This window comes from Ursus maritimus, unplaced genomic scaffold, assembly GCF_017311325.1.
Source record: "Ursus maritimus isolate PB19 unplaced genomic scaffold, ASM1731132v1 scaffold_11, whole genome shotgun sequence".
NCBI classification, from domain to species: domain Eukaryota; kingdom Metazoa; phylum Chordata; class Mammalia; order Carnivora; family Ursidae; genus Ursus; species Ursus maritimus.
In genome coordinates this window covers 35,351,289-35,422,330 of record NW_024423453.1, presented here as the reverse complement: position 1 = coordinate 35,422,330, position 71,042 = coordinate 35,351,289, and the positions used below count along the sequence as shown (strand labels likewise).

At 45.7% G+C, this 71,042-nt stretch overlaps 3 protein-coding genes across 8 annotated transcripts in view; 1 reads left to right on the top strand and 2 right to left on the bottom strand.

Annotated features, from left to right (window-relative positions):
• SLC10A7 (solute carrier family 10 member 7) overlaps nucleotides 1-14,863 on the top strand; it is a 242,335-nt gene extending 227,472 nt beyond the window's left edge. For 2 of the 5 annotated variants that reach the window (XM_008685453.2, XM_008685450.2), the window contains 2 exons: nucleotides 10,032-10,177; nucleotides 12,292-14,863. In XM_008685453.2, the coding sequence (XP_008683675.1) occupies nucleotides 10,032-10,177; nucleotides 12,292-12,339 (194 nt within the window). In that variant the 3' untranslated portion in view covers nucleotides 12,340-14,863. Of the gene's footprint in view, nucleotides 1-10,031; nucleotides 10,178-11,913; nucleotides 12,001-12,291 lie in introns of those variants that run through there. The other 3 variants (XM_008685454.2, XM_008685452.2, XM_008685451.2) reach the window with 2 other exon arrangements.
• Nucleotides 14,864-33,715: 18,852 nt separating this feature from the next.
• On the bottom strand, nucleotides 33,716-45,428 carry REELD1 (reeler domain containing 1). Its single transcript, XM_040626034.1, has 6 exons — nucleotides 45,118-45,428; nucleotides 41,706-41,928; nucleotides 39,320-39,483; nucleotides 35,753-36,065; nucleotides 35,166-35,229; nucleotides 33,716-34,349 (listed from the first exon to the last, which is right to left on the bottom strand). Exons 1-6 carry the CDS (start codon nucleotides 45,323-45,325, stop codon nucleotides 33,741-33,743), a joined length of 1,581 nt encoding a protein of 526 aa, XP_040481968.1. The 5' UTR covers nucleotides 45,326-45,428; the 3' UTR covers nucleotides 33,716-33,740.
• A 19,550-nt stretch (nucleotides 45,429-64,978) lies between these two features.
• Nucleotides 64,979-71,042, bottom strand: part of LSM6 (LSM6 homolog, U6 small nuclear RNA and mRNA degradation associated) — a 14,281-nt gene continuing 8,217 nt past the window's right edge. For both annotated transcript variants that reach the window (XM_008685448.2, XM_008685449.2), the window contains exons 2-4: nucleotides 70,763-70,878; nucleotides 67,369-67,482; nucleotides 64,979-65,272 (exon numbers count right to left, since the gene is read on the bottom strand). In XM_008685448.2, coding sequence (XP_008683670.1) covers nucleotides 65,238-65,272; nucleotides 67,369-67,482; nucleotides 70,763-70,856 — 243 coding nt within the window. In that variant the 5' untranslated portion in view covers nucleotides 70,857-70,878 and the 3' untranslated portion in view covers nucleotides 64,979-65,237. The remainder of the gene's footprint in view (nucleotides 65,273-67,368; nucleotides 67,483-70,762; nucleotides 70,879-71,042) is intronic.

The following is a 71,042-nucleotide window of genomic DNA, read 5'->3' as shown; positions in this document are numbered from 1 at the left end:
GTGAGCCGACTCAGGCCATTCATTCAACGTCTTTTCCAATCAGAACGTACCTGTTTCAAAACAGAAATAACACCAGCTGCTCATTTTGGTCTTTTCCTGCCCCTTTATTTACATAAAACTTTCAGCAAAGTGACGGGCTTACAGCCCAGGTAACTAAAGACTAAAACACCATCTTTTCTTTTCCTAATGGGCCAAAAATGGTCATAAAACCACCTTTTATCTGAAGCAAGTGGAAGGCCGGAAGCATAAGCACTTGTGTTGAAAGGAATACCTCTCTTTTCCTTTCAGACTTTTCTTGTGTAAATATTATTTTTCTTAGGTTTCCCCCTCTGTCTTCAGTGTTAATGTTATCAAGCATCTCTTTTCTCTGGGGTCCGCCGGCACTGTGACAAATGAGCATTCAAGCATTGCAGGCCCAGAGTCTAGCTGAAGACCACGGATGGTGGAACCAGTCCCCCCGGTCACTAGCTGTGCCTGGCCTTGGGGAGATGGGTCCTGACTGCTACCTCAGGTTCCTTGTCTGAGAAATGGAGAGAAGAGAGGAAGCTGTACTCGCACTGTAGACGTGAGGAGGGAATGACTTGATGTTTGCACACTCACCGAATGGTGCCTGACCCAGAGGGAGCCCTGTGTAACTACCTTCCACAATCCGTATTCTGCCTCACCAACGTACAAATGCAGATCGGAAACATCCGTGAACTCCAGATGCGGCTTCGGAAGTACAAGATGGGATTGCTGAAAGACTAAAACACCAGCACTGCTCTCTCTTTCCGAAAGCTTTTGACTTCTGCAGAGATGGTTCTTTTCTCTTCATAATGGTCTTAGACCTGTAGCTTGTAACATTATACTTGTTCATTGCCCTGCTCTTCCAGGCCTAATTGTCCCTTTTGTATAAAAAAATATTTTGGGGGTTCTGGTCTTGAAAGATGAAGAATAAATCTCTCAAAAGTTGTACATCAGAAAAGAAATCCGACATGTAAAACCTTCCTAACTGTGAAGGGGAGGGTGGTGAGCGAGCAGCATGAGCTCCTAAGAGGAAAACAGAGAGGCTGTTTGAGGCCAGTTTGTGAAGCACGTTTGCGGACATCTTCTCTGTGGATTTTAAAGTGTCCCTTTCCCTCTCCTATGCTATCTTCAGAGATAACCAACCATATGACATTTTTCAGGCTTCAGAGATTAGAAATGAAAATTCCATTTGTACATATCTGTTAAACTGGGGCAAGATGATCGTGTTTTTCTGCCAGAGATCTAGCCAGGGGGGTTTGTCAGAGATCCCGGAGCTGCTGTTATTGCCTTTGTATTCAGAAATTTGGAAACGCTCAACATCTATGTGGGTTCCACGAACCCCACACTGGGACACCGGGGAAACTGCTAGAGAGCTCATGTTTGCATATGTTACTTAGTTGTACCTCATTTTGGATGTCTTTTGGTACAAAAAGGACAAAAATGTTTTCTTCTGTGTCTCATACAGCTGCAGTAGAGTCATAGCAAAGATAATATGGCAGGAGATTCCGGTTAAAGATGGAATGACACGAAAAGAACAGGGAAGCAAGTAAAATGTAAATCATTGGCAAGGGTAAAGCAGCATAATCCGCATATTAAAATACCTTGGAGAATTTGAGCAGAAGACCAGTCATTTAGAAGGGAGTGAATGAGAACAGAGCACACGATCGTGACATCCTGTCCCCCTTCCTGGGGGAATCTGCAGGAAGTGGACTTGCCAGCCTTTGGAACATACCAGAGGGGGTTTCGGGGGAGTCCTGAAATAGCCAGGATTATAAGCAGAATGTAATTCTGGGGGCTGTGCAGACTAAATACCGCCTGCTCCAAAAGGCCATATCTTAGGGGAGCTCTTAACTGATCCAGCAGGCCTCTGATGGGCAGCGAGCCAAGCCATACCCGTTGACCTAGAAGTAGCAGGCCTTTCTTTTACCCCCCACTAAAAAGTGACAAAAGTCAAAATAACCCAAACAGTCACTGAATCCATTTGCCTAACCACTGTGTTCCTGGATAGCAGTGCTGCGTTCTCTCACTGCCATGTGCCATGATGCTGTTATTGAGTGGAATTGGCTCTTTGCCTAGATTTGGCATGGTAGTCTCTGTCTTCTCTCCCTGGTAAATGAGTGAGAGCATACACTCCCTGAAGGCAGGGGGAGGGGGCGCTTACCCATTAATTCACTGTACCCAGAAGAGTGTCTGACACATAGACAAAGACTTACTACTTCTCAGACTTTGAGCATTATTTCACTTGGCATTTATTTAAAAAAAAAAAAAAACCTACACAATAAGTACATTTTACAGATGTGAAAACAAGGTTTAATAACTTGCCCGACCAAGGTCACACAGGTGGTTGAGTGGTAGACATGGGATTCTAACCCAGGGCTCTGACTCCCGTGTCAGGCTTCGTCACTGCTACACTGACCTGCCTCACATAGGCTACTGGATATAGTCGATTATAAATCGCTGCAGGAAAGTGACAGCTATATTACTGAAAATTCGCCTGCTTTAGGATAACCCTAACTGAAAGCCTTTTCTACCCAAATTCCAAAACTGCTGTTGGACTTGATCATGGCCTCATTTTGTGCTCTAGAAATGGCATGTAATTGCTCCTTTGTTCAGTAATTGACATAAATTAGTGCCAGTGAGTTTGACTTTCTGCGACTATTTGTCTCTAAAGAGAAGGACTCTGTGTGTATGTGTGTGTGTGTGGGTGGGTGGGTGGGTGTGTGTGTGTAGGAGACACAGAGATTGGCACTCAGTGATGCTGGACGAGTGTCTCTGTTGCTCAAACAGCAACTGCCTTCCAGGATTATTTTGTGATTGGGGAGACCATCTATCCCAATGACTTTTAAAGGCGAGCGCAGTCTTTTCTGAGAGATTCCCTGAGGAAGAGATAGAATCCAAATAACAATGTGTGGGACATTTAGATAGTAAACTTATGGGTGTTTCTAACTAAGGACAGACTAAACAAAAGCAGGAAATCACCATGACAACTGAGGAGAGAAGCAACTGGATTCCAGATCTGCCAGCAGCTCTCTCCAAAACTCAGGGAAAAGTCTGAGAAAGCCTTTAAATGGAAAACAAGTCATGTGAATTCGGGCGAATGAATGCCTGAAAGACGGGAAATGACCCAGGTGATTGGAATATACTCGATCTTGGCTAAGTGAGCACGTAAGTGTAATATTAGACTTCAAAGAACACAGACGGTGTTTTTCAACATATTTCCTCTCCTGCTCCACACTTCAGTACTCCTTTCAAATTTCGTGTTCTCGGTCAGGCCAGTTTCTCTCCTTCCTGCCACAGCAAATTTTATGCTAGGAAATACAGTCCTTTCCCCAAGGGTGTGTGGAGGTGTTCTCTCTGCAGACTTCAGCAAAGCAACTAGTATTCCTTCTATATCCTGTCCTTTCAAGTAGGAAACATTCCTTTAGTACCTATTCTTAAATAATCAGTCATTTGTTAAGTAACAGTCCTGTGCTTAAATACTGCAGGAGATTAAAGGACAAATGTCATACTTTGCCTATGTTCAGGGGAAAGCAAAACGTACCCCGAAGAAAAGAATGGCAGAATCAGCAAATGCTACATTATCTGATGCCAGGAGGAAGAGCGACTTCTTTCCTCAAAAAAGGAAGAAATCTGTAGAGAGGCCACCTCAGGGTGGAGGAAATAGAAAGCTGAGCCTGAATGAAGCCACAGGATTTAGGCACGTAGGGAGAAAGGGCAAGATCCAACAGAGACTCAGTTTTTACAAAGACAAGAAAGTGCTAGACCGGAGCCAGTGACAGCAATTGGCAAGGGAAAGTTTGGTTTAATGGAGTTGGCACGGCTCAGGGATTAAAAGTAAATAGACCAAGGTCCAATTGTGCCTCTACTGAAATGCATGATGTATGATGTCAGGCAAGTCACTTCACTGCCCTAAACTCCGGTTTCCTCAGGCTTAAATGGGAAAACCGGCCCTACTTCTTCACAGGGCTGCCGGGAGGATTAAATGAGATAATGCAGGCAAAGCACTTAGCATGCAGCAGGCACTTACAAAATGGTGGCCGTAGTAACTGTTCTTTACTGAAGTTGAATAGGGAGAGAATGTGATGAATGGGCACTGGAAAGTCATTGTAATTCTTGAGCAGGCTATTGGCTTTAATTAATGTGGGTTTGGGCAAGATTAATCTGGCCAGGGTTTGGAGGATTGATGAAGGGAAGAGCCTGAAGACGGGCTGATGTCAGGAGACTGTAAGAGTAATCTTGGCTCGATTTTCTGAGGCACTGAATTAGGCAGGTGGCAGTGAAAACTGAGCGGGAAGGAGAGTGGCAGATGGAGGAAAGAATCGACAGAATTCAGGGGCTTGATCGAGGGGCAAGAAGACAAATGGAATTAGTCAAAGATAATCCCCAAACTCTGAGTCGTAGGAACTGGGTGAGCCAGTGGCAGAACGGGTTACATGAGCTATGCTGACAGATAGCATCCCTCTGATGGAGGAAAGCTGACGTATCAGGCCAAGAGCTACCAGAAGGTGAGCCCCCGGAGGGCAGGGACCTTGGCCGCACTACTGACCTGATAGCCTCCGCAACGAGGACAGCGCTTAACACTGGGCAGAGGCCCGAAAGGTATTTTTTAATGAACGGATGGCGGGATGGTGAGAACATGGTGCATCCACAAGTAAGTAGATTGCACAGTGATGTCAAGTAGCTAGTTTTTTCTATAATGAACAATAGAGCAGCCTCAGCCTTCAGCATGGGTTAAAGTCCATATTTAATCTAGAAAGAAAAATGTTTCTCAAGGAAGCATGAAAAACTGTCCATCCAACAGAAAGTATAAACTCTTGCAACTCGAACATTGATACAAAGGGAATTTTCTAATTCAGAGGACATAAAATAAACATATTTAAAATTGGGAGGGGGAAAAAAAAACCTCGTGCTTGTACGTATTGTTTTATCCTTTCCATCCTGGGTATAGGATAAAAGAAACCCCTTACTTGCTTGTTAGAAGAAGAAAGCCCTCACTTGAAGTTCCTACTTGGCAGATGTCAGTTGAAAGCTCTGCTTATGGAATATGCTACAGTGTCAAACTCTGTTGGATAATTTTAGACGAATGTGTCATGTGTGACATGGAAATATGGCATGCTGTACATTACTGATTTCCCAAGTGTTTGCAGCAGGTAGTAATGTGCTGGGAAAGTGCTCTTCATCTAGCCACACAGTGTGCCTGTAGAGCAATGGGGAAATGCTTTTGGTGGAAATTACTTTAGTCAGGAAAAGAATCCATTTACAATATGCGCCTTCTAACATCTTTCAGACAATGCATTGTATTAAAGAGGCATTTTTTGATTAATGTTTTATAAACATTTTTCAGCATGACAGCTTAAAGCCCCGGTAAAATTGTAAATGCGTGCATCGCGTTCACTTCCATAAAGTCAAGTGCCATCTCATAAAGTCTAGTTGGATCCTGTCAACCATGGTGACACAGAATCAGTACCTGGGAGCATTAAAATTAATTCGCTTCATTTGTATTACTGCAGTGATAGCAAGATGAAAAGAGTCCTATATTTAAATTTTACTTTAAAAAGAAAACTCTTTCTAGTAAGTTTGTTTGGTTTTTAAAAATTATTGCCATTTTTTCCTCCTGCTTAAAGAATGTCGTGAAAACGGAGTGATAGTCTGTCCAGTACATCTGTGATGGGATCTGGAAAAATACAGATCCGTTGATTCGACACACTCCTTTGGAGCACCTAGTCTATGCTCAAAGATGAAGAAGAAAGCGCTGGTGGCAGTAAGTGCAGTGAACGCTAGTCTGGAGCGAGTCGCAGGCTGGGTAAGCAGAGTAGAAAGGACCTGATGGCCAGCGTGGGACTTTGAGGATGGCATCCCAGAGGAGGCGACCTAAGAGCTGAGGGCTAGAGGACTGGGTGAAGCGAGACGTGGGTGGTGGGCATTCTAGGCCCGAGGCGCTCATGTGCAAAGGCCTAGTTGGGGGGAAGCAGCACGGGCGCTCCTCCAGGCTGGAGCACAGAGGCAGCAGAGGGGGGAGCGTGACATCGAGACGTAGCGGGATGGGGGCCAGGTCAGGAGAGTCCTCGTGCACCACACTTAGGAGTCTCCCCTGGGTCACAGACTCCTGAGGGGTTTGACAGGATCCAATTTTGTGCTCGCTCTGGTCACAAATCGGAAAGGAGCTTAGAGAGGACACACATGAAGTCGGAGAGACTGGTGTGGAGACAGCGTGGGAACGCCACTGAGAGCTGACTGGCCTGAAGGAAGCTTCTGGGGAGGCGGGGTGAGCGGTCACAGGGGCGCCCAGGAAGTCACCTCATGCAGGGTTAGGTCTCATTCTGCTCCTGGCATGCCTCGGCCTTCACAGAGCAGTTCATCAGCTCCGTGAGTGCTGACTGAGCAATGAATGATGGAGGGAGTTGCTCAATGAGTGAGTGGAGAGGATGAGAGGGCGCACGTGACATAGGCTTCTGGAATAAGGGCTACCGCTGGTGTTCTGATTGGACTTGAAGATCACATTTTGCCCAATTCATGACCAAGTGGCAGAAATCACCGAATGGTGAGTGCAGGGGCTCCTGCAGGTTCCTAACCTCGCTCTATTGAATTTTGCGCCCTCATCCTGATAGTGACAGCAACGTGGCAAATATGCCCTAGAACCGATGTGTTAAACTCACTGCCTCTGAGGGATGGCCACCAGAGCGTGGAACGCTCCAACGTGGAGAAGTTAACTCTCGCTCAGCTTCTCCCAACTTCTTTCTACAATGACCTTCGAGGAAATGAAAATGCAGGCTGGAAGCTCTCTCCTGTGGCGGGGGGGGGAGGTGGGCAGGGGGATGAAAGGAAAGCAGGGAAAAAGAAAGATGGAAAGACGCAGGTAAATAGGAGATGGAGAAGAAACCCTAATAATTGGGAAGGAAAGTAGAAATCAAATGATTGAAAAGTAAGGTGGATTTTAAGACTGAGGGAAGATAGAGGTTCCCGAAACAAATGACATATGACTTGAATGGCTGCCCCCCCCCCCCCACCACCAAGTGATCGAGCTGTGAATCCATCCCAGGAGAGGAACAAGCAAGGACACGTGACAGGGACTTGGGTCCTGATCCCTGGAAGCTAGGCTTTTTTTCTCTGTTATATTATGTTCAGTCATATTTTTCACATCAGTCGCTCGAGTGCTAGTGATAGGAAATTTGATTAACGATTAACAGGGAGGTATTGCAGACACGTAAAGCAGGGAGGAGAAATCCCTCTTTAACTCGACGAACGTCTGCAGCAGCTGCTAGTCCTCACGGATCCCTTCTCTTTGTCCAGCGAGGTGAGTAACTGTAATACCAGGCGAAGGAAGAAAAGCACCTGGACCGCCAGGGTCAGTCAGGAAAACAGAAAGCACTCTTTCAACGGAGGAAAGATTAAACAGTGTCCGAAAGCTGAAAGGGGGGAAGGGGGACGGTGAGGGCAAAAAGGAGTAAAAACTTCACGAAGTAGCAAGAGCTAGGGGAACAAAGGGAAGTTGGGGTTCTCAGAGCCTAGGAGCTTGGCGGAGGAAATGGGGGCTCTGACCTCTTAGGAGGGGCACAGTGAGCTATCAGCTGGAGCCAACTGCTGCTGCACCCCAAAGGTGCTGTTGCTCGAAGCAGCCCCAAGTACCTCCTCCTCCAGCCTCCCTCTAGTGCCCCTACCGGCAGAAGCATCGGGGAGTCTGGAGTCCGGCAGACGAGGAGGAGTGATGTTCGCAGAGTCCCGGCCCCATCCCTGAGCAGCTACAGACAGAAGATGAGACCCAAGAGCCGGAGAGCCAGCACAGGGCCAGAAGAGAACTTCGCACAGATTGGGATGAGGGTCCAAAGCAGGTAGAAGGTCACTTGTGCACTGGAAGCTTCTTGAGAGTAAAGACTTGGCTCCGTCTTTCCGTCTGTGTGCCCTAGACACTTGGGGGGGGCGGGGGGGTCCTAGCCCTCACTTAGCTCCTCAGGCGTAGGCAATCACAGGAACATCCTGGTAAGGGGAGCAGGGGAGTTCGGTGTGGCCTGCTGCTTCTGGAAGTGCTTCTGGGCAGCATCCAAGAGGAAGGAGTTCCAAAAGAACTTCTGGAGGAGAAAGTTTTTTGCGTACCCAAAGGCTGCATTTCTGCTTAATGAAGCTGCAATCCCTGGGGCATGGTGGACTGAAGCCCTCAGAGACCTTGAACCTTCCCTGGCACAGACGGCTGGAAATGCAAGTTGCTTGGGTTGCAATTCAGACCCCACCCCTTGGGACAGTTTCCTGACAAGAAGGTGTCTCCATTTCCTCCTCAGTAAGCGGTGCGAACACTAGTTTTCATCGGCCTCCCAGGGTTGTCACGAGGCTTCATTCTTTCTTGGGAGAGCACTTGGGCAGCATGTGACATCTAGAAAGCACTCGCACACTAATGACAATCGGCATCATTATTGCGAGCTTTGTGTACCTAATTCCTCACACTAGGTGACTCCCTGCTGTAGCTTACCTTGAGATACCTTGTCTCTCTTGCAGCCCATTTTTTGTTTACTGACTGTAATAGCAGAGCCCACTTCAGCTTGCTGAGGAATGACCCGGAACCCGAGTCTTCGCCAAGAAAGGGTAGCTTGCGTGATTTAGCCCAGCAGCCAAGGTCCACGAACTTTGGGTCAGAAACCCCTGCTGTCATCACTTCCAGGGACCAGTATCTCCATATTCCTATCACTTGCCCCCTTGAGCCCTGCTTTTACTCCAGCCCGATCCCCCCGCCCCTGAGCATCATCCCTTTGCGCCAAATAACCTTTCCTGGAAACAGGAGGAGGACGCTCAGCTCTTCTTTTCTCATCATGATAACTTCCCAGGATCATAATATCAGATGCTGCTTTTCGACTATCAATTGATTACGTCTATTATTTTAAAAAGAAAGCTCTTTTGTTTTTTATATTGGTGAGAAGACAGAAAGTGCAAAAATCTAAACGTGTACTTTCCAAGCTTTGAGAGAGAGATTGTTGGGGACGAGTTAAGTGTTTTCAGTTTACGGCAATGATTTGTGAGGCTATGAAAAAGAAAGCGGCTATGAAATACATTTTTGCATAAAGGTCTGAAATTTATTAGAAGGTAAAAATAATTGAAAAAGCAGAGCTTTCCTCAGTGAGTTATAATAAAAATTTATGTGCCATCAGTGTGCATGTTTAGGACCTTGGGTCCTTCTCAGAGGCTGTTCTCAAAGAAACAAGAAGGAAGCTAAGCGATTAAAGCTATTCCGTTGAAAAAGCTCACATACAGACACAGTAATCCTGACAACTGGGCCATATTAAAACAATGGGTAATAATAGTCAAATTGCTGGCGTCTGATTTCTCTTACAAAAGCTTAATAGGTACACACTATAGGGAGCTGTTCGCAAAACCTGCAGACCTTGCCCTTGGTTTAGTAGAAGGGTAGACTCAGGAAGTAGTATTCACTTACCTGAGTTCCATTAAGACCTTCACTGTGGGGTTTGAACATTCAGCCCTCATCTTAGAATTCACCTGCCATATAATATCGCTGACCAAAGAGAAGGCACAAAGCCTTTATTAACATTCATCTAGTGAAAGTACCCTCCCACTTATAATGGTATATATCATATATTATCTTACCATATCCTTTTGGTCCTCAAAAGTGAACTTTGGGACATAAAATGATGCCAGGCAGGCCTCCAGCAGACGTTTTCACTACTAAGCAAGAGAAGATCCATTTTGAATCTCTGCTTAACTCATATTCTGTAGCCTTCGGAGAAGCAACTCTTCTCTCCTGTCCTTGGTAGACAGCCTGCTCATTTGCAGTGGGATTTACTGGTGCCTTTGAACACTGAACCACCTTTTCAGTTTCATCCCCTCGGGGTGGAGCATAGAGTTTTATGTAGTGAAAGGAAGATGGAGGGATTTGATGAGTCTTTTGAGACATTCCCTATGAACACGTTCAGGAGGGAAGGTGGTAATGACCTAGTCCAGAGCTCCAGTTTTAATGGCGTGTGTCTTTAGTTTGATGACAGACTGAATCTGACTCTAGATGTTCTGTCTTCTTTGTTCATCAGGAATTCCAATGCTGAAGATCGTGTTTGCAGGCCACGAGCACCTGTCTCTAATATCCGTGCCCTTACTCATCTACCACCCAGTTCAGATCCTTCTGGGAAGCGTGTTGGTGCCAACAATAAAGTCTTGGATGGTGTCAAGGCAGAAGGTGAGACTCTGGAAGGATCTCATTTGAATCCAGATCAGATTGAAATGCTATTTCTGAATCTTAGCTGTTCATATACTTTAACTTTTGCTAGCATATCCTCATTCTCAAGTACGTAGTTTCTTAGCCAATCACGATAATGATGATGCATTGATCCATTTCAATTTGAAAAGGAGGACTGAAGGTTACATGTTTTATATTGTTATAAAAGTACAACTAGACTTAAAATGCAGTTTTAAAAAGCTTTTGTAAAACAATCCACTCATATGAGAGGGCATACTGCAATGAGGTAAAGGTGAATATACTCAGAATATCCATGCCCCTCCTCTGAGGTATACACCTTCCTTCCCCCACCCTGTCTTTCCTACGTGTCCTGATTTCACATGCCTTTCTAAATATGATAGCACCTGGCTTTATCTAAAATGCCTACTTTATTTTTAATTTTCCAGACACCTAGTAACTTCTTTGCACAGCAAAACTATGCATTTGATCATTTAAAAAATTTAATTAGCAAAAGAACCCACACAATGTCAATTTCACCACACTTAGCTCAGAGTCTTTTAATGTATTCAATATCTTTAGATTTGTTTTCCTAAATTATCAGCCAAAATAAAATCAGGATGATTCACACAAAGTTTAGATGCTGCGTATACCATCAAAGCACCCATCGGGCTGGCTCCTTCCCAGTGGCTCAGACCTTACAGGACTTCCCTGAGCCTGGACACAAGGTGGCAGCTGTTATCAGGAGAAGAGTAGGAAAAAGAGACAGCCGGTGGTAGGGACATGCCCTGTGTTTTGTCATTAGGGTCCTGAAAATGGAATAGCCACACTACCCCCTGTTGAGCTCTGTGTGTGCTAATAAGCACATCCCAATCTTCACCTGGTTCGGAGTGTGGACCTTGAGCCAGCCTGCGGGCTCTGCCACCTCTTCTCTGGGAGCCCTTGGCCACCTTATTTCCCTTCTAGGTACCTCAGCATCTGCCACCCTGAGACTGACGATAATATCCGCTCCTCAGAGTTGTGGAGGATTCTCTGGCAGGTGTTTGATAAACGCTAGCTGCTATAATTACCGTTATTGTCACTGTTGTTCATCACGATCTACGACACGGGAGCAAGCTCTGCTGTTGCCATGGGACAGTTTAGGAAGGAGGCTTGGGGAGTCGAGCAACTTGCTCGAGGTTGTGTGGGTGGGTTAGTCAGTTCTAGAGTGAGGACTGGAACCCTGGTTTGTTTGGTCCCCAAAATCTTTCCCCAATACCACAAGGACACTTGAGACAGAAACAGAACATTATTTTTAGGAGTGCCCTAGGTCCCCAGGATCCCACCTGAACAAGTTAGCCCACCCGGCACCTTCATTCATTTTTCCACTTACCAGGACGGTGGTGATTACCATTGCTTACTGGGTACCACTCCGGGCTCCAGCCCGCCCACTCAAGGGTTGGTGGAGGAGCGGTTTAGTGCCTTTTTATTTCTGTTACTATTTATCCCTTTTGAAAACTTCCATTTATATCTGTCAATGTATGTGTGCACTGTTGGTCAGCATTGATACACGTCAATTTTGACAAAGAATGAAGAAAATGATTTAAAAATCCTAATATTCGGTCAAAAATATGCAGTTGTAGTGAACAACAAATTAAATAGAATGAAATTGTCTTCTAAATGTTTAAAAGCAGAGTGACAGAAGCATTTCCAAAAGGGAGGCTAAATTGGACAATGCTGTTCATTCTCCTTTTGCACAGAAACCACTCTGGACCCGGGAGGTGTTGGCTACCTTAGAATAATCCAGAAAGTGTGGAATATTTGCCCATCCCATTTGACCACAAAAATAAATACAAACTGTCAATCATAAGTGTATCCATGGGTATCTCTTCTGCTTTGTAAGTAAGACTGATTGAGACCCGTGGCCGCCCTCCCGTGTACAGCGGGACGGTGTGAGTAGCCAGATCGGGCTGGAGAAATGACAAAGTCCACTGGCCAGTGAGGTGGGCAAGCGGACCCGTTTGTGTCCAGAGGTTTGGATCATTGGTTACGTAATGCTATGGGGGCGGGTGGGCTTCGTCTTCCTTCTAGTGGCATAAATTATCTGGTGTTAATTGATGCTTTCGTTTTGTTCATAGATACTGTCCAGCTCTGAACACCATGTTGTCCTTTCTTATAGGGAGTGAAGTTGACAAGGCCAACAGTATAACGAAGGAGGCAGTCTTTACGCAGCGATGTATATATGTACAGGATTGTGCATACAGACAGTTCTGAAGACTTGTACTTGTGAATGTGGCTTCGATGCATATTTTATTTTTTTACACAAAAATATGATATAACAGTTTAAGTGCCTTAAAATGTATTTGGCAGGAGCATTATTTCCAAAACCTACTTTGTTGGTTACTGCCAGGGGTGGTACCGTATTTTGGAGTGGTTTTTTTTGGTTTTGTTTTGTTTTTCCAAACACAGGAAACCATGATCGTGACAAAAAGCAAACACGCTTTCCTCGTACCACCTTTGGTGCAGTACAACCCTTCACTAGTTACTGTGCTGTTTGAAATGAGGTCACACCATCAGGAAAATGCCCTTCTGATGACAGTGAAAATTTCCAAAGTCTTATTCATGAATACTTTGATTTACTGTGTGATTCTTTGTTTCTACAACTGTGACATGCCTCTTCCTTATCAACTCAGCAGGGGTCATAGATGGCATAGATGCTGAAACGCATAAGTTATCTGCATTTCTTGACATCATTTTTTAGACATTCCTTCAGATAGTTGTTTCCACGCAGAAATTCCTCAGTCCCATTATAAGAGATTGTGGTGTTATGTGTCTTAAATTTATTATAAGCTGCTTCAAAGAAAGAGCCTGATGTGTGAGCTAGAAGGAAGTGAAGTTTTGAGGTAAACTACAGGACTTGGTATTCAGGATTTTTTGAAATTATATTTCATATATTTTCCCTCTTTCTGCCATAATTTCTTTCTTACCTGTTTTCCAGCACACTTGCAAACTCCTGACAGCCAAATGTGAGACGTGAAAGTGTTACAGTCAGTTTGAAAACAGCAACAATTAATGATGGATTATACTCACATTCCACAACTGAGACCAGAATTTCTTCTTGTTCCGCAGATGTCTGAGCACAAATTGCCCCTTTTAGCCAGAAGCAGCCTGTTTCATCCTTGAATTAAGCACACTTAAGGCATTTGAGACGAGTTATTAATGAAAATTTCCTTGGCAGATTTGACAAATGTTTGCAACAGTTTTTTGAAATTAAATCGTATTGTTCTTATGAATAAGTAAAAATATAAAGGTCATGGACACAAACAAATGTTACATATACACACTCTGTGTAGCCAGATGGAAAGAAAAATGGGCACGGAAAATACAAAACCATTCATTAACCAAAAGATCAAATAAAATGAGGCCCCAACTGGGCATCAGCTTTCAAAGGAGTATTCAATCTTTGCTTCGACTGTGGCTGGACGAACTTTCACTGCACACAGATAGAGAAGAAAGAGATATAGAGAACTAGGGGACAGTTGTTCTGTTTCCTGCCCAGCATTCTGTCACGTCCTCTCTGCATGTCCTTTCTTGATTTGACAGACAGTATTGGCATCCTGGGTCACACTGAGGCTGACTCTGTGGTCAGCAACAGAAAAGATCATTCCTTAGAAACTTACCAGGTTTATCAGTAGCGTAAATTCGTAATTATCGTCACAACCAGGTCTCATCTTGTGTTACTTCTGACCATTTCAATATTGCTGGACCTCATCAATTTCACAGGAGTTATCCTCAGTGTAAATTTTAAGGCTAATACCAGACTCTGCAAAAATGTGTGGTGAACAGGCTGTTTGTCAAGAATTTCACTCATACCTAAAACTCCAGTAATTTTGCTCGATATTTCTGATGCTCACAATTGGAGCACAGAAAGGTTTTTGTGTTTTGTTCCTACAATTTTCTTGGGATTTCAAAGGCAATGGGGTTGTCCGTCTGTCTGTCTGAGCTATAAAAATCTTTCTCCCCAGCATCAGAATACTGATTTTTTTTCTCCCCAACTTATCTACCTCTATTGTCTAACACCTACAGTAGGTGTGATTATGGGATAAAGTTCAACTGAAAATGCTATAACATGCTTTAAAAAAATGTTTTGTTTTCAAATAATCTCTACATAGTGCATTTTGGTGGCTTTAGTGATACGTTTATGCCTATTTCTTTTTTTACACAAATATTATTTTTCCATAAAGAATAAAAATTAAAAATTAAAATCACAATTTATTTGTAATTCATGCTTATTGGGATGTAATTATTAAAAAACCTCAAAATATTTTATTATTGTGTTATGCACTGTCAGGCTATCCGTTTATGCATTTTTTTTGTCTAAATGTATTTATGAAGGAAATACATTAGATTATATTTATGTTTACTCATTTTTCCACCTGCATTTTTTTAAGTGTTTGTTATGAAATTTGATTTTTTTAAGGGGTGATAATGTTAGTCTTTTCATGTGTTCTTTTCTAAGTTTTAAATTTTGTATTTTTTAAAAATTCCCTATTCTGTTTAAAACTAACACACCTCTGGCTAATGTTCAGTGTTTGTTTATGCTAAATACCAAATTTTTACAAAAGGATTGGTGAAATAATAAAGTGGATTATTTATGATGAATGGAAGATGGAAATAATTCTATGATTAAACAAAGAAATGTTTCAGAAATCACAAGAGAACCTGTGGCTTATTTTTAATCTGTTTTCAGATGCACTCATAATGCCTTCTAAGTCTCTCTCGATTTCTCTGTATTCGTTCCGGTACTATTATATCATTTGTGGTTAAAAACACATAAGCTTCATAATTGTCCAGGTATCCATGTCATCAATACCTCCACCACGGCATCGTGTTAAAATCCAAAACTCGCTCTTGCTTTTTGGTTAGAGTTGTTTTCTCTGCAATAGGGTTGACAACCAGAAGAGAAACATACCCAAACAGAAAGGGCCGAATTTAAATGATCTGAATTCTAGGCACCCTTGTCATATTTTCAAGGCATAGAAAAGACGGAGCCTTGGAATGCCTTTTCCAAACACAGCGTTTCTTTACGAGGGCCTTACCTTGAAGGATTGTAGAATTCCATATTTGTGTCTTCTTCGTTGGCTGTCTTCTTGGCTTAGCAATCCCCTTCTCCCTGGCAGGCTGTTGGAAATGCCACCCCCTCCACGAGGCTTTCCTGCCCCCCATAGCCAGCACCAGACTTGCTCCCTGTGACATACTCTTAGAACTTGTCCTTCAAGTTCTGAAACCTTTGCATCGTCTAATCATGACTTTGCATTTCTCTCCTACAGCGTGGCCCTCATTTCCTCTTCTCTGCGGTGCCTAGCACAGTGCCTGGCTCAGCGTAACCAAAAAATACGCATTGATTTTCTCAATTGTGATCTTAATAGTAGGACATGAACCTTCAAAATTATGAGAGAGCGCTTCCCTACGTACAGATCATTACTAATTTACAAGGAAAACGGACTTCTTTACTGCTGTTCCTATCCGGAATAAAACTGGAACTGTGTCGTGCTACTCAGAGAAATGCGTTACTTCATAGCTGTGTAAATATGAACTGTCCAAGGTGACATTGCAGGTGTGATAAGCAAACAACTTTCATCTTCTCTGCTCTGACAGCACAGTAAACCCTCAATAATTCAGGCTAAATCAGGTTGGGTCGATCAGAATTAGTGACTACTGTATATGCATAAAAAATAAAGAGTTTCCCTTAGAGAAATTTTAACATACTGCAAAGAGTAGGTACACATTATTATGATTATTATCCTATCATTGGTTTGTATATAAGACATAAATAAAAGGTCTTATAAGAGTTTATTCTCTCTAGCAAGCCAACTAATCTTATTTACACTATAGGACAGTTTCTCAAATGTGAGTAAAATAGAACCTCATTTAAAGGGAAAAACATTGTCTCGTAGACCCTGGGAAACTCATCCACAGAGCCAAATCTGAGAAACTGCATTAAACAGTAAATGACCGTCACTAACGATCCATTGGGGCCCATGTGCTTGGGGACACGGGCGAGGACGAGACCCATGTAATCACAGAACCACGCTGAGTCATAGAGGGTCCCCTGGATGATTTCAACAACTCAGAAATTCCAGACCGTCGGAAGAAAGGAGCCCAGGGTTTCTGGGAGACCAGGCCTTAGAGTCCGCTGACAGGAAAAGACAACACACTGAAGAGATCCATCCTGGTCTCCGCCATACACCTGGATCATTCCCTTGATACCCGCTATCCCAGATGTGCGGCCCTTGCGACATGGTTGATTCGTGCTCTCTGCTGAAAGTTCTAGACTCTGACTCTGGGCGTTCACAGAGAGCACCACTGTCGGTGTGGCGTCCTGGGCCGGTTTTGCCAAAGTGCTAAAAACTCATGCTGTATCTTTTCCACCGATGCGTGTTCACCACAACTTCCTACCCTGGGCCCCGCTGCTATTAGCATCTCATGTGTGGTGTATTCTGACAGCACCCCCACCCCCTCAGCTGCCACCCACAGCCGTACCTGAGAAGTCCCACGCATGTTGAAGATGAAGCAAAATACCATTTCACAGCTCACCTCTCCGCTCACGAAGCCAATGAGAGTTGTGTGACATCCAAGGTTTGTTACTAGGACCAAATGAGATAATCCCCGCAAATAGCTTGTCACAGCGCCTGCCACTTGGCAAGAACTCAATAGGTGGCAGCCATTATCATTGCCCAACAAGGGATGGGACCTGGACGTGTAGAGTCAGGTGTCAGGCTCCGTTCTGCATGACTTCTAATTATGCAAAAGACCTATTACAAAGTCCATTAAATGTCACTAATCAAGTCAGGAAGTGACTAGGGCATGAGTCTTACTTCATCAGTTAATGAAGATACCTGATTCTGAATTTCAAGATGGTTGCAGCAATCCCTGTGTTCCAGCATGGAGAGGAAGGCCCTCCCAGCCCACCATTGCTATCTGTGTCATGCCTTTTTCTGCCTACTCCAAAGAACTCCAAGCAGAAATTTTCCCAACTTCCCCAAAAGCCCTGGGTCTAAGAACCATCTGATAAAGCAGTTGACAGAGCTGCCCCCATATTGATTCCAACTGATTAATGCCTGCCTGGGATGAGTTCTGATTCAGGGGCTGCTCCCAGAGCAGGCACTGTGGTCACGGCCCTCTCAGAGGGCCGTTCCTTGAGCACACTGCATCCCTTTCCACTCCATTGAGTACCACCATGGCCCTGGCATGGCTGGCTGTCCATTCCATATGCACCCTTTCCACTCATCCCTTAAAGGATAACATTTCCAGAAATTCCAGTGTCCGATTTTTCTTCCCATCCCTCACCCCCTGCTTTTCCCAATGCCTTTCCCACTGTCCCAGCATCAGTCACTTGCTGTAAACCAGCAAGAGCTCCCAGATCGGTAGCCCTGAGTGCATGTCTGACTACATTTGGACATTCCCACGTGGGCATCCTCAAGGCACCTCTAATCCCACACTCTTGAAGAAAAGCCAACTACCTCCTCCTTTCCCTATGCTCAGTCCTCCCCAAGCCCGCCTCCTATGTTGCCACAGCAACCAGGCCTGGGGAACCTCCCCCCCCACCCAGACCTTCACCTCTCCCTTTTCATATTCAGTAGTCAACAAATTCTCTTGATCCTATTATAAATCCTTTCCTTAATCTCCACCTTCTTCACCCCACTGCCACTGTCTTAAAATACCTTTTCAAGTGTTTCTTTTTTCTTCTAGTAATACATTTCTCCAATCCAGGACACATTCATCAATCGCCTACCACATGCCAAGTGCTCCGCTAAATGCTTTTCATGAATTACCCCCACTTAATCCTTATGACGATTTTGACGTTGGTGTGATTATTCCCATTTTACAGATTAGAAAGTGGAGGCTCCAAGAAACTAAGTTCCAGGTGCCATAGCTCGTAAGTGGTGAAGCCTGGATTTCCTCCTGGGGTGCTGACACAGCCAGCACCTCTGTGCTCGTGACTCCCCTTTCAGGGTCCCACCACAGCTCCCACCGCCGTGAGACACTGAATTTCTTCTCTTGCTATGATGTCACTTATCAGGTTGTGCCAGACTATCTTTATCCATGTATCTCTCCCCCTCTGAATAATTCATTTCTTCACTGGGGACTTGGTTTTGCTTATCTCTGTAACCCTGATGACTAGCAGAATGCTTGCCTGATATTAGAGACCTCAAGAAATGTTTCTTGAATAATGAGTTGACCTGTAAAGTCCTCCAGATTGCTTTTCTGATTCTGGGGGGTCAGATGTGTTCAGATTAAGAAACACTATTTTTGGACAGTAACATGTGACTCAATTATCATTCAGTGAATGGAAAGCATCATATGAATCAATCTACAAATGCTTCTGAAAGGACATTTTTTTCATGAAAACAATCATAAAAATAATAATGACAGTTTCAAGGCCAGAGTATCTAGACCTCAGTATCCCTCCCGATGCACATTCCTGGTTTCGCCACCCACTGTGGCAGTCATCTCTCCAGCTGCTATATGTGCAAGGGTCCTGAGGTCAGGGTCAGACATCCAGCCTGGGAGAAGCACGTAGCTTTTGGCCCCAGGCTCATCAAACAGACCCTGACTCTCTGCCCTTCATCTGCCTTCTGCTTCTCCCTCCCCCAGGACACACATGCGTCCCTGCTTGCCCTCCTGGGACATTAACCACTTAGCCCCAAATGCTAAGTGAGGATCCAGCCAAAACTCAACTGACCGAGGAGAGTGCACGGGCAGATGCAAGAGAGAGCACTGGGCCAGGCATAACAAGGCCAGGCAGGCCAGTTATTGTAAAGGGAGCCCTACATCGGGGCCCTTTACCTCTGGGTCACTGGTTCAAATCCAGCCAGGCCTCGGCTGACAGAAAATCATTACCAGCTCTGTGTCAGGTTGCCTGACAGATGGAAAATGAGTTTCTGTCTCCGTCCAGCAGGCAAGTGTCCACATCACATTTGGCACTAAGCAGCTCTCGACTCTGTGGAGACAGAGGAGAAGTCAGGCGACAGTCACCCTGGTGTCAGGCAGGTCCCTGAGGTCAGACGAGGCTGCATGTCAGCATTCTCTGTGTGCGGGTCTGACAGCCTCCTTGTCTCGGCCCTTTCATGAGCGCTTTATTAATCTGCTTGTATTTTTTTTGGTCTGAAGACATTGCTTAACAAGTCATTTGAAGTAATGGAACAGCTGAGAAAATCTGATTCTGTGGCGTTGAAAGACGAGCAGCCAAATCATAACAGAACAATATCTAAAAGGACATTTCCCTCCTTGGCCAGGCTGGGCCGGGCTGGGCCGGGAGCCCCGGGCTGCTGAGTCCGTCCACTGGAAGGCATGGGGCTGCCGGGCAGGATGGTTTCACCCTGAAGCTCCCCAGATAAGGGGCAGTGGGAGACAGTTCCCTCTGGGGCATTTGATTTTCCTCTCCTCTCCCCTCTTAAGAGCATCAAAGCCACTGGTCTAAAGGCATTTCAAGCTCAGAAAAATCCTCCTTCCCTTCCTGTGCATAGACTAGCCCTCCCTAGCCATGCTAGACACCTCAGAAGGGTGTCTACCAGACACCCACACACTGGGCTTTCCTCATCACAGCCACGTGGGAGGAATTCACACCCAGCGCCGGGATGGCTCTGAGAAATGCAGAACACAGTCTGACTCGGCTACATGTTTCCCAACGCCCTCCCCTTCACAGGGGCTGTGAAATCTGCCAGCGCCGTGCCACTCTGGGGCCGTCCTTGGAGAGCTTCACCACCAAAGGTGTTCTTCTTTTTACCTCTTTCCAGGATTGCCGCCAACTTGCACCCCTCCTGGGTCATCCAAAAAGCCCCCCGTCCTCCCAAGACTCTCTGGCTGTGAACAGAATGAGCCCATCCAGCTCTTTGGGCCCATCCACAGCAAGTTTGCTGTCTGGGTTTCCCTTGGCCAGCATGGGGCACTCGGCACGGTCCCCTCTGTTGATGCTTTGGAGTGTGAGAGCCGTGGGTCCCATGACTCTGGAGTTCACCTGCCTTGTGGGAACCCAGCCAAGGCGAGTGGAGGGACCTTCTGAGCCATCTTAGGAGAGCAAAGAACCAGGGAACCCATAGCCACATTTCTGTCCCTGGGAAACCCACTTTCCCCCTCCTTCCTGTGTCCCGCAAACCCTGCTTGTTAGGACAGGAGCCTGGGGTCCTCAGACCTGAGCTTGAACCTCTTATTTGGTTGATTTGGGGAGAAGAGACGGGAGCACAGAGAAAAGCACAGGGCTCAGCACCACCGTGGCACCTGCCCCTCTCACTTCCCATCTTCTCATCCTCTCCTCAGAGATTTCTGAAGCATAAAGAAGCCCCGAAATGCCCAATTTGCATTTTTCATTCTGTTCCCACTCTGTGTTGGACACACCGGTATTATCAAGTAGAGATGACCCCAGTCGTATCTGTTGTTCACATATACCAGCAGCTTTAATACAGATTCCCTGCTGCATCTGAATTTCTGCGAGGGCTCTGCCCATATGTGCCGTCACTGTTACAGCATATGGTGTTACTTTCCTTGACAAACTGGACAGAAGCTGGGTTTTAAAGCTCTGTGTGTGTGTGTGTGTGTGTGTGTGTGTGTATGCACCTGTGATTTTAGTTATAAAGTCATATATGCTCATGGAAAAAAAATTGGAATGGAGTAGAGCGAGAGCGGGGTCTGCAGAGCATGCTTGGGAAACCACTGCCCCCCCAGCCCCTCTGCTCTTCGCTTCTCTGACTTCCTCCACCGCCACAGCCCCGAGCCCACAGCGCAGCCCTTCGGAGTCACCTGCAGCCACCTAGCTTCTCCCCAGAGCCCTCAAGGCTACTGTCAAATGCAGCCCCATGACCCCTCCACAAGGAGGAACAGAACATGAAGAAGCCTGCAGCACAAAACCCCGGGATGGAGAGAAGCCTTTTGAGGCTTGCTTGTCTGCTCACGTGTGGGAGGGCACAGGGGGGCCAAGGTCAGCAGAAGGTAACAGCTCCCAAAAGGAATGGGACGGACACCTGCCTGCCAGGCTGGGCCTTAAGGAGGCTGTGGTCTTGGGCCCCTGGACTAGCTCTGATCTTCCAGTAAGTGAGACACCCCAGGGAAGGGCCCACTGCTGGCCCCGCCCGGGCCGGTGAAGCTCTTTCCACCCTGAGACAAAAAGAAGCCTCTGCCGTTGTGCTCTCTGGCTTCCTTCTCTAGCTGTGCTTCTGGAAGAATGAGGACGATTTCCAAGGGAAGGCCAAGGGCTTGCCTTGACATTTAGAGAGCCTGTCATTGAGAAAGGACGAGAAGCAGCGTCCTCTTGGTGGCCAGCCCTGAGCCAGGCACCTGGCAGATGCTCGGTGAAGTGTCACATGGAAGAAAGTGAACTGGTCTACCCCCAGTGCTACCCCTGCGCTGCGTCCTTCTGCAAGACACCGCTCCCCCCGAGTCCGGTTTCCTGCTCTGAAATGGGGATGACAAAGGAACCTCACGGAGCTGTTTCCAGGATGGAATGAGGTCACTCACATGAGTGAATGGTGTTAACTCCAAAGGCTGACAGGAATATCAGAGGCGGGAGAGCGGAGTCCTGTGCATCAGATATGCCCCAGAATTGAGGTTTTCGTGGCTGAAAGCTGTTCTAATGTACCCATTGACATTCTATTCACTGAGTAAGAAAATGGTAAGAACAATCCTTCCCCACCCCTCCCCCACCTCCACCAGTGGAACTCAGTGAAACTCAATGGAGCTATTTCTTTTTGGGTGGAAAAAATATTTATTTTTCTAACACGAGCTGTGTCAAAAAAAAAAAAAAAAGAAGAAGAAGAAGAAGGCGGCTGCTCGCCACCGCCCTGGACAGCCGTGGCCACACAATATATGCACAGCGTCCTCCCACCACAAGACTCGGTCTTATTTACACTTATTTACATATCGAGCGAGATCTCCATGGCTGCCTGCCCGGAAGCCCTATTTTTAATTGTTGGCCACCCAGCTGCCCCCTGACCCTTCGTGGCACTTTTCTGAGGATTTCCGGCCGTGGCTGGCTCATAGAGAAGGGCAGCAGGTAGACCCCTTGGAGGGGAGCTCAGCAAAGGCTGAATCCACCAGGGGCCCCGAAATTCAGCATCTCACAGCCCCTTTTGCGAGGTGATTCCCAGTCTGCTGGGGCCGGTCCCCCACGGCGCAGAGGGGATTTGGGCTCTGACTGGTGGGCCGGCTTAGCAGCTCGGCCAGCTGCATCCCACGTGGACAAAAGGACAGGGGAAGAGGGAAGCAGCTGCCTCGCCGCTTCCCAGCTTCCCTCTCTGGCTGAGCTTCTGGGAGAATTAGGAAGAGTTCCAAGTGAAGGCAAAGGGCTGGGTCCGAAATTTAGACGGACTGTGTTTTTTTCCTTCATCTTTTTAAAACACAGCATTTCCTAGACAGCAATAAAATATATATTGATAAATATTTTCCAAGAGTGCCCTCTAGTGGAAATCTAGAGGCAGGAGCACAGCTTAGGAGTAAGTGACTTGGATCCTAAACTCTTGAATAAAAATAAAGCACATTCAAGCGAGACCTCCTTCACACGTGATCTGAAAACATATCAAATTTCTCCCACGAGGCCATAAAATGTCACGTGGCCTTGATTGGAAATGAAGGCTGCCTTAAGCCTTTAAAACGAGATCGTGCTCTCCTTTTGGAAGTGGAAACCGTCATGTTCTATGGACAGTAGTTTGAAACTCTAAGTGCAGAGAAAGTGCGTGGAACAGGACAGCGAAAGAGACCCATCGCTCGCGTTCCTGGGCTGCGTGTGTGCTGCTGGCTGAGTGCTTTTATTTTGGCTGTGGGGGAAGCCAAGGCGGCAGTAATGTCCAGCCCCGAAGGCCACACACACTGCTGGGTTTTTACCTTGGAGGATGTGGGACAATGAGTCATTTGTGCCTCTTCCTGGTTCTTCTTGGCCAAGGTCAGCTTTCCCACTGGAACCCAGCAGCTTGGCGCACGGCCCGAGCCGTCTGGAGCCTCTGAATGGTGCAGAGCCCACGGACGGGGTGCGCCCCCACCGCGCTCCCCCAGGGGGGCCCCAGCTCAGGCTCCCAGGCAGCCCCTGTCCAGTCACAAAACCTCACTCACTCTGCTCAGTGTAGCAGGAAGGGCCTCCTACTGGAGGCCGGAGGAAATCATCAGTCCCACATAAAGGTTCCCGGGCCACATTCTGTGAGAAGGTAACTCGAATGGCTTCTGACCATTCTCACCCTTGCTGGTGAGCTTTGCAAAGATGATTCACTTGTATCTGCTTGGGTGGATTCTGATTCATCTTGTAACTACAGCTACTATTCGTAGTAAAGAAAGAGCTGCCCGTCATTGATTTCTCCATTCAACAAATGTATTTCGAGCACCTCCTCTGTACCGGCATGTTCTAGACTCTGGCCACCAAGGCAGACAAGGCCTGATCTCGTGGGAATTACAGTCCAGGGTAAGAAGGATGACATACAAGATACCGTGTTGAGGCTCTGAAGGAAACTAACAAGAATTAGTCGAGTGAGTAGCAAAGGACCGAGATGGCATGCGGATTACACCTGCGATGGAATGTGCTGCTTTGCTAGCTCTTTCCAGTGGCACAGTCTGGCCTGTGTCCTGGAGAGATGCCGGGGAGATCGTCCTCCACCAAACCAGCTCAGATCTCAGCCCACAGCCCCGCCGTCCTCCGTAGCCTCCCTTCCTGCGGTGCCTGTCATCCTGTAGCCCAAGGGACCTGTCTCCTGACTCGGAGAGAAGACCGCCCTCCACGGATGCAGAACGCATCTCTGACCAGACCTTGGGCAGGAACAGGAGGGAAGAAAAGGCCACCAGAAGTGACCACAGACTATCCCACGGCTGCCGGGGAGGGGGAGAGGAGGATAATAACGCCCTCCAGCTATACGCGGAGGGTAGTGTGCTTGCTGATGCTTTGAGTGTGATGACGAATAAGGGGATTTGCCTACCCGCATAAAGCGTGAGGGCAGGCCTCCCTGAGAAGTTTACATTTAAGCATCTATGGTGTGCCAGCTGTTTACGGTGTCAGAGATCGAGAATACAAAGATAAAGAAAGTGCTTCCTGTACCTTCAAAAGGTTCAGAGCTGCATAGTGAAAAAATAATCTCATAGGATTCAAACAACAGGATTTCAAGATAGCCCTAAGGTCTATCGCTCACAATAAATCTGCCAAGTACTTCATGCCATCCCCATTTTGGAGATGTGGAGACTGAGCTATGAGACATGGAAGGACCTTCCAAAGTAGAGCTCATCAGTCACACTGTCAAGTTTGGGGTAAGGCCCTTCTTCCCGCCTGAATAGTTTATTTTTTTTCTTTTGTATGGCATGTGGCTTGGTGGAAATGGGGATGAACAGTGAGATCCCAACGTCTCTCTCAGCTCAAAGGTTTCATAGGGACACACTGCTCTGTCTCACATGGGTTAAGAGAACACTGCCCCCTCGCCCCTGTCTCCCAGCACCTGGCTGAAGGACTCTTGCTCCATCTAGAGAAATAGGCCCCAAGGACTTACGGGAAGTATTTTGAGGAGGAAGGACAGAGGGGCAAGCAAAGGAGAGATGATCGAGCTGGACTTCTCTCACCCCGAGTAGCTGTGCTTTGATCCATCTACGTATTGGGTTTCCATTAAGAGCAGATTCCTTTTGAAAAAGGAATTCTGAAAGTTGGGAGAGGGAAGAGGTGGATTGGGGTCAAGGGCTGGGTGTAATAACTTTCAGCTTGGTGTTCGGTCTAGGGCCCTGCTTGGAAATCAGACGATATCGCCACCCTGCCATTGGCACTCCATGGAGGCAAGCACCATGCCTTACTTCTCTTTGTATCCTGCCCCTTTAATACAGAGTCTGCCATGTGGCAGGTGTTCAATCAATGTTTACCTAAGTGATCTGAATTAATTATTCTGAATTAATTCGGGCTTCAATTGAGTCTCCAGCTTCGGTGCCCTCCCTTTTTACTCCTGAATGTTCAACCTCTCATCTTCCGAGTCAGTGGTGACCATCCTCAGAGAGGGCTGGAGAGAAGACAAAAGGCTTTCCTCCAGGGTCCAGGGGAAGCCTTCAGGAAGCATGGCCCAGGGAAGGGAGTCCATGCTGCCTCCCCGGGGCTGTTCTACAAAAATAATTGCTGGTCCCATGGGTACCACTTCTGCTTTGCACTCAGGAAGAACTGGGAGTTACTCACGCTCGAACAATAAGGCACGGACAGGAGCCCGAGAGCGTGGCTCCTGGGGGCCTGCGAGGTAACGCCCTCCACAGATGCTTTGAATGGCCTCGTATATACAGAATCGTTTCTCTTGCAGAAATGCCTGGTTGCACCCATAACCTGTTCATGCACTGAATCTATATTTCAGTTCTGCTATGTGCTAGGCACTGTGCTAGGTGCTAGGGGATACAGAGGAAAACAACACGCAAGAGTCCCTGCCTTTATGAAGTTTCTAGTCATCAGAACCTAAAGCAGCAGTTCTCAGCCATGGCAGCACATTCGAATCACCTGGAAGCTTTAATAACTCTGGACGTGGGCCCCACTCCCAAGAAGTCTGGTTTAATTGGCTCGGGATCCTGATGTCAGTGTTCACAGCTAAAGGATTTGGGGCTAGATGAGAGGAACTCTAAAGGTCTACGGAGAAGCTTCTAGTCTTTCCAATTATGCAATGAGCCAATCTCCCTCATTACTTATTGAAGTTGCTTATTAATATTTACTTATCCAAGCTGGACCTTTCCCCTTGCAGCAGGCTGTGGGAGGAAAAGGGGAAATGCACAACTTGCTTTTTGTTCCCCCCAGAATTTCAGGACAGCTGTATGTCTCTTAGCTTTCTGCATCAGGCGTCTTTTCTTCTGGAAGCCGAGACCCTACCAGCTCAGGTCCTGAAACCTGGATGGTGGAGACGGGCAGCCTGGGTCTTGCGTCTGCCTTCTGTCATACTGGGCCGCTCATCACTGCCCGTGGTCGTTCCTCCTCTTGACTTCCGTTTCTCTGTTGCTGGGTCCCAAGTTCTTTTGGTCTCCACCGCTTAGATCCGGGTGACTTCAGTGTTCCTTATGGCTCTGGAAGGTAGCAGTGATGCCTGAGCTGGAGTCAGGAGCCTCTCCCCCTGGGTCCTCCCTCCCTCTCTCTCTCTCTCCAGTCCTCCTCACCATTCCCACCCCTGCGCCGTCCCTTCTCCTGCCCCAGCGCCAGGCTTTGTCTAAACTCCATCTCCACAGCTCTGCCTCTGGGGCACAGGCCCTGCAGCAGAGCGGAGGCCGCCTGTCACCCAGCATGTGGGGCTGCAGACTGGACGCTGTGATCTTCCTGCGTCTCCGCCCATGCCGGGCGGCCACCACGGCTGGCAAGCGCAGCCTCCGCGAACATTAACATTAAGAGAGAGCAAAGCAGGTTTGCTTGTCTGTTTGTTTTTTAATACCCAGAGGAGTTGATTTGCAACCCCAGAGGGTCTGGCCAAGTAGCGGCTGAGCTCAATCAGAGGGCTCGGGCTTACATAATGCCCTGCAAATAATAATAATAATAACATAATAGTACTAATGCTTGTGCTACATTCGGAGCTTGAAATGATCAGTGACATTTCCCCTGATGAGGTTAAACAGCCTGGCTCTGGGGCCGCACATTTGCATAATAAAGATCAGAAGTCACTGGCGGCTACATCTCTCTCAGCACTGGCCACCCTGTGTCCTTGATTCAGGGACACCACATTCTAATGTACTTCCATATGCGGTCCTGGGCAGTGATTCTAATCTTTGGCTTGCATGTGAAATGTCAGCCTTTTTTTTTTCCTTTTCTTTCTTTCCTTTTTTTTTTTTTTTTTTTTTTTTTTTTTTTTTTTTGTTCTGAGAGAACAACAAATTATGTTTCTAAATGAGAAGGTACTGCCTGTAATGGATAATATAATCTGAAAATGCAGAGGCAACATCTGTGACCCGTGGTGCTAACCTAGCAAGCTGTAGCTTATTTTTCCAGCCTATCAGTTGATAGGAAAACATCCCTTCAGATGTAATAATTAATCATTAGTCAAAATGGATATTCCCACTGGTTCCTTGCTTCTCAGACAATCTTGCCTAGCCTGACCATAAATCAGGAAAATACATTCTTTACTATCCAATGGGATATATTTCCAGGCACCCTCTTTCCTCCATCAAGTAACAAAACACTTTGCAGAAACTGTCCATCATCAGCTGATGGATGAAGACCCTCCCGATGTGCCGTTTGAAGGAAGGCGAAGCAGAGACCAGAGGAAAGGACGCAGTAAGTTCAAGACGGTGGCTGCAAACCAGGGAAACATCTTATCGTGGTGGCTCTTAGCTGGGTGGTGGGACGGTGACAGCCAGCACCTTCGCCAGGTGGGCCTATTGGTTCCTTTTCCCTTTGTCTGTCTTCTCCCCCAGCCCAGTGCTGGGGCCTTGTCACCGCCCAGCAGGTCCGACCTTGGCCAAGCCCACCATGAGGGCCAGCCCCCGTGTCCCATTGTCCTCCTGGTTCCAATGGCAGGTGCAGATTCATCATTCCAGGCATTTTTCTGCTTGATTCCAGGCTCGCTCTGGACCCATTGAAATATTTACAGCACCCAACATGCTCCAAGTGTGTCGGAGAGAAAAGTGGGTTAGAAGTCAGGATGGAAGGAAAGAGTCCGAGGACGGCCCTAGACTGATTTGTTGTTTCACTGTGAGCTCTCAGCGGCCTTGTTCTGCTCCCCACCTATAAAAAGGAGGTGTTTTTAATGAGTTTTAACCGTGTTTGTTGGTTAAATTTCTGGGGCAGTGCCTCAAGGTGAGGGGAAAGGGGGATGGGGGAGGGAAGGAAGAAGGGAAGATACAACTTTAACGAGAGTATCCAGCTTTTATTGTCCCACCTAATTAAGCAAAGTTAAAAGTTCAAGTGAGTCAAATGACCTTTAAAACCAGTCCTAATTTTTGAGCCCTATGTTCCTCTATCTCAACACTGCTCACTCCATCGCTAAATGTGGAAATGATTTAGGAAAGGCTGCTTCATCCCGGGGCCTGTAATTGCAACTCATAGTTACGAGACCAGCAGTCCCCAAGCGGGGTGGTTCAGGCCTCCAGGGACATTGGGCAATGTCTGGAGACGCTTCTGGTTGTCACAACTGGGGAGGAGGGAGCTACTGTCATCTAGTGGCTGGAGGCCCAGAGGCTGCTACCCACCGTACAATGCACACGGCAGCCCCCACAACAAAGGATTATCCAGCCCAAGACGTGGAGCATGTAGAGGCTGAGACTACCGATACCGAGCCAAGTGTGCCCACAGGTGAGCCTCTGGCCTGGAAAGACTCCGTTCAGCTCTCCTCCTGCCCCAGCTCAGTCTCTTCTCAGCTTCTCCCTGCCAAGACTTTCCCAAGCCTTGGATCTGAGACACAGAACATTCCCTGCCCTGGAGACCGTGGCCCACAGAGCTCTAGGGTGCCCTTCTAGACGGCAACCTGCGTCTCCTGATGCCCATGCACCCTAGACCTGCCCAAGGTGCTCCAGATTCAACTTCAGTCCAGACCAAGGCCTAGGGAGAGTAACACGAATCTTGAACTTTTCATTCACTCATTTAGCAAACATTTATTGATGACTTACTATGTATGAAGAACCACTCCAGGTGCTGGGGGACTAGCAAGGAGCAAAACAGTCTCTGCCCTTATAAAGCATCCTAGTCTGGTGGAGGCAGACAATAAACACACAAATAAATACCTAAGATGCGGAGGTGGTAAGTACTATAAATACTGTAAAGCCGGGAGGGACCTAGAGAGAGGAGACTGCAAAGGCTGGGAGAGCCTGTCTGATAGCAACACCGGAACAGAGCTCTGAAGGCTTGGGGGTGTCTGAGGGGCTGGGGTTCCAGACAACAAGAGCAGCCAGAGCAAGGGAGCTGAATGGAGGGGTACCGTGTTCAAAGAGGGCTCATGACAGCACAGTGGATGCCGGGAGCCGGGAAGAAGGTGGGGGGCAGGGACAGGGCTCACAGTCCCTGGTCATTGAACTCAGATGTTCACACGTTATCCTGAGAGCCATGGAAAGCCACTAGACAACTCAGAGACCCTGTGGCCTAAATGGATTTATGTTTTCAAAGCAAAAAGTCACCAAGATTTTCTGAGTACAGATCCTTTACCTCTTTGGTTAGGTTATTTCTAGGTACCTTATGGTTTGGGGTGCAATTGTAAATGGGATCGACTCCTTAACTTCTCTTTCTTCTGTCTCACTGTTGGTGTATAGAAATGCAACTGATTTCTGTGCATTGATTTTATGTCCTGCCACTTTGCTGAATTCCTGTGTGAGTTCTAGCAATTTCGGGGTGGAGTCTTTTGGGTTTTCTACATAGAGTATCATGTCATCTCTAGCAGTTATGTGCACAACAGCCAAACTATGGAAGGAGCCCAGATGTCCATTGACAGATGAATGGATAAAGATGTGGTGTATATAATGGAATACTACTCAGCCATCAAAAAATGAAATCTTGCCATTTGGAACCACGTGGATGGAACTAGAGGGTATTATGCTAAGTGAAATAAGTCAATTAGAGAAAGATAATTATCATTGGATCTCACTGATATGTGGAATTTGAGAAACAAGGCAGAGGATCACAGGGGAAGAAGGAAAAAAAAAGGAAACAAGAAGAAACCAGAGAGGGAGACAAACCATAAGAGACTCTTCATCTCAGGAAACAAACTGAGGGTTGCTGGAGTGGAGGGAGATGGGGGGGATGGGGTGGCTGGGTGATGGACTTTGGGGAGGGTATGTGCTAACGGTGAGTGCTGTGAATTGTGTAAGACTGATGAATCACAGACCTGTACCCCTGAAACAAATACTACATTAAATGTTAATTTTTTTTAAAAAAGGCACCAAGAAATCATCTGACAGTCCTCAGTGGTCCTGGTAGCTCCACCCAATTGTCAACTGAGCTGGGTCTCAAAATGTTCACGTTTTCTTTTCTCATGTAAAGAACAGAATCACAAATGAAACCTCGGACTTCCTTTTATCATAACAGCCCTCCTGCTATTCTAAACCAGAGGTGGCTGGGCCTGCTTCTGCACCCCCCAGGGCCCTCTGCCTACAGACAGAGCGAAGTTCTTCCGAAGATGCTCTCAAGTTTAATAAAATGAGGAATGCAAATTCATTTCACTTCGAATAAAGGAATTCCTTGCCACACACCACGTCGAAAAGAAGGGGATAGGTTGGGGTGGAATGATATCAGATCACAGAGCCTGTGTTCCGGAAGTGCTGGGATCACTGATAAATACCCGAACTCCAAGCATGGGAGAGGGTATATCTGTAATTTATTCCCAAATTGCCAGCCATCTCCAGACAACTTTTCAAATAAAACGTGACACTTGTTTAAATATTTACTGGTTTGTTGACCCATTTTTTTTTTGTCGTTGTTGTTAATTAGAATTTTTTTTAAGGAAATAAGCATTGTCACAGCAAATTAAAATCCAGACGGCCTCGACAGTGGGATAGCTCAGCCAGGCTATAGACGAGCATGAAGTTGTGAGTTAGCAAAAGTGCTGTATCCAAGGGGAGAAATCGATTAGAAAAATCAGAAATAGCTTCACAGTGTAAAAAGGTTGAGGGTCACCCCTACTCTCGATCTGCATTAAATTAACACGATATTAAATTGACACGATTTGTTTGAAATATAGAGTTTTGAAAATATACAAAGTTTTCAGCAATTGTTTTTCTGTTCTTTTCCCTTAAATGTGTACTTAGCCCAAACCCCCTTCTCGAAGAAGTGGCTGGCCAGACAATTCTGTAGCTGTTCCTACGAAACAAAAAAGCTATGTTAAGATGTTGCATTTGAGTCCGTTGCCTTTTTTTTTTTTTTTTTAACTTTTAATGGCTTTGTGCTTTAGTAAATGCCTTCAGGTTAACACTTCCTACTGGCTCCCCTCTGGGGCTTCTCTGAAGCCAGGCTTAGAGGACCTTCAAGTTCACAGTAACAGAGGGGTTTTGTGTCTCATGACTACAGGTCTATGGACTCCACTGCTCCTGCCAAAAAAGAGTTTCCTCAGAACGTCTCAGCAAAAATGTCTGACCCCCAGCAGGCGTTGTAGCCATTGGCGACCATGACAACTTGTGCCGGGACCGCCTCCATTTTTGGGGTGGGGGAGGGGGGTCACAGGGGAGAAGCTGTCGTGGAAAAGGAGTTTTCGGTGGTCACGGAGTTTCTCTAAATGGATTAGATTTAAAGACAGTGTTGCAGCTACAAGGTGACATTAGGGAGTTAGTCACAGCTGGCTTAAGGTTGAATGTACACTTACCCTTCACAACAACCAAAAGAGGTAAAGAATTCTGCTTTTCTCTGATGAGGAAGCAGAGACTCAGAGGTCTGGCTGACTCTTCTGCCATGCTTTGCTATTTTACCCATGGAGTCAGGAAGAGGAAATGCCTGACCCTGAGATTTCCCTCACCCCCTTCGATGCTTTGCAGGGAAGGTGACCCAGGGCTCCTCCTGGGGATGAACACCCCCTCCTTCTACACTCACAGAGGCCCCATGGCTGGCTGGCAGTCTAACCAGAGAAGTGGCGACGTAAAGATAGCTTCAAATCCTTTGCCACTTCTCCCATCCAGAATCAAAATCCATTGCCCTTCCCTTTGAAGAAGGAGGGCTGGCCCATGACTTCCTGTAACCACAGGAAAGTGGCAGAAACCACATTACTTCCAAGGCTAGGCCTGAAGAGTCCCCCAGCTTCTGGTTTTGTCTGCATGGAACACTGCTCTGGGAACCCAGCCACATGCTATAAGAGGCCATGGAGAGAAGGTACAAAGTGCCGCCCACACTCATCGACAGCCCCGGTTGAGCCCCAGCCAGCAGCCAGCACCAACCCCCAGCCATGTGAGCGAGTCAGCTTGGCTGTTCCTGCCCACTCAACAGCACACGGAACAGAAGAACTGCCCAGCTGAGCCCAGGCAACCCCAAACCGTGAAGGACCATGAATGGTGGTGGTAGTGGCTATGTAAACCACCGAGCAGGGGGTAGCTTATTTCACAGATAATTGTGAAACAATTTTTTATTGTTGGCCAGAGGATGATGGCCGGAGGAGAGCTCTCCACTGGTGGGGTTCCTCGTCTGCATCTTGAGGAGGATATCATTTGGGGGGGGGGGTTATGTAGAAGGGAGTATAGTACATTCGTTTATTTCCACAGTATTCCTAGAACACATTCATGTGTGAACACATAATTACCTAGGTCTCCATGTTCCTAATGAGGCACTCTTCTGAAGCCGGGGAACAGATCTACCTAGGCCAGAATCCAGGAGGAAACAATCTCAGAATCAGTGCCCTAAGAGCTAAAAGAGGCTGGAAAAACAGTGGGATTTATCTCTTTCCCATACATCCAGTTTTTAAAAACATGTTTTTATTGTTGGATTGAGAAGTCACGAATCCGTTTCTCTCTTAGGCAAGTTAGTATCAACTTATTCTTGAGTCGTTGTGAGAGTTAAATGTGAAAACGTATGCGAATTTCTTAGCACAGTACCTGTGTGATTTAGGTGCTCGATAAACACCCTTTCCAAACGTATAGTGGTTTGTCGTTTCTACATTAAAATGTTTCGTGACTCTGGAACAGGTTTACCTCTGAAAAGGCAGCTAATTTCTGTGTCCTCTTAGGTGAGTAGATTCAATAGTTATATTCAAACCCGTCTTCTTGGCCGCACATAACACCTACGGGACACTAGGCTAAATCGAAGTGATCTTCATCAATCACGACAGCAGGAAGATGGTCTTTGTCCATGACGCCGTCTTCTTCTTCTCCCTGAAAAGATGAGTAGAGGCTCTTCCTCAAACTGTGTGGTATCATCATGTTTTCCAGCCTGACCTTTGGCAAAAGGCAGTATGTTTGCCGGCTGTTCGGATACATAAGCCCCCCATCAAGTGTAAATGGACGGGAGGCCTCAGATCCGTTTGCACCTGATGAAGAGGCTTGCTTACCCCTCTCTGGTGTTTATGCGGCACATACCCGTTTCCCCGCAGATGTGTTCGATCAAGCTCTCTGAAACTGTCCTTGCTTCAGATCCATTTCCGAGGGGGATTTGCCAGGCTCCTGAGTTTCCAAGAAGACGGAATACCCTTGCACTCACCGAGTCAACCGAAGCAGAGCCAGTTTTGAAGGCTGGTGTTGACAATGAAACTTTTCCGGGGCTGTTTGGAGAGGTAATGTGAGGCTGCAGTTCTTTTTCTTGTTAGAGACACTACCCCAACATTACTTTTTTTCAAAGAGTTAGAGGGGACGAGGCTGACGTGCCGAGGAGGGACAGAATTTCTCTCTCTGCAGGTTCCTTAAGGCAACAGAGGAAGCTTGGCGGCCACAGGAGTCTAGTTAACGAGCAGGTTATACAATATTCATTGTGCCGAGTTTAACTCTTCAAACAGAACGTCTAATTGTGAATAGAAAAAAAGCAGCTAAATTACAGATGTTAAGACAACAAAGCTCGGGAGGAACTCCCTCTGTTGATAAAACTGTCCTTTCACAGCTTCCTCCGCTAACTGCTCGCTGACGGGGGCACAGCGAGTCCCTGTCATCAGCTATTCTCATTAGCTCCGTTCCGGCTGAGACACTGCAGGGTCCACGGAGGGCCACTCGGAGGCCCGGTACGACGGTCTTCTCAGGGGGCTGTTTTCTCGCTACCCACAGACGAAGTGATCCAGTTGTATTCCGCTTCGACCAAAACAAAACTGTTCTCCCCGATCTTCCTGACACGTGCTGGCTCGCCACTGTCGCTCCTGGCAACAGCATCCCCGGCGGGCTCGCCCAAGGACACTTCTGTCTGTCTGTGGCAATACTGGTTGTGCAGACAGCGGAGGCCGGCAGCCAGGGCCATGCCCAAGGTGGCGGAAAGGCAAAGCAGGAGTCCCAGCTGGGGAGTCCTGAGCTGGATCCCTGAAGGGGCACTGGCTCCCTCTTGCCCAACCTCAGGCCTTGGGTGGGTCTTTCTGGGGTATCCCACTCTGTCCCCTCCATGTCCTTCCCCCACTCTGGGCTCCTGGAGCTTTGACTGAGGTGAGAAGCTGGCGGAAGGTCCGGATGCTCTTGACCGGCTGCCAGCAGCAGGTGACCCAGAAGCAGGAGAGGTGTGGAAGACAGGAGTTGGGGTGGCTGCCCCAGCCCCATGCCCAGTGAGTGCTTCAGACAGCCAGAGGTGCCGAGGATAGCTGAGATGGGCAGTGGACAGAGTGGGCCTCATCACAGTCTTATTAGAGGACTCCATTTTGTCCTAAAAAAGCAAAGGGGAAAAAAAAAAAGAAGTCAAAGGACCTGGTCTTCTTCCAAGCTGCCACTGAACTTTACACTTAACCTGTGTTTCTTGAGGATTCCCAGGCAGCAGCTGAAAACTTAGCCTTGTGCCTGCTCCCAAAAGAGCTCGGAGTAAAATGCCCAAGTAGATAGATATGCCCCTGTGATTGATGGGGATGAGGTGGCTAATGGAAACCCCACAAAGAGAGCATGGAGGCCAGTTACAATAATAGACCTAGGGTCCTTTAAGAGGCTACCAGACCAGGATGCCTGATTATCATCTTCAAGGGCAGAAAGCTTTGAGTGTCTTTTCATGCTGGGACTCATGCAAGAGGGTATTTAATCTTGCTGTAGGTTCCAATAAATTTGAGTAAGAATATTATACCATGTTTTATTTTGTGTTCCTTTTAAGACTTCAAAGGAATAGTAAATCAGTGGCCATGTATATTTTATATTGCCCATTGATCTAACCTCTGGAACCATACATGGTGTTTCGAGGCCAATGTTGTAAAGGGGGGTGGAGAGGTAGGGAGACAGGAATTATTAACTGAGGCTAAGTGGGAAAACAAATCACTAAAACTATCAATTTCTACAATTGTCGATAACTTCAGAGACACTGTGTATAACAGAAAGGCTGCTATTGATTGGTAAAAAGAGGCTGTGCGTATATTCTACCCTTGCCTCCTTCCCTCGAATTTTGGTTACTAGTCTAATAGCTCTGCTTTCCCAGTCTGGAAATTCCCACACTGGAATCAAAATATCAACCTCATCACCCACATACAACCAGGGTTGTTACCTGTTCATCCCTATCCGAGGGCAGGCAAGTTTCCAATGAACCAAAGCTTGGATCATCCTGAGCCCTAAAGGGAAGGATAGAAGGGCTAAGAGAAGACTAAGTATACAGATCAAAAAGCACCATTTCCTACCATTGCTGTGTATACTGACAAAATCGGATTTCCTTGGAAAGGCTCCTAAGTTTGGAGCTAGGGGCCAAAGGCGAAAGGGGGAGAGAGGTGGGAAAGAGGCAAGTGAGGATAGCAACAAAGCCTCACTGAATGCTTTCATTTATTTTTTATAAAATATGTAATTATCTATTATAAATTTACATAGCTCTTCTACAAAGCATATATTTATATCCGATTTTAATTATAGCAGCATGTCAGAGATCTCACCCTATCCGAGAAAGTACAGTTTCCCCAGGGGATTTTCATACCCAGCCCTTTTTGACAGTAGCCCTTCTATAATCAGGGTTTCTTGTTCACTTAAGAATAAATATGGTGAGATCTTTTCCTGTCAGATGCCAAGAAGTTTAGACTCCCTCAGCACCCCAGTGTTTGGCCTTATCCCACCACCACACTGAATGATTCACCCGTGGCCCATTACCTGAGGTGGGTGCTAGGGCTGGAAGCAACGCCCTCTGAGAAGAATCTCCTGAGAGCCATAAGTCTCTCCAGCCCACGGATATCCAGGGATGGTTCTAGGGTTGGGTTGCTGCCCCCTCTGGGTTGCTGGCCATTGCTGACTGCAGTAGCTGTGTGTGAAGATGATTGGAACAGAGTCTCTGCACCCACAGGAATCTCTGTCACCCAAAAACTTGCAGGAAAAGGATCTAAGCTGTTCTCCTCTGCAGTTCCAGTTGGGGCAACAGCAAAAATGTTTGCACGCTGCTGGGAAAGAGCGCCGGGGGGACTGGGAGCTAAACAGAGATCCAAAGACACCACAAAAGAGAGTGAGAGCATTTCCTTGTATTGATTAGCACAAGCGATCATGATAATGGGGTAAATACCAGAGACTTTAATGTGACTTTAGGACAAATCGTTAAGTTTGGGCCACTCAAAAGTATCAACAAAAAGATGATCCGCCCAGTAATAGAAGCCCTTGACCGAGTGGCAAAGGACTCAATTTCTTTTTTTATTTCTTTTATTTCTTTTTTTTTTTTAAAGATTTTATTTATTTATTTGACAGAAATAGAGACAGCCAGCGAGAGAGGGAACACAAGCAGGGGGAGTGGGAGAGGAAGAAGCAGGCTCATAGCGGAGGAGCCTGACGTGGGGCTCGATCCCAGAACGCCGGGATCACGCCCTGAGCCGAAGGCAGACGCTCAACCGCTGTGCCACCCAGGTGCCCCAGGGCTCGATTTCTAACACCTTTGTAAATCGTAAGTCTCTGGCCCTGTGGGCTTGTGCATTCTTCACGTTCACTACTCAGGGAATATAGAAACCACTGTGACCACTGTTTTTTTCTTACCTCTGCCAAAAACTGCTTCTAGCTAGAAAAAAAACCCAAAATCAGAATCCCACAAATCAAAGATTTTTGAAAGCCTTAGATCTTTCCTGCCATATTATTAACAGTAAAAGTCTCCCTGGTGATGATAATGACTTGAGTCTCTGCCATGGGCAGAGTCTAGATCACTGCCCTCCACTGCCCTCCACCATCTCATTTCCCATCCGTGACTGACCAACGTGACAGCCCAGAGCTTTAGAAATAGCAATTAGAAACAGCGCAGCAAGCAAGCAAGCACCAGTTTTGGAGTCAGACGACTGTCTGGGTTCAACTCTCCATTCCACTAACTTCTGGATTGGGGCAAGTCCTCCCAGAGCACCAGTTTCTTCTTTTGCAAAATGGGACCAATAATGGTTCCTACAGCCTAGAGCTGCTGAGGGGTGAAATAAAATCACTGATGTAGAAGCATGGAGCACAGTGCCTGGCACAGATGAACATGCAACGAGCATGGTATCATGCAATACCATGACAACGCTTAGGACGACAACGATGGTGTTCACAGAAAAGCACATTAGCGGAGGTGTCTCTGGCCAGCGCTCTAACTAGGTTGAAATGCTTTTTATTTTTTCTTTTAGCGCCACTCTTCTCCAAAGCCTTCACCATTCAGAAACATTGAGATTGAAGTGGAAAACAAAAAAGCCTAATGGACACACAGAATGTGGCAAAAGCTCGACAGTTTTAAACTCCCGCCTGAACTCGAAATGCGTTCGGACATTTCTCGCAGGTACATTGTATGACGGGCGTTGCTGTGAATGCTGGGGATGCAGAAGTGCCGAGTAGTGGCCATTGTTGTTCCTGAACTCGAAATCTAGGCGGAGAGACTCTCAGATGTCCTGCCTTATAAATGACAGTGTGATGAGAGATTTAAATCCAGAAATAAGAAGGCAATTACATTTGCCTCCCAAGAAGTACAGGGGAAAGTCTCACAAAGGAGATATTTGAACCTCCCCTTGAAAGATAAATAGATTATCAGGAGGAACAGCCCAGTTTGAGGAAGTATCAGAAGGCAAAACATGGAGATCATGCCTAATGGGGATGGGCAGACCCCAAAGTGTCCTGAGGGTCTCTTGGGAAATAAGTTTGAGAAATACAATATACTATCTTCCCCATGTGAACATTCATTATTCATAATTTGCCCACTGCAGTCTTCTTATACTTAAGAAATCTATTTCACTCTGCTAGATGACATCCCCTCCCCCCGCCACAATGCACATGTACACACACGCTCCTTTTTCCTCTGAAAAACACTGGGGTTTGTGTAGACGAATGGGCAGGAAACAGGTGGGCCAGGAGGGCAGGAACATGTGCGGCAGGGTACTGAGGGGTGTACCCTGTAGCTGCGCAGACGGGAGTCTGTCACCCCACCCCGTGGTGGACAAGGTTCCCAGCAGGGTCCCAAGACAGACTGCAGGGACAAAATGATGCCACTTCCCGACACCCAACTTTTAGTCATATTCATATTAAAACAAACATGCTTGGGATTAAAATGCAACATTTGCATGATTTAGAAAATGAAACATGAGACTTCAAACACACGTTGGGTTTGCAGGGTTTTCCTCAGGCCACACTGTCAGACCCTGAGACCCTTACTCTGCTTTTAGGAGTATCTTGGTGGGAAGGTTGGAGGGAGTGGTGCTGGGCAGCTGAAGAAGACCGTTTGGGCAAAGGCAGAGTACGGAGAGTGGCCAGGGTAAGCTCTGGGCCTGGGTCTGCTAGACTGAGCCAAGTCGGGCATTAGCATGTTGGCCAAGAACAAAGGACAGAGTCCAGGAAAGTGGAATTGAAAGGATTAAAGATGGGAGCGTCTGTGCAGGTGGCCTCTCTGAGTGCATCGGTTCTGAGCACTTAACTAGAGATCGATAATGGAAATGAGCTCCATAGCCCCAGGAATTTTCAGGTGAGCACTGTATTCCATAGCTGTATTCTCACTCTATTCTCTGGTTTGGTTTTGTCTCAGAAGTTCACGGGCCAAAGGAGTCTCAGGTTATGTGGTGAACCAGGAAAAAAGTCCATTGCCGTCAAAACAGCCTCTCATTCCTGTTTCCTTTCTCCAACCCAGGCTGCGAAGAGCCATCTACCTACCATGGAAACTAACAGTGAAAGCTGCACAAGTTTTTATATATGAAGGAGAAAAAATCATCTCTTTCTCGTGCTGCCCATGGAGCTCCAGGGGTCTGAAGAACCCCGCTAAGACGTTGTGATGATTGATTGGCTAGTGTGGAAGTGGGGGGGGGAGGTGGGTGCTGTTGTTTGGCTTTGTGGCAGAATCCAACTCTCCACCCCGGGGCCCCCCATAATTTGTGAGGTTGAAGCGGACAAACAGCAATGGCAAGCATCCCCTCCTGCCCTTGGCCATGAGCCACAGTGGCGGCCAAGGCAGGTGTTTAGTGCTTGTGTTGTAGGAACTGGAACCGGCAGTAGTAACTTCTAAATGAAAATCACATTTTTCCCAGTTTAGCTATTCAGAAGGCAGTTATAAAAATGTGATTAATTTAGGGGCATCTGGGTGGCTCAGTCAGTTGGGTGTCTGCCCTCGGCTCAGGTCATGGTCCCAGGGTCCTGGGATCGAGTCCTGCATGGGGCTCCCTGCTCAGCGGGGAGCCTGCTTCTCCCTCTGCCTCCCATAACGATGCCAGGCAGGCTCTTGAGTCCTGCGGCAAGCTGTACCTGGGGCGCTGCTTTCGTTTGCCTCCTGCCACCAGCCAGAGGTTGGCCTCGCTGGGCCGGGCTGCTCGTAGCCGTCAGTGTGGGCTCCGCGGTGTGTCTGTTGAGACACAACAGATGATTCGATCCTCTCCCAGTAAACGAAATAGGACTGGACAACTGACAAACTGTGGAAAAAGAAAGCAAAATGATGTGAGGGTTTGGTTTCCCTTAAATAACACCTGAAGAAGAGCAAAAGTCGACATGAACAGAAAAACTGAAGAGATGGTCGTATTGCCCTTTGGGTGACTCCGTTCTTTTTAGAAACAAAAACTCTATAGTGGCAAATAATTAAAACAGGGAAGGATATGTCTCAATTCCCCTCCTGAATAAATACAGTCATTAGAAAACGTCATTTTGGCTAAAAGGTGTCTTCTTGAACTGTTTAGTCTCAAAAGGTTCCGTCCTCAACTTTATTATTAGCCATTACCGGGATATTGTTAATTGAATTACTCTGTTAATTGAAAATTTCATAATTCTGTTGTACAATTGTACGGCTCTGTTGTAATTGTAGGTTCCATTGAAAATTAGAGATAAATTGTTGGTACTCTAACTAATATTTTGAATACTTAATGGCTTTCTTTAGTAAAAATCCCTTTCACAAACATTATCTCATTTATCCTTCCCCAAATTTCACTGAGGTAGGAATTATCAGCTAGAATCACTTTTTCCCAGTTTAAATATTCAGAAGGCAGTTACAAAAATGTGATTAATTTAGGGGCCCCTGGGTGGCTTAGTCAGTTAAGTATCTGTCTTCCACTCAGGTCATGATCCCAGGGTCCTGGGATCGAGTCCCTCATCGGGCTCCTTGCTTAGCAGGGAGCCCGCTTCTCCCTCTCCCTATTATGCTCTCTCTCTGTCTCTCTTGTAAATAAATAAAATCTTAAAATAAATAAAAAAATTAAAAGTCACTTAAAAGTGATTAATTTAGCTGAGGTCACCCAGAGTGTTAGGGTCAAATAAGAATTATGGCACAGGGGGCGCCTGGGTGGCGCAGGCCTTAAGCGTCTGCCTTTGGCTCAGGGCGTGATCCCAGCATTCTGGGATCAAGCCCCACATCAGGCTTCTCCGCTAGGAGCCTGCTTCTTCCTCTCCCACTCCCCCTGCTTGTATTCCCTCTCTCGCTGGCTGTCTCTCTCTGTCAAATAAATAAGTGAAAACTTTAAAAAAAAAAAAAAGAATCATGGCACAGGCCTCAGACACACCATCACTGTTACTGCAGGAAAGGATCCGGAAGGTGAGTGAGCACAGGGTGACTTGGGGAGAGGCTTCTGATCAAGTGACTTCATTGTCAAATGGAGATAATAGTTTCTAAACTACTTCCTATGAAGCACACAGCAGCTCTGAGGCAAACCCGGAAATACAAATGGAGACATTTTGAGAAATAAAAGAAACTGTATAGATTGAAGGTCTTCAAACAGCACACATCTCCCGCACTGGATCAGAACCAAAGCCCCCCAGGCAACAGCTAGTTTACACTGATAGTCAAGTGGATACTGGCCTTCCCAAATGGGCAAAATTATGAGGGCATGGTCTGTCCTCCTTGTTATCCTGCCTGCTGAGTTGGGCCACCAGGAAGGGATAGAAAAAGGGCACTGCAGAGGCAGGGAGGTGGGGGGGGGGGACCCATAGCTCATCTGTCCTTGTTCCCAGTGCAGAGGGGAGAACCTGGCAGGGAAAACAACATGGAGTCTGGATATATATGGCATAGAAACTGGGGAATACACACCCTTTCCCAAGAGTAAAAAAAAAATCTCTTTCTTGGTAAATGCAAGTGTCTGAAAGGAAGTGCAAAGCAAGTGTCTCATTTTGAGTAATGATGCATACACGGTGTTGCCTGTTGCCAGGAACTGTTGTAAGCACTTGGCATATACTGGCTCTTGCACCCCTACACAAGCCCTTGAGGTAAGTGCTGTCATCATTTCGGCCATCTGGTAGACCACAAGCCAAGGCGCAGAGACCTCAGTGGCTTTCCCTGGGCCCAGGGAAGTGTCTACTTGTCTGTCTGCACCAGCCTCTGTCTTTCTCCGTTTTCCCTCCTCTCCCACTGGTCTTTCTTTTTCCTCCGGTCAGAATGTCCTGGAGAGGTTGGCCAAGAAGTACCTGTGCGCAGAGAGGAAGGGAAGTCATGTGCTGCTGAACTGTGGACAATGACAAAGAGGGGAGCTGGGGGCAATCTCTTTTTTGGTTACCCTCTGCACAGACTGTCTAGTTGGGGCAGTCCTCGTGACCCTGTCCTTGTCATGAGGTGGCTGGAGGTAGGAGCTGAAGCATGAAGGGAGAGGAGAAGCACCCTTGCTTCAGAGTACAAGGCTCCGTTACCAAGAAGCAGCACTGCTCTCGCTCTTACAGGAATGTGATGTCTCCCACAGGCTGGGTAGGGGCCTTCCACTCGAAGGACAGCTTTCTCTTCCGGGACTTGTCAGAGTGGGTGACTGTGTCAGCGTCTTGAAAACAAGCCATTGCTTTGGAATGAGGAGGAATGAAAACAAAAGTGCCAGCTATTTGGTGATCAGACACTCTTCGAGCCTGAAGTAGAAATCCCATGAAATCACGACTGCTCGTCACGGTCACTGCAACAGAAAACATCTGTTCAAGGTGAGCCCTCTTGCTGTGGTTCCATTTGGTGATTCTATACGGGTATTTTCAAAACTAAAAGCTGAAGACCAGCCCCCAGAAAGTAAACAATTCATTAGGAGGAAAAATAGTTAAAGTGCTATTTCACACCCAAAATAAATTCCATTTAAATCAAAGTTCTGTGAAATATTAAAAAAAAAAAAAAAAGGAAAAATATGTTTGTTTTTTTTAAAGTTGTGGTTTGGTATGCCTTTCTCAGAAAAACCCAATTGCCATAAAGAAAAAGATGATTTAAAAAAAACTGTGAATATTAAAGAAATCAAAAGTCAAATTATAGGGGCGCTTGGGTGGCACAGTAGTTAAGCGTCTGCCTTCAGCTCAGGGCGTGATCCCGGCGTTATGAGATCGAGCCCCACATCAGGCTCCTCCGCTGTGAGCCTGCTTCTTCCTCTCCCACTCCCCCTGCTTGTGTTCCCTCTCTCACTGGCTATCTCTATCTCTATCTCTGTCGAATAAATAAATAAAATCTTAAAAAAAAAAAAGTCAAATTATAAACCAAGAGAAGTATTTGTAAATATACAAAACAGACAAATATACAAAAAGTAATGGTGAATCAATAAAAAGATGACCAAACCCCGAATTATCAAAGGACACAAACAGAAAATAAAATATCAATCATGATTTATTAAGGAGGGCACTTGTGATGAGCACTGAGTGTTATATGTAAGTGATGAATCACTAAATTCTACACCTGAAACCAATTTTACCATATATGTTAACTAACCAGAATTTAAATGAAAACTTGAAATAAAAAAAATCATTTAAAAAACCTTTATGAGACACAATTGAGATAGCTACCATATTAACAAACTGTAAAATGTACAATTAGAAGCAGTATTGAGAGCACTGTGGAAAAACTCGGGTACCCATTCACTAGTGCTGGAACCATAGACCATGCAACTCTTTGAGGGGGTAACCTAATAATATTTTCCATGTTTAAAATGCAGTTACCTCTGATATATGCTGCAACATGGAAGGACCTAGAAAACACTACACTGAGTGAAATTAGCTAAACACAAAATGACATATTGCACAATTCCACTTATGTGAGGTACCTAGAGTGGGTAAATTATCATGAAGACAGAAAGATTATAGAGATTACCAGGGTCTGGGAGGAGAGAGGGATGTAGATTATTGTTTAATGGGTACAGAGCTTCTGCTTGAGATAATGAAAAAGTTCTGGAAATGAATAATGGTGATGGGGTACAACATTGTGGATGTACTTAATGTCACTGAATAGTGAACTTCAATTAGAATGGCAAATTTTATGTTATGCACACACACACACACACACACACACATATATATATATATATATTTTTTTTTTTTTAAACACACACCAAAAAAGCCCAGAAATGCAGTTTCCCTTTGATCTAGCAATTTCACTTGCAGGAATTCTTCTTACAGACGTAAATAATATGGCAAACTCTTTTGTAATTAAATGAGTAGCTAAAACCAGGGTCATAACTTTATGGGCTTGCTAAATGCAGCTTAGTGTCTGCGATCCTTTTATTTTCCATGCTTTTGAACTTTCATTAATAAACATTTGTACGAGGATTTGGTTATTATTTAAAACCGGGCATTGTGCTAGGCATTGAGCATCCAGCCATGAACAGGATAACATGGTCCTTACCTTCAAGGAGCTCACACATTAGTGGGATCCCAGGAAAACAAGGAAAGAAAAGAAAACAGTGTAATCCCCGCACAATAAAGTAATAGCTGACCCTTACTGAATCAGGGAAGTGCTCCCTCCAGCTCTTTATTATGTATATTGTCTTAGTTCCAATCACAATCCAATTATGCTTCCTTCAGGTTTTTTATTAGAGTTCGGGTGTCACAATATTGTGGGTCATTTTTACAGCTTTTTCTCCCTAATATAGAGCTTCGATGTTTACCATTTTCATTCCCTGAGCCACAGAGCATGGGGGTGCTGACATATTGATCCCCTCGTGCTGGGGATCATACTATGGTGGTTGGAGCCCCCCAGAAAAGTTGCCCCCAGCTTTGAGGAGCCCCTTGTGTTTGCCCCAGCATGCTCTACACATATCATTTCCTCACTCTATCGTCATGTGACAAAATTTGGGAAGCTCTGTCGGAATAGCCTGAATTTCAGTTTGGGGAGTTTGCTGCCAGAGCCAATATATTGCTCACCTACTTTCCCTCCACGCTTACCAACAAAGCAGAATGATTGGGGAAAACAATACTTACAGTGTAAATTTTATTTTAATTTATCACTTCTAATTGCCATCAAAAGAATTAGCAAAGTCCAAAGGGGGTCGAGTTCACACATGGCTGCACGGACGCTTTTCTGTCTGCACTCAGCTACCGCCTTCCACACCTGGAGATTTCTTCTCTGCTTCTTCTGCTGGGAGCTTGGTCCAAGGTAAGGTAAGCAGGCAGGACTCTAAAATGTGTGTTGTGTGTGTGTGTGTGTGTGTGCGCACATTTGCGTATGTGTGGTGGGGATGCTACCGTCCACCCCTAAATGCCCCAGTGCCTCCATCCTCCTGAGAGATGATTCAGAGGCACGTTTCATGTGGTTTCTTAGAGGGTCCCCACTGTGATTGAGTCCAGTCGCCCACGGCAGTGACCTGCCCCATCTCTTACTTCTTGCCGGTGTCTCTCCCTCCCCTGTCTCCCTGTCCTCGTCTATACTTCCTGGAATCACCTCCCAGATAAACTACCTGCCCTCAAGTTCTCTCTCGGCTTTTGCAGGCACCCAAACTAAAATAGCAGGAAATACTCTTCACTCTGCAAATAACTTCAGTTTTAAATAATGAGAAACAAAAGCCTATTTTATACACACACACACACACACACACACACACACACACACACACGATACATGAAGTTTGTTCAGGGTAATTATATTTATATCTTATAAGAAGGATGGATAATTTTTTTTATAATTATGCTATTTATGACTTCTTGTAAAAACGAATATCAATACAAAGATTAGTTATGTGGTTCTCATGATACAAATATTTCATGCTTATCTTTGGCTAAATGCTTGCTTCTTAGGATTAAGTTCAACTTTAGCAGAGGAAACTCCTGCTTGGGACAAACACAGCTTGGAATTTGTCAGTAGGGCCCGGGAGGTCTTTCAAAGCCTCTCCCCTACATACCTGGAACCGAGTCACCTGGCGAGTAGAAAGACCTGCCGGTGTGAATGGTGATGTGGTGGGTCCGTGGGTCCTGAGGCTGGGCTTGAATGTGTTTGGGCTGCATATCCTCACAGGCCACCGAGCCAGCACCATGGGAAAAGGCAGCTGAGCAGGAAGCCAGGCAGAGGGCTGCACAGGCCCAGCCTCCGAGGGTGGCCAAGACCCTCATCCTGCCCTTTCCTGTGTCACAAGAAACAACAGCTTCAATCCAGATGCTATTTAAGAAAATGATATGACGTCCTTTTGAATGTGACTGATTTGAATACACACCGCCTTTAAACCTGAGATACCATTAGGGCTGCCTCCCCAGAGGGCAAAGGCTCAAGGTCAAGATCAAAAAGATGTGCCAGGCTATAGGAAGTGTTTCCGTTTCTAAACATTTAAAAATAAAAGAAAAATTAAAAAAAAACCCAAACCTCTCTTCTTATAATTTTCTCATAAGACCAGACTGCTTCTTTTTAAAGAAGATTTAATTAAGTCAAAGAAATAAAACCAGAAAATATTTGTATCCTAACGTGACTCTTTACAAGCTGTCTGATATCCAAGGGCAGTGTGAGCTATAATCCCTTATTGGTGAAGTGAGACACCCAATATTCCAACATAGTCAGGCAGCAAGGCACATGGCGGCTTGGATTAGTGTTTTATTGCTACAATGCAAAGGAGATAGTTGAATGATACAAAAGTTCTGCCAACTTGGAATGCCAGTTGCTTAGAAGCAATTGTTAAGTTTGCAACACTTTGATATTTTCTTGTCCTTCCTCTTATTGACTGTTCAGTTACTTCACTACTTTTTCAAAGAGAAGATGAGCAGAGAAATTTACACCCAAGCCTATCCACTGTGCGCCTTGTTAAATTCATTGGTTGGGGGTGCGGGGAGGTTCAGGAATAAAATAAAATGACTGGATAAAATAACATTTAAAGAGTACGTTTCACTTTTGTTTGCTAACTCTAATGTCATGGACAGAAAGAATTAAAAGTTGTGTAAAGAAGTTCTCGGATGAGAATAATGTGAGAGACAGCAAATACGACAGGTGAAAGCCCTCTGAATAAACATTAGGACTGTTAGGCATTTTTAAAAAGGAGTTGTTTGTTTTTATATTTTTATATACATAGGAGTTTTCAAAGTTCAGCTAATATGTTGATCTAAGGAGCGATGCAAGGCGACAAGAGCCCTCCTCTTTAATCAGCTAGTTTTAAAAGGTAAAAATAAAATACTTTAAATGTAGTGAAAGCAGCTATAAAAGCAGTGGGCTACGGAGATAATCCATACAGCCAAATAATCCAATGTCATTGACCCCATCCTGGCTTCACCCATCACCACCCCGCCTCTTACATTGACCAGACGCAAGGAGACAGGAGGGTGACCTATAACTCCAATCTTTTGGACGTAAGAGTCTTTCAGACAATAACTTTCTCTGCTAGGTTTCCTTTCCATGAGGTTAGAAAAAAAAAAAAAAGTGAAAAACCTCTTCACCACAAGGAACCATTCCTACAATTTCCCAGGCACATTAAGAGATAATGAACAATGAACTGTAAAAACACATTCTCAGTTGAGGGGACCCAGGGCTTTTCCGTTTTCTTCCAGAAGGACCCCAAGAAAATGTCCTTGGAGCCTTTGTTGATGGCAGGAGGCGGTCTCCTCTCCCCGAATCAGATCAAACACAGCCGCCTACAGGGGAAAGGGCTAAGAGCCACCCCCACAGAGCCCACCCTCCCTTCCTCAAATCTTGAGGTTTCTGCTTTCCCACCAGCACTAGTCTACCCGAACCCAGGAAAGCATCCGCTTACCTAGGAACACACTTTCCTTCAGGCTTGAGGGACCGGCTTCCCCCCTCCGAGTTGCAGAGCCGCATCCTTTAAACAAGTCTTTTCTTCTCTCTCCTATTTCTCCTCGAATGGGCAGGAAGGCAGCTGTCACGGCTAATCCTCAGCACCCGCGGGAGCTGTCCCTCAAAGTCCAGATCCGGCCTTAATCCCATTGGTTTTCTCTAGGACCGCATACGCGTCCTCGCCCGTGGTTTCCACACCAACACTGTGCAAGCCTATGTCAGAACTAGAGAGAACCGGACTGGTTGTGCCCGTGACTGGCATTGGCACCCTCTACAAGAGCTGGATGCCTTCACCTTGGTTTCCCTCCCGAGGGGAGAGCGACTGAATCAAAGAAATCCTAGTGTCCTCTGCTTCTTGAGTCAATGGGAGCTGAAGAAGTTATCGCTGGTGAGGACTGATGCCATGGCCAGAGAGCCATGTCTGGTATATAAAATTGCCACAAGCCCGCTCCCTCCCCTTTCAGTGGCACTGAAGCTGGAATTCCCAAAACTGCAGGCATATAAATATCACCCGAGACACTTGATAATAGCAGAAAGCCTGTAGATTGGTGGTTCTCAAAGCGGGATTCCCAGAGCACACCATCAGCATCCTCTGGAAGCTGTTAGAACTGCAAATTCCTGGAGCCCATACCAGATGAATTCGATACTATCCCGGATCCATAAACACTCACTGCAAAATGGAGGAGACTCAAAAGGCTACATGGTGTCTGATTCTATTAATATAGCATCCTGAAAAAGACAAAAGTATAGGAATAGAAACAGGTCAGCGGTTGCCAGGGGCTGGGGTTGTGGGGAGGAGGAACTTCAAAGGGCAGCACAAGGGGATTTGGGGGCGATGGAACTGTTCTGGATCTATGGTGGTGGTAGTTACACAACGGTACATTCTTGTTAAAACTCAGACCGCACATCAAAACCGTACATAAATAAAAACGGTATGTAAATAAGTAGAATAAACAAAAATGGAGGTGACAGCAATGCCCAAGTAGCTATCAGGGAATGATCAGTGGGCTATCATAAAGGAGTTAGATGAGATTAACTCCGCGAGAGCCCAGAAACCTTCGCAGAAGTTACATTTGAACTGTACAATAAACACTGAGCAGAATTCTTCATGGCAATAAAGACTGGAGAACATTCTAGAATAGCAGGCATGTATTGAATACTTTTTATTCCATATCCTGACTACCGTCCCTGTAGAGTCTCCCTGTTCAAGGTGTGGTCTGTGGTCCAGCAGCATCACCATCACCCAGGAGCTTGTTAGAGGCAAGTGCAGACTCTCAGCACCCCCAATGTCCCCGCCCACCCCCCCACCCCCCCCCACCCCCGGCCGCCCGCAGATCCACAGAGTTCATTTCATACGCACATTAAGTTCATTTCATATGCACATTAAGGCCCGGAAGTACTGCTCTGGAGAATCTAGCCAGGTCTCAGTCCTTGGAAGAGCCGTCACATACCATGTGACATAACCTCCCATCTCACCTGATGAGTTAGTCAGAGATGGCCACTCGCCCGAGACTAGGTGATCCACTGATTGGGCAGCAATCAGCTACCTTGAGAATCGGGACTTTTCAAGAAACACAGATCCTTTGAGCTGAAAGTTTCAGAAAAGCTAGGGTTGGAATAGGTGACAGGGCAAAAGCCCAAATTGATTTGATTCCAGAGAGTTCTCTGTGGCATTCTCCTTTATTAGAACTCGTTTCAGGGGTTTTTGTGTGTTTGCTTGTTTTCGTCTTTCCACCTGTGAAGCTGGACCATGGACTCCTGCACAGGGCCTGACATGTTCGAGATGTGCTTCGAGAGAAGGCTGCAAGGGAGGAGGAAAGCAACCAGACTCTGAAGCGGTTTGCATGTCATGGTGAGGAAGTTGAAGCATATCCAGTGGGAAAGAAAGGGGTTCCTGGGGCCGTGTAAGCCATAGAGTAGCAAGACAGGCAGCTGGGATTCCATGAAGGCCGTTGTGGAAACAGCCAGGGTGCCGGGGACAGAGACGAAGGGCTGTGGAGAAGGCTTCTGCATTGCGGGCCAGTAAGAAAGGAGGGGATGAGCAGTGATGGTGGGGGGACCAGAGGGAGCGACTCAGGAGATCATCTGGAGATAGACTTCGTAGGGTTTGGTGACTGACTGAATGTAGGGTACCCAAGAGAGAATTCTAGCACGTACAGTGTGGGGTGAATCAGAGTGGGGGTGGGGAGAGGGGCTCCAGGGAGAGCAATGGTTTGACCATTAGGCCTTGTCTCCATTCCAGGAATCTTGATGAAACGGTGACTTCAGGAGGAAGCACTCATTTAGAGACTACAGTCTTACTGCTGTAGTGCTGGTTTCAGGGCCGATTCACTTGGCCGGTCATGGCGAGTATACAGGAGGCAATGTAGCCTAAAATCACCGGAGGAGGCTGAGCCTCCCTGACCTAGGACTCCAGGGTTCCCCGTGCAGAGCGAAATCAAACTGATTAAATCTGGCTCCTCTAAGCCTCTGTCCTACCAGGAACAGGACATCTCGAGCTTCTGTTAAGTAATAAGGGAATCTGGGAGGCCTACGAAATTAGGGTGAGGGCCTTCCATTGTTATTACCCGAATTTTCCAACCTGATGTGGTCACTTGAAAGCTGTTTGCTCAGATGCTTCCTAGCAAACAAGGGTTCAAGTCTTCAGCCACACCGTGGCCTCTCCTCTCTGAGATTCTGCCACCCCCACATGTGTGGCCACAAGTGGGGTACAGATTCCGGCCGCTATGGGGAGCATGGTTAACCTCTTCTCCACCATCCACCTAGTCTCAGGGCCAAAGTCTCCCTGCACTCCCTCCCCCTCCCTGGTCATCTGGCATAATCTACCCGCCACAGGTGGGGGGTAATGTAACAACACTTCTGCTTTGGCTCTGCAACCCAAACTCAGGATCTGGGGGTTCTGAAAAGCCAAGTAGCAGGTTAGAGAGGGTAGAGGGGTACAGCAAATATAAATGTCTCCATAATCATCCTGCCATTCACCCACGTAATACATCTCCTTGGATACCAGGAGGACGGCTTATCCCGGTCTCGGCCCCCATTGCCTGCCGTACCCCCAAGCCTCCACTGAGCCAGCAGCAGGCCCTGCGCCAATCCCTCCACAGAGCTGACTGTCCCAGAGCAGTCCCCCGATCGCGAGGGAGCTCCTCCACCGGCAGGACTGAAGCACGGCCTCTCCTGTGAATCTGACAGAGAACATAGAAGGTGTCTCTATACCAGCACTGGCCAATAGAAATATAATACAAGCCACGTAGGTAATTTAAATTCTTCTTGTTGCCATATGTTTAAAAAGTAAAGAAACAAGTGCAACTTATTCTGATAACACATCGCTCTAATTCAAAATATTGAAAACATTATCGTTTCACAGGCAATCACACAAAAAAGTATTATCGAGGTATTTTGCATTCTCTTTTTGCACAGGAAGTCTTCGATGCCCAGCATGTATTTTACACTTACGGTGCACCTCAGTCCAGAGCGGTCGCATTTCAAGTGCTCAGAGCGGCTGAGTTGCTACCATACGGGGCGGTACAGGTTTAAACAAAGGAAGGTGGTTGAACAAAGAGGTCACAATGTGGGGTCAGGCCATGTTGTACCATGGGCAAGATATGTAAGAAGAGGCCGTGCGGCTGAGGGGATAAGATAGCAAATACAAATAGTAACACACCTGTATGGTGACTGTGTAGTCCAGACATCGGTCTAGGAAACCGGTAGGTTAATTACCTCGTTAATACAACAACGCTATGAGGTCCCTCTTACTATCATCCCATTTTAGAGATGAGGAAAGTGAGTCAGGGCATTTGTATAACTTGCCGAAGATCACGCAGCTTTCAGCCAGTGACAGATAGGGTTCCTCACCACAGCTTTGTCACCTGCTACCGTGGTAACCCCATCGACAAACCACAGATAACTACACTTCTTGTACGTGTATACCAAAGTTCTTCTGAAGTTTCGCTGAGGTCATAAATAATAAACGGCTAGCCCTTACCATGGGAAGGGCCCCAAACACAGTTCATTTGGGGAAAGAGAAAGCTGGCTAAGGTGTAAAGATCATCGAGCCTGTGCACAGAGAGGAGAGGCCTCTGTGCCACGTGGCCACCGACAGGTGTGAGAGCGTGACGGTGAGGGAGCAAGAGGGGGAGGGAGGACCAAAGCAGGAGAAAAAGAAAGAGCATTCCAGGCTCCTCTGGCATCCAAGCCCATTCCAGTGTGAAGAAGGCCAAGCTGTGTGCCCCCGGAGAGGCAGAAAACACTGTGTTTTTGCTTGAATCTGCTTGAGTCACTTCACACTCACAATTTAGCTGGACTTAATATATTCACATGACTAAATCGTCACATTAGCATCCCATGGCCGACTAGAATAGTTATATTAGGAAATACAGGACAAGTCTGGTGGTGGTTTTACGGTTATAAATCAGAAGCTTTGTGTCCTTCCGAAAATCACTTAAATTCCCTGGGTCACCTGAGGTAGAAAATAAAATAATCCCTTGGATTTTGTCCGGCTTGGGAATTATACATTTTTTTAAAGTTTTATTTTAGTCATAAAGGTAGAAGAATGAGCTACTCTGAAAACATCTTCAGATGACGTGGGTAGGGCACGTAATTATGGACTGGCATATAAATATTGCCAGCACTGACACCATCCTGAGTCACTACCGGCTTTGGAGCCAGCCTTAAAAAAGTTGTTGCAAATGCCCATTGAATCCTCAGAAAGGAAGGACCAATGGGGCAACAGAGCTCACTATGCCAGTCCCGCCTCTGGGACTGTAACTCCCATAGACACGTGAACGTTTTCTTCCTGTTCAGTCTCTGAAAATGGCACGTGTGCCTTTGGTGACTCATTAACAACTCTTCCCTTTTTCACGCTGTGGTCACGAATTTCCATTGAAATTGACTAGTATTGTTACACAGATACTGGCTCTTCTAGTATCCTTCTTGTAGTGAGCATTGTAATATTTACCTAGATAATTTCTTTTGAAGCCTACAGATTTCTGGAGTGCTGGGATAATGTGTGTAAGAAAAGAGAAGAATTCTCAGTTGTCTTCAAACTCAACTTCAATTTACTTAAAAATGGGAAATCAATGGGCATTTCTGTACATTTAACAAGCTTGGTGAATTTTGCTTCATTCCCCAGGACACAGGGCACTTTCTTCCATTAAAAAAAAAAAAAAAGGATGATTTAGTGTTCTTTTTCTACCCAATTATCCTCTCCTCCATTCTCCCTGCTAAAGAACTGTTATTTGCAAAGTAATCGACCTAAGAAGGTGTGCTGATGTAACAAAGTAGCAGCAGGACCTCTCCTCTCCAGGAGCTGGTGTTTTACTTGGGGTGAGGTAGTAAGATGTAGAAGAAAGAGCTCTGAAGTCAGACAGCACATTAGTTTTGTGACCTTAGATAAGTTCATTAATGTCAGGGAGCTTCATTTTCCCATCTGAAAAATGGGGAGGCTATTTATTAGAGTCTTCGCAAGAATGTTGTCGAGACTGGATGTGCTAGCATAGGGATACGCGGCAATAAATTCAAGCTATCATCAGAAAGGAGATAAAGCCAGGCTACCAGGATTTAGAGCGGAGAGGGATAGTTCAACTACAAGCAAGAAAAGATGGTTGATCTGAGTGGTGAGGTGGGGTTTGAGGGGGGCGGTAATAGAAGACTCAAAGTGTCAAGCAGAGCTTGAAGAAAGCCATGCAAGTGGAAGGGGCAGATGGCATTTGGGGTGATTATTCAGAAATAAAATAAGGCGCACCTGACATGGGGTGATGGTGACAGGGCTGTTGACCGGGTAAATGAAGTAAAAGGAAGACTCAGGAGGGTTTGGAGGTTGTTGGTAGGGTGGCCAAAGAGGATTAAAAAAAAAAGAGAGATCAGTATTTAGAAAGCCTGAGTGGGGGCGCCTGGGTGGTGGCTCAGTCGTGAAGCATCTGCTTCGGCTCAGGGCGTGATCCCGGCGTTCTGGGATCGAGCCCCACATCAGGCTCCTCCACTGGAAGCCTGCTTCTTCCTCTCCCACTCCCCCTGCTTGTGTTCCCTCTCTCGCTGGCTGTCTCTCTCTGTCAAATAAATAAATAAAATCTTTAACAACAACAAAAAAAGCCTGAGTGAATAATATAACCAGCATCCAAAAGAGGGAAGTTGGTGGCATTCAGTTTTAGATATTAGATATGCCGGCAATGCCCTCCACACTCGTTTAATCCTTCAGCCAGCCTCTCAGTCAATGCCTGCCAAGTGCAGGCCATGTGCTCAGGGCTGGGGCTGTGAAGATGAGTAGCACAGGGTGTCTGCCTCTCCGGGGCTGACAACGGAGACGAATGCATCAGCAGATAATCACAAAACAATGAGATAAAGGATTAGGGGAGAGAGGATGACACGTATTATTACGGCAGTATAGAAAATGAGTATCGGGTTCAGAATTTCCTTCTCCCTTTCAAAAAACCCAAACGTTCATATCTTGCAATTGGATGCCAAAAATTAGTCTCAAAGCTTGGTGTTGAAATAATTCCGGGATTTCTACCTCTGTAATGGTCTTGTAGCATCTTTTTAGGATCCTACGCCATGGGCATTCTTTATCCTCAGGACCTTGTGGTGCTCTCTTTCGTATCAGCCTAGCTGTAAACCCCTGGAGGGTCGGAACAATTGTAAAATTGCTTAGTTCCCATACAAAGCACAACACCGTGCTCATCATAAGTCATCTGGTAAATAATTTAGCATATCCTTTATTTTAATTAACCTTCTTCCAATTTTTCCAGGGAAGTAGGAATAGCCCCCATTTACTGAGCTCTCACTGTGTGGCAGGGACACATCTAACACTTGTACGAACTCCTCTAATCCTCGCAAGGACCCTATAAGGTATGTGCTTATACCCACCCCATTCTACAGATGAGGAAACTGAGGCATAGAAAGATTTAAATAACCTGCCTGAAGTGACACTGCTCATAAGTGGAGGAGCTGAGCTGTACACCACTGAGGCAGGTGGGAGGGTGGGCTGGTGCCTGTGCTCCTAACCCCTGTGCTATTACACCTGCCGTCAGATGTTCAAGAAAACCCGAAGCATATGGAGGGAGTGGCTCGTGCTCGTTCTGGAGAGCAAATGAAGGAAGGGGGCAAGACTTCAGTCTCCTACTTCTGGCACCAGGGTTAGGAAGGCCACTCGGGGTAAGTAAGAAACGTAGTTGGAGCTCCTCCCTGAAGACCTTGCATTTTAACCCTGCAAACCTACCATAGGACGCAAACCACTCTTCCAGGCATGAAAGAAAAAACCACTGCGGTGGATCTGGACTTCGTGGGTCCGCCATATTGAACTGTGTGAGGTGTTTCTCCCTCCTTCCAATTACCACACATTTTCTCCAATTAAGAAATGTCTAGAAATTCTAAGGATAGGGGCGCCAGGGTGGCTCAGTAGGTTAAGCATCCAGCTCTTGGTTTCTCCTCAGGTTGTGATCTCAGGGTCCTGGGATGGAGCCCAGCATGGTGCTACCTGCTCAGCACGGGGACCTCTCTCCCCCTCCCCCTCTTGCCCCTCCCCCACTCATGAGAGCGTCTGTGTGCGCGCGCCTTCTCTCTCTCACTCTTGCTCTAAAATACATACATACATACAATCTTTTAAAAAATTCTAAGGATATATTTTCCCCTTTCCCTGTCTCTTCTTGAAATAAAGAACATAAAAATAAAATAAAATCAAGAGCATAGCATTCTGCGTACCTAAACACCGTTCTCCATTTTGTCACTCCCTACAATGCCCTTTCATGTCCCGTCATGGAAGTAGTCACAACGAACAGAGCATATTCTCCTTTATAGAAGCCACCCAAACCTCGTCTCATTTCTGCATCAAAAAGAAACGAACCATTTGGTTAGCTCCAACTACCCCCCTCTTGTCAATGGGGATAACCAAAATCTTCGAATGTGAAAGCCTTCACCAAATTTTTTTTCTGACTTTTTAGATATATTTCAAGGCAGCTATAAAGACCAAACTCCAAAAATGATTCTCTGGTTCACTTGTATAGACCAGGTCTGCAGGACAAATTCCTTGTTTGGCTTTAGGACCCTCAACCCCAGAGCTGGGCCTGCGTTCCCCCCACACCACCTGCAGTTCCGTCACGTTCTGCTACCACAGCTCTTTGTTCTACTGAACAGACACCTGAAACCGACAGGCCTCATTCACTGGCCTCCTGGTAAATAGCCACGGAAGTCAGCCTCTCGGCCCCTCAATACACACCCCAGCTTACTGCCCGGGATCTGAGCCGGCCCTCGGGAGAGCAATTTGCCCTACGTCGTCACTGAGCTACTGAGGTCCTCTGTACACATCTCTACCATGCGAGGGTGGCCCCCGTCTTCATGAGTTTGAGGCGCCCCAGAGAAATGTGCTCTTGCCTCCAACCATAGGGCAGTGTAGGAAAGCAGGAGAGAGAAATAGCACACTTCCCAATTCCCAGACCAGCGCTTCATTCTTGTTTCATGTAAAAATGCTGTGGTGAAGTGAGCAAAATCCACATGGCAACAACAGCACCCTTAAAAGTTTAAGGAGGGCGCCTGGGGGGCTCAACAGGTTAAGTGACTGACTCTTGATCGTGGCTTGGGTTGTGATCTCAGGGCTGGGCTCTTAAGAGTCTGCTCAAGAGCCTCTTTCTCCCTCTCCCTCTGCCCCTCCCTACTGCCTCTGCTCTATCTCTGAAAGAAATTTTTTTAAATTAAAAAATAATTAGGAAATGTCTACTGTAGGCCAAGCCACTAACACTACTTTAACTCGGTCGCGTTACTCAACCTCAGGCCGTTGTATTTGCCTACCTCACGATTTGGAAGAATAGAGATGTTTTTGCTAGCATCGCTGTTATTCCTGCCACAAAAGCATCTGTATATCCCTCCCAAAACCAGATTCACATATGTATTACTGAGGGACCTAGAGTTAAGCAGAAAATATTAATTATTTGAACACAGTTTAAAGTCAAACAAAATTCAGATACGGCAGTCCTTTAATACATTTTGCTTGTCTGTGTCATGTGTATAGAGATAACGCAATTTGAAATAGACAAGATATGTAGCCAAATTCTTTAAAATTACATATACTGTATCATAGAAACACATCATTTTCAAAAGCTTTTACCACATTTGTTATTATTTTACTTCTATGGATTTGGGAATGTTTTAGACCCACTCAAAATGGATGATTGGCTCAGTCTCTGAGCTTCCTAGCAACTAAGTAAAAAAGGTAAATATAATCAGTTGCCTGCTTCTTCTTATCTTTATAGACCATAGGGAGAAAAAATGGGCTAAAATAATACAAGAACAAGAAGAATTGTAAACTGGCTGAATGACTTCCCTAAAGGACCCTCACTGTCTCCTCCACCATGTCACCTGGACGGGAGTTTCCTGAGGCTCCTTTTTTCCAGGGCTACGGGAGGAAGGTGTAGCGGGCAGGTGACTGGGGCCTGTGGGTGACCAGCCACGGGGAGGAGCACACAGATGACTGCATGACAAAATAATGATGAAAAACGATCTTGACAGGCTAGAGCAATGAGCTGAATCTAACAAGATGAAATTAAACAAGGACAAATGTTAAGTGCTTTTCTTAGGTCAGAAAAAAACCAGTGGCATAAACCCAAGATGGAAAAGATATGGCTCACCAGCAGGCTTTAAAAACCAAACCAAAACAAAAACAAACAAACAAAAACTCTTTAGAGCTTTAAGCTGAAAACATCACTAAAATACAACACCATGACACCAATTTTAGTGCCATTTTGTCTCCCGAACAAGGAACATAATCGGTCCGTTATATTCTGAGATTTTTATTCTACATTTGCCATTAGATTCTGGGCACCCTGTTCTACTTTTATGGAGGATGCGTCTAGCCCAGCATTAAAAACGAGTTTTGAAACAGCAAAGTAGTCCTCAAAAAGCTCCTGCCCCAAACCCAGCTATTCTCATTCATTGTTGACGGGTCATGTTTCATGTTGTATGCTCACTTTAAAATGAATGTACAGGAGAAGATGAAATGAAACAGAAGAAACATACACAAACTGGAGTGCATTTGGAAGCAAGTGACCAGAGTGGTTTGTAGACTCTGGACCGTGCGTTTCCAAAGAGTGGCTCCGCAGACAGAGAGCTTCAACTCGAGTGCAGAGGTTCCTGATAACTGTCTTCAGACAGCTGAAAGGTTGCGAGAAGAGAGTAGGCTTATCCAAGGTGAATTTAAGGGCTACAGGGAAGAATAGCATTTGTAAAATCTTCGGAGTTTCTAAAGGGCCTTCTCTCTCTCAAAAAAAAAAAAAAAAAAAAAGAGTTCACCATCACATTGGGTTTGAAAAGTATTATTGCTTTGGTATTAGTAATATTTCCATTTTTATAGATTAGGATATTTGGGATTAAAAATGTAAAATGATTTGAGCAAGATCATGTGGCCAGGTTGTGGCAGGGCTGAGACACAACCAATGTGATCAAGCTACAGCGAGACACACTTAAATTCAGTATTACACGGGAAAAAAATCTTCCTATGAGTCGTAGCTGTACAAAATATAAATTTATATATGTTCCCATAGATAGTGTATATTAATGTAATGAGAGAAAGGTATTTAAGAATTGGCCATAGCATGGGGCGCCTGGGTGGCACAGTCGTTGAGCGTCTGCCTTCGGTTCAGGGCGTGATCCTGGAGTTCTGGGATCGAGCCCCACATCAGGCTCTTCTGCTGGGAGCCCGCTTCTTCCTCTCCCACTCCCCCTGCTTGTGTTCCCTCTCTCGCTGGCTGTCTCTCTCTGTCAAATAAATAAATAAAATCTTAAAAAAAAAAATTGGCCATAGCAGTGGCTTTCAAATTTTTGACCACACTCTATAGTAGAAAAAAATTTTGTATCACTACCAAGGGCTCACACAACCAAGAATAAAATGAAAACAAAAGCTAACACAACAATGCTAATAATTACTGTAAGTGGTGCACTTTGGTTCTTTCCTATTTTACTTTTTTAAAATGCTGAAATTTATCCACTAAATTGATTTCATCTCCCATGCCATATCGTGTGCACTAGAAACACGGAGCTAGAGATTTAGTGGGACTGCTTAGGTGAGCTAGAAAACCAAGAATTCCTTCCAACAACAAGATTCAGTAATTCTGGATCTCCCCAAACTTAACAACAACAACAAAACCCAAAACCCTAAATTGAAGTGCTTTTTGTTTCCAGTGTATTGCTTTGACTCTTATTCCAGCTTCTTGGGCTTTCTCACTCTTGATTCTATTTCTAGTATTACCTGTCCCTAATTACACCATATCATCTGAAAACCTTTTATTCCTTTTCCTGAGTCATGGATGAAAATATTAAACTGCATGGAAGCAAGCACAGACTGTACCATATTTTAAGTATAGTTGTTCCACGTGTCTGTGTTTATGTGCACCTAAATCCTTTCCATTGGAGGAATCAGGTCCACATCCTTCGATCCTATCAACAACTACTCTATTCTATTTTTGTCCACAAGGCTGGGACGTTTTGTTCAATGTGTTAAGATTGAGAGAGGGCACTAGTAGGACATGGGGTGGTGGCTTCTGGGCATCAATGAGATGATACATGCCGAGTGCTTTGGACCGCGCCTGGCACATGCTCAGTAGTCGTTAGCCCGGATGACATTGGTGGTGACCATGATGATGTCACTATTACGTTCCTGTGGCTGAGTAGTTTAGAAACTCTTCCGATTAAATATTATGTGGTCTTGACATACCTTGTTCAAGGGAACCCATCCTGCCCTCTAAAACAATCATCTTTTTTCCTAAGCCTTTAAAAAATTTTTTTGAGTTTTTCCAGGTTTTAACATCTTCTATTTTCTATTGTTGCCCTAACCTTGTTTTCTTTTTATGAAACCAGAGCTCTTGCTCATCTCCCGTGTTCTTGAATCTCGCCGGCACTTCCGCTGTGCCGGCTCTGAGCGGTTTCGTGCGGTGGCATGTGCTCACTGCCACTGGAGACTTGAGTTGACTTAAGAGGAGCTACAGTCTTCAGTGTTTGTGTGGATTCTGTTTCTCTCCCAGAAGTGTTTTCAGTTTGGAGATCACTGCTTTCGAAGAATAAAGGAACAAAATAAGAGCAGAGCCACCTGGTCTTCTAACCACCTGTTTATGCCACGGTCTCATCAGCAAGTGGACCGTCCCTTTGCTGCTTGCTTTATTCTGAAAAGCCTCCGTTCATCTGGGGGTTCGGGCTTCCTGACATATTCAGGTGGTGGCTTACGGTCTCCAGAGCCAGCCCGATGGGCCCAAATCCCACCCCTGCCACTTACTACTCAGGAGATATTGAGCAAGTTCCTTTCCGTGCTTCATTTCCTCATCTGTAGAGGGAGTGAGGTCTTTCTCATGGGTTTGTTGTGACAATTAAAGGAGTTGTAAAGAACTTAGGACTGTGGCCAGCACAAAGCAAGCCTTGAATACCTGTTAGCTATTCCATATCTTTATACCGAACTCTCTGAAGGCCAATCCTATTCTTTCTCTTTGGAGTTTGTGTCCAGGAAGAAGCTCTAAAAAGTTTCCTAAACTTTGGAGTCTCTTCCCACAGGTGATGTTTTCTCAGAACTTCTTCTTTTTTTTTTTTTTTTTTAGATTTTATTTATTTGAGAAAGAGAGAATGAGCAGGGGGGGAGGGGCAGAGGGCGAGGGAGAAGCAGACTCCCAGCTGAGCAAGGAGCCCTATGTGGGGCTTGATCCCAGGACCCCGAAATCATGACCTGAGCTGAAGGCCAACGTTCAATTGACTGATCCACTCAGGTGCCCCTTCTCTGAACTTCTTGGCATCTGCTTTCATAAAGGCCAGGACATATGTCTGACTACAGTCAATGTTTATTTTATTGCCTCGTACACATACCAAGGTGAGAAAGTCATTTCTGCCCCTGTTTCTCATCACTGCCCTGTTGGTGAGCATTTCTTCCTTACGAGTCCATTACCAGCCCTCCTTGGTATTTCTTCTGATTTCTAAGCAATGAAACCATCAGCCAGGCAAGCCAAAAATGTGTCAGATGGTCTGCTTGTAGCAGGATGAACTTCCAGCAGATGTTAGAAAATTAAGGTCCCTGTTGCCCTGTAACTTGCCTCCTTGCCAGTGTTTTCAAACTTTCAAGTAGTAATAATGGGCCCAACACGGAGAATGAGAGTATTTCCATCTGGAAGCAAAAACGCTTGCCAAAGACAGGGGTAAATTATTTAAGGGCATCAGAATTGTGTTTCTACGGAGTTGATTGTTGGCAAGAAGACAGCAGAACACCGATATGCCAGACAACTTCGGGCTTTGGAGATGAAAAGCCAAAACACAGCCCTACCCTCAGGGAGCGTCTAGTCCATGGTGACTCTACAATTGACCTGTCCTCCTGTTTCCAATTTCAACTGGAGTACTGTGTCTCAAGACACAAGGCAGATGCGAACTTCTTCCTTGATGTTTTGTTAAATTCCCAAATCACGGACATCACGGATGTTCATCCACCAGCCCTCCGAGGAGTCACTGTCTTGATAGGAGTCCTGGAAATTCGACAAGGACTTGAACACATCCCTTTTCCCTCTCCACACAGGTTTGAGGAAGGGTCAGCTTGTTAGAATAAAAAAGGAACTGACATGAACTCAGAATAAGGGCAACTTTGAAATAGTGCCTGTACAATTTGGTGTCGGGAACTGGAACCCTGGAGTCTAAAGTTAGTCTCTCCCATACAACAGAGAGGAGGAAAGATGGAGGAAGAAGAGAACGTGTTGGGTTTTGGTAAGTTTCATTCGTTAAAGGAATATGAATGACAATAATGAAAATAAACATTTTAAAAGTCTGCAACGGTTTTTAATAAAAAGAATGGTCTTTAAATTGTCTGTCTGGTAGCTTGATTATTCAACTTGGTTTTCCTTTTAGTTAAAACACTACTTTCATTTCCCTGAACAGGAGAAACAGATTCATCTGGGGAAACGGTTCTAACCGGGGAGGAAAAGTGCCTATTCTCTTTCAACCTCTATTTTAATATTTCTTAAAACAGATATTTCTCTTTTATTCTGAGATGTAAACACAATACATTTTGATCAAAGCCTACCTTATCTCTTGCCATCCTGGGCTTGGTCCTCGCAGTTCTCAAAGTGATCAGTTTCAATAAAAAATTATTTTAAAAAAGTTTCTATAATAAACTGAAAAATGATAAAAACAACAAAAGTGAAGTCATAAGTAAACATCAAACAAAGTGTATTTAACATGAAACACGGGGGCCCCTGGGTGGCTCAGTCGGTTAAGCGTCTGCCTTCGGCTCGGGTCATGATCTCAGGGTCCTGGGATCGAGTGCCCCATCGGGCTCCCTGCTCAGCGGGGAGCCTGCTTCTCCCTCTGCCTGCTGCTCTCTGCTTGTGCTCACTCTGTCTCTCAAATAAATAAATAAAATTAAAAAAAAAACCTGTTTAACATGAAACATGACATGGTGTAGTTGGATGCTAAGTAAGCCTCACATGTGCTCGGGGTTAGGGTGCAGAGTGAGTGGGGGTGCAGGTTATGCTTCCAGGAGCGGGGCTGGTGTGTGTGTGGGAAGCACCCTTGAGAGCGTGAGGGGGTGCAGGAGAGGGTGGTCTAGGGTCCTGGCAAGCACCACTCTGGATGCAGCACCAAATTACTTGCCTTTATGAGACCTCTGAGCAAATGAGCCTGGGACCGAGGACAGAGTGGATCCTTTCAGAGCTGGGCCGGGAGGTAAAGGCCACTGAGATTCACAGAGATCCTGTCTCCGTTTCTCTATGTACGTACTGCGTCTGACGGCTCTGCTTCTAACACGAAGACACAGCTGAAGGCTGCTGGCAAACAGCCTGTCGTGGAGTCGTCAGGAGTGGGGGCACTCCGGGGTGGGGAGCAAATTCTAAGACACAGTCATGGCAAGAAAAGCAAGACCGTGAACGACACCTGCGGACAGCAGCCGAGGGCTGGGTTTTACCTGGGCCCGGGTGTGAAGGGCAGCTGGCTGCCCACGGGTCTTCCCTGTCATCCCTGAGCACAGTGAGAACAAACCACCGTGGGCGACACCGTCTCTGAATGTAGAGGACAGCAGTCCACCTGCACACCTTGGGGCCTTCTTATTGAGGCAGCTGGAGGGTGCACTGAAGACAAGACGGATTTATTGACGACAGGCAGGGGTTTGGCCCTTAGGAGCCTGACCCACAGCAGTAGGAGCTGCTCCCCTGGTTGCAGCGACTCCCCCAGTGACCCGGGGCAAGTCACTTGACTTCTTCAGGTTTCCGCACCTGGCCAAGGGCGTGGCCTTGTGCCGTGACGGCCAAAGGAGGCAGGGAGGCAGGGAGGCTGGGAGGCTGAGCTCAGGTGGCTCACAACATCGAGGTGGAGCTCGGCTGCCCCGTGGGTCACCCGCTGCCCCCCAGCAGCTCAGAGCTGCGTCTGCTCCCCGCACAGGACCTCGGACAAGGGTGAGCCAGCCCTGCCGCGTGGAGGATCAGGCCCACCCACAGGTCATCTTTGAGCAAGAGGGCGCACGTTCGCTCTGTCAGGAGAAAGACACGGACTGGTAAAGGGGCCACACCAACCTCACTGTGAGAAGCGACAGCTCAGCGTTAGAGGTACTGGACCCCGAGCCTCAGAGCGCGGCTCTGCGGCACACCGAAGACTCACGACCACCTCACACGGCCTGTGGCCTGAGGTCATGCTTACCGGCTCTATGGAAAGGCGGTATTTTTTTTTTTTTAATTTAGGAATGTATTAACTGGGAATTTCTGAGTTATCCTGCAACAAAACCAAACCAAAGCCATCTTTTCAGACCCAGCTTCCAAAACCAGAGAAAGAATCAATCGCGATTTTTCTCTGGAATCAAATGAAGAGGTCATTGAAGCACAAGGAGCAAGAGGTTCCTCAACCCCACTCTTGGCCTAGAGAGGATTCTTTTTTCATGAGGAATAAAATCTGAGACTTTGCCGTTTTGGGTTTGGGTACACCTCTTAGTTTCTGTGAGAGGCATTTATCATGGAAAGGATATGGTTAATATACTGCGATGGTTAATTCCATGTGTCAACTTGGCTAGGCCATGGTCCCCAGATATCTGGTCAAACATTCTAGATGTTTCTATGAAGGTATTTTTTTTAATGAGATTAACATTTAATCAGTAGAGACTTTGATTAAAGCAGATTACCTTCCGTAATATGAGTGGGCCTCATCCAATGGGTCAAAGACCTTAAGAGAGAAAGACCGACTTTCCTGGAGGGGGAAATTCTGTCAGCAGACTGCCTCTGGACTTGAACTGCAACTCTTCCCCAGCTCTCCAGCCTACCAGCCAACCCTGAAAATTTGGGACTTGCCAGCCTCCACAATCGTGTGAGCCAATTCTCTAAATCTCTATGTATACACATGCTATTAGTTCTGTTTCTCCAGAGAATCCTAAGACACATACTGTGGTAAAAATTGCCATTGTTCATCAATATTTCTGGTTTTCTCTCCTTCTGGATCCTGGAAACTTAAAGGAAACCATGGCCATTAACTGGCTTTGGTTAATAAAATGGAGGCCAAGTGACTGGTCACCCCCAAGCAAAAGCCTCTAAGAGCCCGGGCAGGCCCGTTTCTGCTCCTCCCCTGCGGCACCAAGCCTTGAGTCACAGAAATGGCCGAAACACGAGGCACTGCCTCCCCCAGGCCGAGCCTCCGGGTGACTGCAAGGAGCAGAGTCCCACCAACCGGCCCCTGCAGATGGAGAGCAGGAGTGAGAACCGTTTGTTGTTTCAAACCACCGAGATCGGGGGGTTGTTTATGATTGATACACCACTTGGGAAAAAAAGTTGTCCTGGTGATTTGTACTCACTGACTGAACCCTTTTCAAGCCCCTGTCAAGAAGTGATAAATTATTGAAGCGTAGCATGAAGTGTTTTCTTTTTGGTGTGCCCATAGTAAAACCCTGTGAAATGTTTCTGTTCACCTTTCCTGAGTTATTAAAAAATAATTGTTTCCAATTACTCTGATCTTTAAAATAAAACAAGACAAAATGCCACAGATCCTTTTCCAGAACCAGCGCCACCTCCCCCCCCTTCCCTGTCCTGCCCCCACATCCTTCAACCAGGCAATTGTTGAAAATCACACCACCAGCTCCTGGAACAGGAATGCTGTTGCGCTTGGGCAGGGAGAGAGGAGGAAGGCCAGTCCAATGTTCACACAGTTGTCTGGTGTTCATTCAACCTCAGTGCCCAGATAGATTTGTTGTTGCTAGAGACTGCATAAACTGCTCCGAGAAGAAAGCAGGGTTGTGGAAATCTCATTAATAAACTGTGAAAACCCTCTCAGCAGGAGTCTCAGAATGCAGAGGGGCTGCCTTGTGCCAAGCCACGTGAGTGCTCGGTGCTCTGCTCCTGGACAACATCACACTCCAGCACGGCACGGATTCGAGAAGGGCTGCCCCAAAGCCCCTCCCTGAGTGGGGGGCGAGCAGAAATTCTCCGCCAATCACGGGTAAGCAACTGGAACCTGAGTAAGTTTACAAAGTCCAGGCTTTGCTTTAATCTAAACGGCTGCCAGACAGATGTCCGTACAGGACTGGCTCCTCCCGTCCTGTGTTTCATAAACATTCGAGAACGACACTGATGCCAAGGCTCCTGAGAGAAGGCAAGAAAACCGGACAAGTCTACCTGCCAGGACGCAGTGCAAGGTGGCTGCAGACTGACCTCGCTCTCAGCTGACCAGAATATGGCCAAGCTTCAGAGTGTCCCCCCCACGCCATGTGCATTCCCACTGCCTTTGTGGACGTGCCACCGTGAGGTCCCCAGCTCTATCTTCTATCCAGGTGACAGGATCGGAGGCTGAACCTTTTGACCTCACAAACCCTTTTCAGCCTCAGACTAAAACTGGATGCCTTCGCAGGACAGCCTCCCTCGAGCATGAGCATTTCGTGTGGCAAGCCCAAGAAGATGCGACAAAGGACATCTCGAAAATGGTTTAACCTTCATCATGTGCATCTTTTCATCAGACAAGTGAGTAAAGCAAATCCAATCAAATGACACTGCTTGAGATAAGTAAAAATCACATACAGAGAAATGGATTTTCTTTCTTTCTTTTTTTTTTATTCCTTTGCGTTCTGCACACTGACACAGCAGGAAAAGAAAATGCCTGGAACTTAAATATGGAGGAAGCTCTTTACAACTATGTCCACGATTTTGTGCAGTCTTCTCACTCGCATGTCAGTGAAAAATCACCAACTATTATGAAGCAGGACAAGTTACAAAAGAACAAAACAAAACAAAAAAATCTCATAGAAAAATATATCCAAGTATGAAAAGTATTGTTCTCCTGGTGTCTTCACATCCTTCTCTTCTGTGTACTTATATACAATACTGGAAAGAAAAAAATAACTACATTGAAAAACACCTGTGCTTACGTATCATAACAGCAAGTTTTAAAAGCAAACAGATTTTGGCCTAACATCTCTGCAAACTGAAAAGGAATTTCCATACCACACAATAAATTCTAGGACTAATGAAAAACTAGATTTCATGAATCCTGGCCTGAGTTTGACGTCTTACGGGACCGTGTTCTAGTGTTTGCTAATCTGACTGCAAATTGTGACCAGGCAGATAAAATAAAATGGATGTGAAAATCCCTGGAATCTAAGAATGTTTTATAATTATAACAATTCTGCTTATGGTAAAGTAAATCACTAAATCTACCACAGGCTAAACTTCAGATTAACAATAAAAAACATATTTTCATCCATCTCTCCAATATAACTCTGAACTTGCTGTTTACTATTTTAATTACAACAGGATAAACAAGAGCTGAGGAGTTCTGGGGGGGGGGGTTGGGTTGTTTTTAAATACTAAAATCTTTATTCTAAGTTTCCTTTTAAAGTACCAACCTTTGGGGCGCCTGGGTGGCTCAGTTGGTTAAGTGACTGCCTTTGGCTCGGGTCATGATCCCGGAGTCCCAGGATCGAGTCCCACTTCGGGCTCCCTGCTCGGTGGGGAGTCTGCTTCTCCCTCTGACCCTCCCCCCTCTCATGCTTTCTCTCTCAAATAAATAAATAATCTTTAAAGTATCAACCTTTGGTGTTATCCAAAGTTTTGCTCAGCTGGTCCTCTTGTGACACTCCAACTGAACTCTAGGTTATGTGGTACATCAGAATAAGACAAAACTTAGTAACTAGGTGACGCTGGTCAGGCTTTCACAGAGGTGTCCCTCCCCTCCCATCCCCAGGCCTCCTCAGACTCTGACAGTTCTGTTCAAAGTGAACATAAAGAGGTATCCTGGTCAAAGAACATAGCACAAATTAAACAGGATCCTTTTTAAGAGACAAGGATGTGAATTTGGGAGTCTAAGGGTAACTACCACTGATTACATCATGGAAAAAGTTATATGAAGGAAAGCATCAGAATGACGGTAGAAACACGCCTGGGAAACTGGACAAGCCCGAGAAGTAGTGTGCATGTGACAGGATCTGGCCTGTCACCACGCACAGGTGACTGCTGCCCTCAGCTGTCTGCAGATGGGGAACAATCAGAACATTTCTAGTAAATGGAGGGAGTAAAATAATAATAATAGAAAAAAATCGAGGAAATCCTACATGATGGAAGGAATAAAAGCCAGCAAAAGATGTACACAAAGCTAGGATGTGAAGAAATATGGCTCTGCAAGAACAGGAGATAGAATACCTACAGTAAAAGTCAGGATACTTAGTTCAGAGCCAAGATCCAACTGTCGAAGGGGGATGAAGAAATTACCCAGAACTAAAGCATGAACATCAATAAAAATCCACACTGAAGAGCCCCCGAGCTCCATGTGGGGGATGGGCCCAAAGGTGGGGATGGGGGATGGGCCAAGGGATAATTCCCTCAGTTTTGATGTTTCTCCCTTCCCCCTGAGAAATTCAAATATGACTTCACTGATAATTTTTTTAAACAAGGTACTTAAGAGTAACCATAATAATCATAGCAACATACAAGCTGTTAAAAAGTGGAGTAACTTTAGAATGTTTCCTATTTTGTCATTTTAGCCAAATGAAAGGATTCAAACCTCCACAAAAAGCATGTGAATGTTTAAGAGAAAAAGGACAATCAGGACAAGCTATCTGCCAAATGATGCAAACCAAAGATAGTGGGGGAAACACAAGCTACTTCCACAGCGTGAGAGGCAGCGTTGGGGTTTTAATAAACTGTATTCAGGGCTCTGGGTCGGTGTCCTAATACCCCTCAGTTCCTCATTAGTAAAGAGAGGGAAGATGAGAATGTCTATTCCAAAATTCCATGAAGCATCTTAAAAAAAAAAAAAAAGGGTCACAATGAAGATCTGAGATTGCAGACGTTAAAAATAAACAAGGCAAAACTAAAACTGAACTTTTGAATTATGGAGAAAATCTGCTGGGGATCCTGATTATAAACAAACAAACAAAAAGCTCCGTTAGATGTCGCACGACTGTGCAGCGAGAGAATATTACCATTGTTTCCACGGATAAACGCATCGCCATACTTATTCTTCAGTTGTCCATTTACATATTCCTCCGTCTGCTCCAAGGCTATGTTCATGTAGCCATCCAGGCACGCCAGGACCCCTGGAGGCAGATGTAGTCAAAGAGAAGATACACAAGGCGGGTAAGAGCGGAAAATTACAGGGTATACCTCAGAACTGACAACCTTGCGATCTGTTAGCTCTTACATACTTAAAATAAAAATTCACGCTGTAAGTGAAACTCAACGGTTCCATTCTACGCCAACGATGGCGAAGACGCACACAGTGTGAACGCAGTCACGGACGTACTGCCCGCGGGGGACACATCGAACGATCACTGGCTTCATGGGACGTGTGGTAACGACAGCGAGTTCTAAAGCCTCACAAAAAAATCACATAACGAGCGTGTTCCAAATAAAACACCGTTCTTTGAAAGCTCAAATCGGGAGTGGGCAACTGTGCAGGGACAAATGACCACGGGCCGACACTCCTCGCTCCCAGTGGCATTTCTTACTTGGGCCACTCGGTGAAATATGGGTCTGGTAGATGTACCGTGCTCTCTCGCAACATCTACCGCAGCAGATGAATGGGCTCCCGGGTTAAGGGGAAGTCTGCACGGTCTGTTAGAATAAGAGGAGAGGAGACAGCAGGTGCTCTGAGAGCATCTGAGAGCTGCGACTCCTCGCGAAGAGCAGCTCGAGAAGGCAGGGCACCATACTGCATCGTAACACATCCCTTTCTGTTTTGTCACAGTTAGAATAGTTCCAAATCCAGACTAATGGAGAAAAATGGCCAAAAACGTTCTAAAGAGCTTTTAAGGAAACTGTTTGAGTGAATCTTTTTAACTGTGTTAAGATGGTATAAATTGTGCAAAACTTGCCCTGATAATTTTTCTCAAAAGATGAAAACATATAAGCCTCTGAGTCTCTAACATCACGTGCTATTTTCTAGGAAAAAAAAAAAAGAATCAAGTAAAAACAAATACTACAGGTTTGATTCAATTAGCCAAGTCGATAGCTTCATTTAGTCTCTACTTCGTTAATATGCTCCTCACTCCCTGCCTCTGCCTCCATTTTCCTTTAAACAAAAACGTTCCTTTTCCAAATTGTGTGTGTAATGAGAACACACGACATTAATCTAACGGAATTCTGCTAGAAGCTGTACACTTTCAAAGAATCAGAAGAGATTATGAACAATTTCAAAGAATCAGAAGAGATTATGAACAATTACTAACAATTATTTCCCATCAAAAGAAAGCTTAAGCTATAACTTCCAGTTTATTTCCTACTGTATTATTTTACATCTAAACCACGATCTGAAGTGAGCAAGAAACTTCCGAAACATGATATGCAAATCTGTTTGAACGTTAACCCAAAGCATTTCAAGATGAATTATTCACTAATAATAAAATATCTATTCTTCTAGCAAAGGTTGTTTTAAGAAAAAGATTCCAGGAGGTTGTTAATTGTAACCCCCTCCCATCTCTAAGGGATAAACTACTATGAATAACAGAAAAAACAAAGTTCTCCTCAAACTTAAGAGAAATTGCTACAGAAAGCTGGGTTTTTTAAATTTAATCATGACAGTTACTAGCCTTGTGAAAGGCTGTTCGACCTCACTAGTAAACAAACAAAGAAAATGAAACTATTACTTGTTGCCAGTTAGAATGGAAACGTAGAAAACAAGGCTAAAACAAGGGTTAGTGAGAACACAGAGAAGAATAACCCATCTCCCCAGAGGGCAGGGCCACTGGGCATGCTCATTAACACAGAAATCCTAGGCCGGGGAATCTATTCTAAAGAAATACTAGGACAAGTGCTCGAGATACAAGTCAAAGGAGCAGAGATGTTTACTTAAAAACAGCAAAAAATCGGCAAACACTACAAGCACATTAATAGGAAAACTGGTTAAAAACAAAAACAGAACCGTGCAGCATGAAACACTCTGTATTGTCAGACAACTGAATGCATTCTTTTCATGTAAGAAGAAAAAGAAAATCAGGGTGTATGTACAGCTGATCCCATTGATATAAAATTATGCTTATAGGGACACAGGTCCAGACTGGTAAGCCTGAATTATCTCTGGATGGAAGAATTTGGGGAGACTTTGCTTTCTTCTGTATACTTTTCTCCATTATTTGCTTTGAAATTCTTTTTAAAAAAAAGAGAGAGAGAAAAGAAAGAAAGAAAAAAACCCCACATATACTACCTTTAGAGATAAAAAAATTTTCCCTAACAAGTATAGAGAAAAAAAAGTCAGGCTAGGTTGGTTGATCTCTTCAATGAAGTGGGTTTTGAGAAGACACTGAACACATGTTCCCACTCTGACCAACTGCTGAATATGCTCAAATCCCCAGAAGTCTGTTATCTCCTTTGGCCTCATCAAAAGTTCATGGGTGTGAAGTGGAATGTAGAGACTTTATATCTCAGTATTCAGTATAAATCTGTTAGTTCCACTATAAAAATCAAATTAAACTGGAGATAGGTTATTGATGTCAAGAAACTAACGGGTACATAAACAGCAGAGTGATTTCTTAACCAGGCTTTTAGTCAAGCTTGCGTTGGGAGTCCTAGTTCCTCCCTTACTAGGTGGGGAGAAACAGACATCTCAAAGGATTTATGTGAAGATAAACTGGAAACTGAAATAATGAGCACACACTGGACACAGAGTAAATTCTTGGGAAAATTTAAGTTTGCATGTGTGGAAGGAGGAAAAGGCTCAAGACTACCATCCTCATTCAGACAAGAGACCACGAAAAGGCTTTACTCTGCTAATGAATTAGTAACCTGCACCCGTGAAATGTTCCAATTCATGTATTTGAATTTTGGAAGATTAGGATTTCAGTAACTTTAAAAAATGGGATTTGATACCTTTCCTCCCACAAGGTTAATTTCAGGAGTGTCACAGCCTCTTAAAAAGAGCCTTCTCGAAAAGAAAGGGAAGGTGTATTTGGACAGCATGCGCACCGAAAGAGGGGGAAGTTCATGTTGTAAAATGATACCGTCTAAATAGCTGCTTGTCAACCTTGAATACTTCGGCAAAAACAAATGCTGTTGTGCCAAATGTTCTTTGGTTTCCAGTTATTCATGCCTGAGGTGACTGAGAATCCTGGCTATTACGAGGACATACACATAACAGTCGCAAAGTGGAGACAGGAGACAGCAGGCGCACAAATCACACCGGAAGTCAGAAGCACACACTCGCCTACCCACCCTATCTCCAAAGGGAACCATCTCAGAGGTAGAAAAAGAAACGGGCATAAAAACTACTGGTAACCAATGCTTTTTTGTTCTACTGGGCACATTTAAGAGCTTAATAAAAACCAGTTAAGTCATATTTACTCATTTAGCTGCACCAGTGAGGATAAAGCACGAAAATATTACCTCGATAATCCACTCCAGAATTCAATTTTACCACAACTGGTCGTCCGATGATTTGCTTTAAGAAGTCACTGGGGGTTTGCTTCCGTAGACTCATTTTCACAATCCTGATCAAAAATCTGGGAAGGAGCAATAAAAGTAGAGACAAAAGTTAATTATTCACCAAGAAAAGCCTTGAAGCCTTTAGCATATTTATAGGAAATCAAGAATCAAAGAACCACGTCTGAAGACTCACTGTTATTCACTACTATTACAACACGACAGCTGGGATGTCCCAGTGCTC

Coding starts and splice junctions, on each gene's coding strand:
- REELD1 (XM_040626034.1), bottom strand. CDS start 45,325: ATGAGGGTCTTGGCCACCCTCGGAGGCTGGGCCTGTGCAGCCCTCTGC. Junction 35,230..35,752: donor AGCCCTAGCACCCACCTCAG/GTAATGGGCCAC, acceptor CCTTCCCTTTAG/GGCTCAGGATGATCCAAGCT. Junction 34,350..35,165: donor CCTCGGATAGGGATGAACAG/GTAACAACCCTG, acceptor TTGCTTTTTTAG/GACAAAATGGAGTCCTCTAA.